This window comes from Parasteatoda tepidariorum, chromosome 11 (assembly GCF_982258835.1).
Source record: "Parasteatoda tepidariorum strain Cologne lab strain chromosome 11, Ptep-v5.0, whole genome shotgun sequence".
Taxonomy (NCBI): Eukaryota; Metazoa; Arthropoda; class Arachnida; order Araneae; family Theridiidae; genus Parasteatoda; species Parasteatoda tepidariorum.
The window spans coordinates 79,079,337-79,139,764 of NC_141765.1; the positions used below are offsets into that span (position 1 = coordinate 79,079,337).

At 28.5% G+C, this 60,428-nt stretch overlaps 2 protein-coding genes across 3 annotated transcripts in view; one reads left to right on the forward strand and one right to left on the reverse strand.

Moving 5' to 3' along the window:
- Nucleotides 1–659: 659 nt before the first annotated feature.
- On the reverse strand, nucleotides 660–41,657 carry LOC107436185 (uncharacterized). Its single transcript, XM_016047790.3, has 7 exons — nucleotides 41,517–41,657; nucleotides 22,451–22,882; nucleotides 20,783–20,888; nucleotides 15,332–15,451; nucleotides 11,196–11,382; nucleotides 3,713–3,884; nucleotides 660–829 (listed from the first exon to the last, which is right to left on the reverse strand). Exons 2-7 carry the CDS (start codon nucleotides 22,872–22,874, stop codon nucleotides 714–716), a joined length of 1,125 nt encoding a protein of 374 aa, XP_015903276.1. The 5' UTR covers nucleotides 22,875–22,882; nucleotides 41,517–41,657; the 3' UTR covers nucleotides 660–713.
- A 16,185-nt stretch (nucleotides 41,658–57,842) lies between these two features.
- LOC107436184 (UPAR/Ly6 domain-containing protein qvr) overlaps nucleotides 57,843–60,428 on the forward strand; it is a 77,767-nt gene continuing 75,181 nt past the window's right edge. Inside the window, exon 1 of one of the 2 annotated variants that reach the window (XM_087154776.1) lies at nucleotides 57,843–58,031. In XM_087154776.1, coding sequence (XP_087010902.1) covers nucleotides 57,887–58,031 — 145 coding nt within the window. In that variant the 5' untranslated portion in view covers nucleotides 57,843–57,886. The remainder of the gene's footprint in view (nucleotides 58,032–60,428) is intronic. The other variant, XM_016047788.4, reaches the window with a different exon arrangement.

A 60,428-nucleotide genomic window follows, 5' to 3' on the forward strand; every position in this document is an offset into this window, starting at 1 on the left:
GTGCTATATAAGCTCTGTGTATTATAAAAACTTCATAGTGTTTCCTGACATATATGGTTATATTCAGAAAATATGAGACTCATATATAATCAGTTTCAAATAAAATCTGTGATGCAAAAAATTTTAATAAATTCACAAATCATCCAACCCTGTTTAAATTCTACATTTACTCTATATTTCATTTAACTAAATTTTTTTAATAAAATTTCCATAAATATTTTTGACACATATGTATATTTTAGAAAATATTACCTTCATATTATAACAAATTACCTAATAATATTTGCAAAGCTCTCACTCTCATATCGGCACTGCAAATATTTGGAATTTGCGTATTTTAGACTTAATAAATTCTTTTTTAAAAATTTCAATAAATGTTTCTAAACATTAATGTTTATTTTAAAAAGGGTGGCACCCACATTTTAATAATTATTTTTGAATGAATCAAGCTCTACAGGAAATTAGTTAATTGTACAACCCAATATTAATGCTCCGGATTTTGAGTCTTTTTTTCTTTCTCCTCTAATAAGAATTTTTTCTCAAGCTGTACATGTCTGAATTATGAATTTTCTCCAAAATTTTAAGATAATACTGGTTTTAAAGGTTTCAGCTAGTTCAAAAAGCGTACCTTGATAAAAAAAAAATAATTTTTGTGTAGATAAGAGATTATAAAACTTTTTATTTACATAATACGATACAATGGTTGCACAATTTTACACACTTTTTAACAATTCAATAACTTCTTTATTGCATACTTCAGAATGCTTTCTGAAAACGTAATGAGATCCTTCTTTAAATGACAAAAGTTTTAACCAAGAGAAGTCTTCTCCTAAAACAAAAGAAAATCCATAATTCATTTATGATATGATTCATTGAAAAACTATTATTTTAAAAAAAATTAAATGAAATACAATTTTTTATATGTATGCTTAAAGTGTACATATTAAAGAGAAATATGTTTATTAAGACCAATTATTACAAAACTCGCAGCTAATCTTTGCTTTTTTTGTAGTATGAAAATTTCTAAATATTTTCTAATGTTGGAGATGTTTCTAACAATCACTGTTCAACTTTTCTCCATTTCCTCCAGCAATTAAACAAGTTTCGATACTTGAAACCCTGTTTTCATTATAAGAGATTTAGCAGATTTCAGCAGCATTTTGGTGTTGTTGTTTTTTTAACATAAATATTATTTTGTGACGTCTTTTTAAAAGATTTCTCCTCTAGATTATGGTGAGAGAAAAGCATTTCAGTCACACTCCTTAAAAATAAATTTATGTCCGTAAAGATATCATGAACCTAAACATATTGGTCTGCCTGTAATTTTCATCAATTGAACTATAGAGCCATTGACCTTAAATTAATGTCATACTCGTAAAATTATCTTGAGTTATTGTCTTGACATTGTTTAACACTCAGTTTCACTTGTTGAATCCCGGAAGGTGGAACAAGATTAGGTTGTGTAATGCTGCCATCTGTTGAGGAGTAAGAGAGTAACGTATTCAGGGTCTGGGGTGATAATTATTAAAGAAGTACGAAAGAAATGTTTTTTTTTTCTTTTTTTTTTTTGGTATTAGTAGCTGGTATCCAACTCAAAATCGCTGAGCGTTGCAAAAATTGGCCACCATAATGTTAACAGTACAGAGATTTAACCCAAATATATCAGTATGTCAATATAGCATACAGACTGTGTTGCCAGTATGACATCAAGACTGCATGCTGCTAGCAACACTAGTATTGATATACGTGAGCTAAATCTCTGAACTATTGACATCATGATATTCATACTAATGACATCAGGATTGTATGGTATTAACATAAGTATAATGATATACATGACCCAAATCTTTGTATTATTTACTATTTTGGCATATAATTTACAAAAACAGAAATATTTAAGACTAATAAAAAATGATATATAAATTAATCTTGAGAAATAAATTTTTAAATATATTTTTGCATAAGTCATGAAATTTACTTTTCATTCATAAAAATATACAAAAATTTTGCTTGATAACAAAAACTTATTACAATATCAAAACTTTAAAACATAAGTCACAATCTGCTTTAGTGAAACAAAATAATAAAAAGACTACAACTATGATTTAGTCTATTGTATCTCATATCAAGAAGAATTAATTATACTGTTAAGAGTCATTACTTAAATAATTATTTACTTGGCTTCTCTTAATTTATATTATATGTACTCGTATTAATAAACTCATAAATTATAGTGCTAAGAGTTCCCCTAGCAAACAATACTATGTTCAAATAGTTATAATTTACTATTTATACTGTGTTCCATAGCTTTATGATGCAACCACCATGGGAAAGAGCTTTTTAAAAATCTATGCAGTTCTGCCGCAATATGAGCTTGTTCGAGGAAAAATTAATAATAAAAGTAATTTCAATTATAATAATTATATTCGGTGTTATGTCCAGCTCTGGTTAAGATATAGTTTCAGTTTAGTATGGATTTTTAGCATCCTGTTAAAGATGACGCTAAAAGCACATTAAAAAATGCAAATTGTTCATTTTGCAAAATTCTTAGAATATTCATGAAATATTTTATCCATCAGTTTCCCAGCTCTCTTTGGAATGTGTTTTATAACTAAAGTGGTTAGATCATCCTATTATGGACCCAGAGGTCCTTGGTTCAAATCCTGACAGCAGCCAACAAATGTCTTTCTTGCACATTTCTTCCTCCACATCACCTTTAAAACTATGCATTTTGCTCAGAAATGAGTATATGCTGTTTTAATTTTGAATTCATGCAGTTTTGAAATTCAACTATTATTTGTTTTGGGACTATTTTGACACATTTTTGCTCAATTTCGGAAAACTCTTTTTTTTATAGTGCATATTCATTCTGGCTTTTTAATGGCATTAAATTAAATGTGTTGGACAGTACTCGTTTGAAAATTGGGCAAAATTTGGAAGCATGTTATACCATGTTTCCTACAGAACATATGAACACAGAGTTCCTTTTTTAGATGCCTAATTGAAATAGAATCCCTATTTCCAGTTTAATTTTCTTTAAAATTTTTAACGATTGCAATATAATAATTATTAGGTTAAATAAAGCATTATTTTATTTCAAAAGAAATGTTTACAATATAGAACATATTTTTCACAATTAAGCATTATTTCTAAGTGGACGTTAAAGCTAACGTTTCCTACAGCAATATGTAAACTGTGCAAAATTTGAAAGCCTATTTTTCTATATTTCATTCAGAGCATATGAATACAGAGTTTCTAATTTGTGCAATCAATGCCTTAAGAAAATTAATTTATATTTTTTGAGTGAATAGAAAATTATCAATAATGTACTAATTTCTTTAATAAAAAAACAGTGTGTGAAGGCGTTTTATTTAGAAAACTGAGTAATAACATACATTTTTAAAAAAATAAAAAAAACAAAGAAAAATATATCTAATTTATTAAATTGACATAAAATTAATTTCATAGAGTTGAAACATATTCAAATTATGATTAAATTTCATAGAGTTAATACTTCTCCAAATTATGATCGAATTTCATGGATTTAATATTTCAAATTATAATTAAAATTCATAGAGTAAATATATTATTAAAATTGTGACTAAATTTCATGGAGTTAATATATGGAGGCTTTTTAAATTATAATTAATAATTGTTAAGACAAAACCAAAACATATTTATTAAGCATACCTGAAAAAAATTAAATGCTCACCTTTTGTAATTAAATTGGCATTTTCATCATAATAGTTTATATTATCTTTAAAAGCTCCAAAAATACCGACTACTTCATATGATAGATTTCTTTCAACTACTTTATCATCTTCACTAAAACAAAATAGAGTAGGAATTTCCTTTTCAGCAATCTCTGCCATCAAAGTTCTTGCCTAAATTTAATAACAAATAAAACATCAGAATATGATTTACTGTTAAAAAGAAAAATGTTTAACTGTGTGCTTGCTAAATACAGTAAAGGCATTAAATAATGAGGAATTAATAAAAAATTTCTCATTATAAACTTTTTATTTTGGACGCAACTCAAAATGCATGTTTAAGAAAATGGGTTTAAAAAGTGCATTTAAGAAAATAGATCGAAATGCTTGTTTAAAAAAACAATAATCAAAAAAGAATTTTGATAATTTAGAATCTCTGTCTTTTTCTTTGAAAAATAAATAAATTGAGGTACTACTCAAAATGCTTATTTAAAGAAATAGACAGAGATTCAAAATTATCAAACTTCTTTTTTGAGTATTGTTTTTTTAAAGAATAAATAAATTGAGATACTACTTGAAATGCTTGCTCAAAAAAAAAAACAAAAAAAAAACAGAGATTCTAAATTATCAAACTTATTTTTTTAGTGTATTATTTTTTTAAAGAATGAAATTCGTTAGAGGGTTTGCATAAATCACATTTGATTAGATTAAGCTCTTTTTGAAAGTCAACAGTTATATTCACAAGGTCGTCTGAAAATTAATGTTGCAAAAATGCAGATTTTTAAAACTCAATTTATCATTATGAATATGAATTGAATGTAATGTAACCAATCACTCCGACCTAAATATCTGATAGTTAAGGACTAGGTTTAATGTTTAAATAATTAAGGAAAATTAAGCACGTATAGTTTTTAAATGTGGATTGATCATTAAAAAGGTGCAATCGTTGTTGTATCCATTTACTTAAATACACATTCTGAGGTGTTTCTACTTTCTTACAACGCATTTCAAGCTAAGTTCATTTTCTTAAACACACACATCGAGCTGTGTGCATTTTCTTCCACATGCATTTCAAGCAAGGTCTATTTTCTTGAATACACATTCAGAGTTGTATTCATTTTCTTAAATACAAATTTTCATTGATTACACAATGTTAACTTAATATTACAATAGAATTTTGTTGATTTATGGTTAGCGATTATAAAAAACTGACATAATGGGGTCTTTTAAAGTATAAAATTTCCTTTATCTGTAAGTATTATTTCTATAGAATGGAACCAAGTTTTAAGTTTTACAACTTACATTATCTCTAGCGTTAAAACTATGACTTGAAGCAATTAAAACATTTAACTTGGTACATAAATTTCAAATTCAGTTACTTAATATTAGGTCATATAATTGATAATCAACTATAACAATAAGAAATATAATTAACATAATTGCCATTTAATAACCACTGTTTTATCTTGTAAAGAATCTTAATATCAGGCAAAAATGTTTAAAGGTGCTAAAATTATTTTATTTATTTCTTTGTTTATTTGTAATAACAAAGTCTTATACTGATTCGTTTTTTAAAAGAAAACTATTAGTCACAACCGAAAACAAGTCACTGTTTTGAGCATATTAAGAACTTTGTTATAGCGCCAACTAATTTTCTGCAGTATGAAGTTTTACAAGTTATCTTAATAATAGTTAAAATAAATAACTTCCGGAAACAAGTTTCCAGATCAAAATTCTTTTTTAAAAAAGTGCAAAAAGAAATGCACTGGCACTTAACAAAATAAAATGCATTCAAAATGAAAAAAAAAATCAGATTTTATCGATTATTCTCTGTCGATTATTGGAAAAAAAACATTCCACATTTATAATACAGATATGTATTAATGTGTAACACTCATCCAAATTGGAAGGCGTTAAACAATAGTTATAGACTCAAATAAAAAATGGATTGATAATAAAAATATGATGAGTCCCTTTTACAGATATGCATCAAATAATTTGACTTTGAAAATAAAGCAGTTTAAGTAAAAAAATTCTGGATCAAATTACAGTAAAAAGTGCAGGCACCTTGGGTGCATCATTCTTAAAACAATTCTACAATTAAATCCATTTTCATCGTAAAGTTTTATACCAAATATTTTATAACAATAATTATTTAATTACTGAGATTCAGTGATTTTATAACAAATATTGCTGTAAAAATAACAGTATAAGAGATTTTTTGTTCCATAAAATGTTACAGTAAAAATGGAATTTACAGTAAAAATGACCAGGGTGCTGGTGCATTTTACCGTAATTTAATCCAGAATTTTTTATAGTGCAATTGATCCCTTTGAATTAACAAGGTTCTTTGGAGGAACGATACAAAGTGTATAGAATCACAGTAATAAAAATTTCTGAAGAAAGAAAAAAGCATTTCATAAACTGTTTAACAAATGTAACGTCTGATTTGATCATGACCATTAAATTCCAATATACTGTAATTGGATAATTTAATATTTTATTAAGAAAATAATTAATACAATACACTAATGCTAATTTGAAGTTGACAGAAAGGGACTTCTATTACTATATAAATTTTTAATTGTAAATGCAATTATAACAAATGAGACATTGTTTTTGAGAGTGGAATAATTTCATTTGGCCTCAAATATTGTACATTTCTTTTCACGATTTAAATAATTATTATAACATTTTAACGATCTATCAAATTATAGTGTTAAAAACAAGCACCCGAATTGTTTAACATTTGTCAATAAATTCATTCAAATGCTAACCCTTAAGTGTCTTGATATATACAAAAAATTGACTTATTTCACTTACAAAAATAATGGCACATATAATAGTAATAGTGTAAAAAAATTATGGATTAAGAATAATTGGTCAGGGAGTGAATCTTTTAACTAATTTAAAAAAAAAACTAATGAAATTGCATTTAATACTTAAGGAAATGGACTAGTTGAAAAAGTGTAATTATAGGTAGTGTATCACACACTACAATAAGTGGAATGATTGAAATTTTAGACAATTTTAAAACTCTCTTCAACTTTTGGTTAAATAGAATGAAAGTTCTAAAGTTGCAAAAAATTTAAATTTGGCCTTTTACATTAATAGTTTTTTTTAAATATATATCTAATTTTATTCGAATAATTATTTAATTTGATAATTCTAACTGAAAGTCAAAAATTGATTCATATGTTTAATTCATAACTGCTTTTACTCAGTGTTTTCTTTCGGTCATTTCTTTCCAGTAATCTTTATTCCGTTTTTATACTTCCCTTAGAACATCCCTTTAAATCAACTTCAAAAACGTAAAATAAGAAAGAATTGATGATGAATTTTTTTTTAATGGCTTAAATAAAAAATTTTCATCCATTTTCCAACTCATTCCAACAAAATCTCGAAAATTATTTCATGGGTTTTATTTTTATTTAATTTAAAATAAGTACAAAATACTGACGATAATTTTTTAATGATATCTCTCAGGATGGTTTAAATTTCATGTTTTATCACGCAAAGTTCAGCAATTTAACGCAACGTAAATTTTTTTTCATATCTTAAAACACAATATCTTATCAAATTATACGATCTATAACGTTGATGTTACATGCTAAGACTATTCAACATTCTTAATTTTAATATGATGCAAAAATATATATAACTCAAAAACTTTATTTGATCATAAGTAATTATTAAATCACTTTTTCTGAAATGATATTTCGACAAACTATTGTAATGGGTAAAATGTTTCGGATCCACGAATTTACCTATATTATTATATCCAAAAATACAGAAATTAACATTAATAAACTTTTAACAAAATCTCTAAATAAACTGTTAGAAATTCTCCACGATATAGTTGTTTCAAGAGTTTATATTCAAATCAGTTTTATAAATTATACTCATTAGTTCATTAACAGAGTAATTCTAAAATCAGAATCTTTTCAATGCATTCTAACACAAACATATGTTTATTGTATTGCATATCTTATAGCCATCATTATACAGCCGACCCAAATTTTTGGGTTTATGACTACTAATGTTCAACTCCGTAGTCTTGTAATTTTGAGCCCAATCCAGAAAACAAGGGAACTTCTGGATTAAGTAATGGGAGAAATTTGCCCTCATGGAGAATTTTTTCAGGGTACAAACCCGCATTTGCATTACATACAGAGGAAGACCACGAGAACCTCTGACGGTTAGCCTGACGGCAAGGGGACACTGTTCCATGATCCATCTAACACTGAGGATATTTCACGTCAGCACATTTGTCGGTGCAGGCCTGATGCGAAATTGTTATCGCTGAGATTCAAACCCGGTTCATCTCATTGGAAGGCGAACGCTCCCCTGAGTCATCGCGGTTCAAGTATATGTTTCAGAGCCGTTTTTATGTTTATAGGGGCCTGTCATTATCTGGGGAGCAAAATGAACAGGGAGCTGAGCCTTCTAGTTTTTTAAATAATTGTTAAATTATTAGTTTTTAACATGCATACTTAAAAATAATATGAAAAACATTTTCCAGTATTAAGAAGTATTAATTAAAAACTGTCATCAGAATAGAATCCACGACCTCGCAGTTTTGTGTTAGATTTCATAATCTTCAGCCCCAAATATATACACCCATATTGCGGATATTTTTTAAATTTTTTTTAAAAATTTAATAAATTAAGTCATTTGAATACTTGACATTCTTGAAAAAGGCTTTCCAAATTATCATTTTTAACATTTATAACAAGTATATTCAGTTTATTTAGAAGTAAGCCATAATTCGGCTTAATCTTATTCATTTTCAGCTTATGTATATGCACCAAAAATAAATTAAAAACTAGACTAGATATAACACAAGGACTGCAAATTTAACTGTCGGATATAAAACCTTATTTAAGATTGATAATGATAAAATGATGAAAAATCTACATTCCTCTAATTAAATATTTTAAAATAGTCTGTTTTTAGGTTATAATGTTCGTAAATACCTTAATAAACTTTAATCAAAGAAAAAACATATCCAATATTGAAATCTAATGAATAGCCCTGATAAATTTTGTGACAAAAAAATTGAATCCTGATTGATTTCTGGATTTTAGAAACACCTTCTACTTTTACTATTCAATCAAATTGGTTTCGATGTCTTTCATCCCACCTGTCTCACTGGTGATTCAGCATATTTTGATATCATTTTCATTTCGTTCTTACTTAATTTGTTTGCGACAATTATTTTTTTACTACATTTTTGCGAGAAGTTTAAAAATATAATATTGAGGGCATCAATTGATTTTTTTTTACTTATATCATCCACACCCACAAGCAACTGTCTGCTCTAAATACTGCAATAATATAAAATGAGATAGTCAAACAAAACGTATGGAGTTATTTAAATTCATGTTCAAAAGTATTAATTGTTTTTTTGATTGACAATTTTGGTCATCTTTTAGGTATTTTAAACTGCAGCATATCACATGAAAGTATTAAATATATCATTTTTACAATAAAGTAAAATAAAAAAGAATTCTGATCCTTAGGAACAGATATTAAATAGTCTCATGATCGAATGATGGCGCATAACAACCGTTTAAACAAATCAAAAACTCTTTTACCTTTTAAACTAAAAATTTGCTTATTTCTAAATAATTTATTAATACTCGAATTGTTTAAAAGATATGACAACGAAGTTGTTTATTTCATTCAGTCATTTATTTGTATTCTTTTTTTCATTTTTTTACTTATTTTTATTTTATTAAATTAAATGTATACGTTTAAAATTAAAACAAAGCTGCCAAAATTTCACATATAGTTTCGATTTACAATTTTAAGAAATTGTTTCGACTTTAATTTGAAAATTGAGAAGCCTTATTAACCACATAATAACAACAGAAATCAAGGAGTTAAAAATAGAAACAAGTGTGATCAATAAACAATAAAATGCCAAGCTAACTAAATTAATTTTCTGCACGAAATATAATGTTGCAAATTAAACATAGTTCATATTTAGGGGAAACATGGAAAATTTGGTCATACAGGAGTTGTAAACAATTTTCTTCTCATGTTTAAATATTTGTTTAGCTGATGATCATTTGATTTCAATGCTCTATTAAACAAAATCACATGTTGTTTCTGACAATTAGCAGTAAGTAAAATTAAAATAAAATTACATTTGTTATCTCAATTTCATCCAGAACAGACCAAATCAAGAGTTTTGGCAGACAGGACAGTCAAAGAGGGAATTGAATAGCGGCCGGCCATTTAAATAAATAAACGAAAAAATCATAACGTATATATAAAAAACTGCGCAAACCTTTCACGGTTTCCCTAACCACAACCAAAATTGATTTAATAAAAACATTTGCTTACCTCCAACGTGAAAGATTTATTTCTTCTTAATATCCTATGAAAATTTGGTATATAAATTCCTAGTTCACGGATTCTCTTACGATTAATTTGAAAAATAACAAAATAAAATTAACTACAATAATTAAGTAAATTAAGCAATTAGGCTAGTTGAAACATTTAGGAAGAGTAAAGGGGAGAAAAAAGCTTTTCTAGTAAATTAGAAAAAAATGTCTAAATTTTGTAAGAACGAGAATTTAGAATTGAACGAGGCCCAATTTAAAGCCACTATGGAAATCTCAAGACAGAGTAATGCAAAGAAATTCTAGCAAGACCCTCCCCCTATTTACAGCTGTAGAAATGCTTTCTTCCCAGAAATTTATGATCAGAAATCAGACATAAGGGTGTTTCTGTAGATATCTGATATTTCCGAAGTTAGAAAAAAAGAGCCCCAAGGCAATATAAAGAAGATAAAAACATTTTCTCACAGTGTAAAGTGAGGAGGCTATTTGACAACTCTGTGGGTGGTAACTACGAAAGTGGGGATATTTTCATCAGTTTAAAGAGCGTTTTATTGCTCTTTTGGTTGGAAAAGTGAAGAGTAACAATTATTTTATGTTTGTAAACACTTCGATTAGATTTTGAAAATCATCCGATAATGTAAGAAAGAAAAATATATATTATAGACTTCAGAGGGCCCCAGCTCTGAATAAAATTTTAAAAAAAGAAGAAAAAAGTGGGATCAGAGGGCCCTCTTTAGTTATAAATAATAAATGAGCTAGAATTTAAAAAAAAAAATTAATGCAATGAGATTTGAGACTTTTCGGGGGCCACATCTGAACTCGGGGCCCTGGGCCAAGGTCCACTGCTCCCATCCTTAAAATCGGCTCTGATGTGTTTATATTATTATTCAATATTCCAGTTAATTCTTAATATAATATGTCTTTGGATAATCATTCAAGATGAGCCGCAGACAGTCGCCAAGAGCTTATTAATATTAGTTACCCCTTGAGCGATGTTGTTAAAAAAAACAGTATGATTAAAAAGTTCAATGGATTCAACTATTTATGTTATATATAGCATGATACTTTGCCATGGATATGAAAAATTATTATATAAAATTAATTATTTGTATGTACAAAACATTTTGTTCTTTACCTTTTTATATTTTGAAAATACCATAGTTATAGCCAAAAGCATTACTCCATCCAGATTGTCATCTTTTATAGGTGTTTTCAATATCCATTTCATAATGAATTTTCCAGTCAATTGAACTATCTTTCGTCCCAAATTCGTCAAATACAAGTAAGAACAACTGTAGACAATCCAATAAGGCCGCATTGCACTGAAAGAATAGTTTTTTTTTATCATGTGTTAACGGAAAAATGATTGTGTAATTTATTATCTCATAAGTGACAAAACTACAAAAACTAATTTTATAAAACATGTATGCCACGTAAAGAAGGACTCACTTATGCCAATATTTTTTAAAGAGAAATGAAAAATGATGGTTAAGACACCAAACTGTTAATGTTGTGAAATCTGTCCAGCTTTAGATGAATGGGTACCAGCTTGTCTGGTAAGTAAAAGTGGTCTGTGCGTGACCACATTGCCGCATCATACCATTATGCATGAAATCAGGAACTTCTATGATGCACGAAGAATTGTTATAGAAATGCTTGTTTCAGAGCTTCGATGACAACTCTGACCCACAACGAGCCATTAGGGTTTTAAATACTACGTAAATACTTTTAAACATCTAGCATAGCAATGGATCCAAAAATAAATCAGGACAATTTTTATTGTATTTATCTGTATAATCTTAAAAAATAACTACAGGTAGTCAGATTTTTCAGCAAAAAATATGCACTTTTTAAGCACTCAAAAAATATTTTTATCACTTTCCAAAAAAAAAAATATATATATCATAACTAGGATCTGTGCAGCAATAAAAATTATTTCTATCTATCATTTGAAGTTCTTAATTTTTAAACATAAGATCAATAAAATTCAAAAACTTTACATAATCAATAAAATAACTAATTTCTGATAAATATTGCAGAGAAAACTATGAAAATCATGAATTTTTTGTAATTCAGAACGACAATCAACACGGCAAAGAAAAAAATCTCTTTTTTAACAGGGTGCGTAGCGTTTTTAAAACGTGCTTAAAGGTGCTTATTTTTTATTTCCGTTTTTTTAAACCCTTGAAGGTGCTTTTTTCATTGGGTGTTTTTAAAAAGTGCTTAATTTTCCCTTTTCCAAATTGAGATTTTTCCTTTACCATGTTGATTTTTGCTACAAATTATGCGGAAAGACACTGTTCGTATTGTTCTATTCAACGTTTTCACAATTAATTCAACCCCAATCTATTTCGGCGCATCATCAGTCCATTGCATACGAAAACGCCATTCTATTTACATGATTCAAACATTTTGCCAAAAACAATGCCAAAAAGGTTTTTTTTTACATGACGGTCAAAACCAGATAAAACCGTCAATTGTCAAATTTTTTCCCACCCTGCCTAATTAGGATATTTTTTTTAAAAGTATTTAAAAATATTATTTGAGGGCTTGAAAAGTGCTTAAAAGGTGCTTATTTTTTGTTGAATAATTTGGCTACGCACCCTGTTCAAAATATAAAAAATTAAGCATTTTTTACAAACCCAAATAAAAAAAAGCATCGTTAAGGGCTTTTAAAAAACGTAAATCAAAAATAAGCACCTTTAAGCACTTTTTTAAAATGATGCGCACTCTGAATAAGTATAAAAATTAATATTAAGGACATAAACTGCTTATCTAGAAATAACAAACTAAAAAGTTAAAATCTGTTCTATTTCTGTAAATTTTTTGTCATAATTCACTGAACTCATACGCTAAAAATGTTAATGAACTATTATGTTTTTATAAAGTAAGTTTTATTGTTTCCTAGATGTATTTATAATTGGTGAATTATACAATTATTTTGTGATCCACACACAAAAAATAATTTTACATACTAAAGAATAATTTTAAAGGAGAAATGTTGACAAATAATGAAAAAAGCAACATATTTAACTATAAATTATTTTATATCTTTCATAAATAAGAAATTGCAAGAGAGCAAATGCTATTTAATCAATTATATATTTTTTTAAAAAATTACTACCAGTAAATAATACAAAATTGAAAGGATGTTAAGCACACATCTGACAGTAAATACCTTAATTTTTTTCAACAAAAATGGCCAATTTAGGACATTTATCATGTTAACTGAGCCAAGATAACACTGGGAAAAAGTATTTTTTCTAACAGTGTATAGATGTTTGAAAATAAAAAAAATTAGACTGTTACTTAATTATAGTCTTAACAAATGGGATCAATAGATAAGACTGTGAAAGAGTTTATAAAAAGAAATTTAGTGTTCTAACCAAAAGTAGTGTTAGTTGTGTTTTAGTGTTATTAAAAAAGCAACGCAAGAAAATAAGCTATTATTTCAGCAAAAAAATAAATGCTTTAAATATATTTATTCATTCTTAAAATAATTGTTCAATTATTTAAGTATTGTATTAATGAAATATTTTTGTAAAAAGTTGCCAATTTCTTACATGTGAAATATGCCCAGAAAATTTAATGTACTGAAATCCAATATTTTTCCTCATAACTTAATTGCTTAAGATAATCTTATGAAAAAAATTTAGTCTAATATTAATTTTATTCAAATAGAAAAGTATATTTCTTAAGTAGAGAGTCCATCGAACATATATATCTATAGAATTAGTTATTTTTCTTAAAATAGTAAACTTTTTTGAATGAAATTTCATTTTCTGCTTGTAATTTATTGTTGGTCCCTCAAAAGCGTTAAACTTCATTTACATGTTTGAGAAATTGAATGATCTAAACACATTCTAAAGTAAAACATTGCGTATTTCTGGAGAAATATGAAAAAAGGTATTAGCATGCATGCATACATACATGCATACGTACGTGCGTACAAACGTACATACAAACATAAGTACAAATATAAATACAAAAATACATACATACGTACAAACATACATACATGCAAACATGGCAAAATGCCTTAAACTGTTCTTGATTTATTTGTAAAAAAAACAAGTTAAAGCTCCTCCGAAATTTAAGGACGTTTTAATTATAAAAAATTTACCAAAATTTAAAGTTATGTGAAATTCTAAAAAAAATAAATAAATTAAGTATAAATTCTTGCAATTATATGTACTGAAATATTTGTTGGTTGAAAGTAAATAAGTTAATATTTTTTATTTAGAAAAAAAGAAGAAAAAAAAAAGTTTTTTTTCCTTCTTTAAAAAACACAAGAAAATTTTTAAATACGTGAGTTGAAAATAAAAAGAGATCACTTGTAAAATTTACTACGAATAAATTCTTAAAAATAGTTTATGAGTTTCTTCGAGTTGATCGTTTCTAAGAAGAGATATATACCATTAAAAAGCGAAACGATGTCATTTATTTCAAAACACACCAAGATGGTAATAAAAAGCCGTTTCAAGCCCTCAATAATAGGCGTTCATTCATTAAATTTATCAGACGTGAATAAGGAAAACAAAAGTGATTTGAAACTGAAAATGATAAATTGCTAACGATTAAAGTAAAAAAAAACTAAACTAGAAAACATCTTATAACATCCTTATACAATACCATAACAAAAACCATATTAAAAACTTCCTAAGTTTGAAACATTTAAACTCGTCCCTGGCCAAATTATTAGACGCACTATAAAATTCAATGTAAAATCTTAATTATCAAGTGATGCTTACAGCTTTATTGTTTTTACGCGACTGAAACCGGTTTCCACTAGTTTACATTGGTGTATCAATTGGAGAAATTAGACGATATATTATATAAATATAGAATATTTATTAGTATATTATAATAATTGAACCAAATTATTAGACGCACTCTAGTGTTTTAATAATTGCATGTTTTGCCCTAGTTTATATGCAATACTTTTATATTTAAACAAACATGTAATGGGTTTTAATTCGAGAGACTTTTTATATATATTTCCTTTTTTAATTTATTTTTAACGTATTGCATTACAATGTTAACATATTGATACACGAACATAAACAAATGTAAATCGATTTCAGCAGCGTAAAAACAATAAACATTAAACAATAAGGCCTGATAATTAAGATTTTACATGAAATTTTATAGTATGCTTAATAATTTGGCCAAGGACGGTATTTTAGCAAGAAATAGTATGTTCGATTAGTATAAGCAAAACTATGATTTGAAGAATGTTAAAGAAGATGCAAAGTAAATAAAAAATGTTACACTGTTTTCTTGTGTCCACCCGTATTAAAAAGAACTTGACACTTGACCTTCAAATCAGGATCTAAAACAAGGTGTAGAGCGGGATAGACTGCACTACTATGAGAAATTATAGCGTCTAAACTGAAAATAAAAATGGAATTTGTATGTTATTTTCCTATAAATCAATTTTTGTTTCATTTTTAAATACTAGACACATAACTCAAAATGCAAATTTAAGTTCAAATTGCGTGTTTAAGAAAAAGATACAGCTCAAAATACGCGCTTAATAAATTAGATATAGCTCAAAATGCTTGTTTCGGAAAATGAAGACAGCTCAAAATGCGTGTTTAAGAAAATAGACCTAATCGTGCATAGTTGGAAGATATGAAATAGCCGTTGCAGAATAAACAAACAAGAAATGGTCCCCTCTTACAAATATACAGTAGCGTGATTTGAAATAAGCCAGTTTATTACTTCCTGTGGCAATTTCATACCTTCCAACGAGTATTACCCATGATCATGCATAAGTTATTTATTTGTTTTTATTGTATGCATATTAAATTTCATTAAAATCGGTCTGCAAATTAACGTTTCGCGAATTTACTTCTTTTTAAAAAAACATTTTATGGTGTTCGAAGAGATGTGTACGCGTGACCTGACCTGATCCTGAGCTTCACCCCCTAATAATTGTGTTTAAGAAAACAATGAAAAGTAAGTTCGAAATTTAGATTTGGTGTCTCAGTTTTTCTCTTCTTCTTTAGTAATTGCTTAATTATTCATATTTTACCTTTATTTAATGTTCCTTCTTTCATACTAGGAATAACAGTTTTTTGTGATAATTTTCCATCAGTTTTCAAGATATTCTTTTATGCTTCTTTAGAGCACTGATTTCTTTTTAGTTTCTTCAAGAATAAAATCTTTTTTTTCCCCTTCTTTTTCCTCTCCACGTTCAATTTTTGTATTTTTGCTCCTTCCCTACTTTTTTTCCCTTCTGTTGCGGTCAGGGCTCTGTTTGGTCAAGTCACCCCTCGCCTACCTTTGAAGAGTCCCAGAGTATGTGTCCATCTCACCTCTATTTTTGAAAGCTACGAATCGCTGCTATGTTTTCGCATTTCTACATATTTTACCTTCATAAATCAAAACTCTTCCTTTCGAAAATATATCAGACATGATTTATTGAGCTGTGGTGGCACAGAGGATAGACCGGGTTCGAATCCCGGCGATGGCTGGCTGATTCGAGTTCCGCACCCGGCTCGCACCGACCACAGTGGTAGACGGATCATGGGTTAGAGTCCTCTTGCCATCAGGCTAACCGTGAGAGGTTTTCGTGGTTTTCTTCTCTATGTAACGCAAATGCGGGTTAGTTCCATTAAAAACTCCTCCAGGAAGGCAAATTTCTCCCGATACTTGATCCAGAAGTTTCCTTGTCTTCTGGATTGGGTTCAAAATTACAAGGCTACGGAGTTGAACATTGGTAGCCGTAAACCCAAAACTGGGTCGGTTGTTCAACGACAGTTATAAAAAAAATAAAAAGATATGATATGATGAAAATATAAAATAAAAAGTTATTAATATGTGAAAGCTGTTCCTGTCGTGGATATAAATAATTTTTCCTGTAACAAATCGATGAACTGCCAGTTAAATAAACCTGTTCAACTCACTAAATCTACCATTTGTCGTCCATTTCATTTGATAGAATATTTTCTAGCAGTGGCTCACCCAGAAAAATCAATCTAGAGGGGGTAATCCTTCCAGAAAGAGGATCATTCTAGGAGGGGGGGAGGAATCATTCCAGAAAATCATTCTAATCTATAGGTTTAAAATTGATAATCTTAGTTTTCAGGAATGTTGAACACTGAATTATTTTAAATAATATAGTATTAAATAAAAAAAAGAACACAATTAAGAAATTGATTATTATTTTACATTGTTAAAGCACAAAAAATAAAAAAGAAGAAAAAATTTCATCCTTTTATCTTTCAGTCTTATGTTCATTTATCTAGGTCTTTATACCAGGTGATTCAGATCATCCTCTTCAAAAAATGTTCTTTTAATGAATGAAGAGTGTGCAGAAAAAAACTCTGAGCAACTTTTGATCTTAATGATCGGATTATCAAGTACTAGGACTCAAAGGAGTAACTTCAAATACGCAAATTAATCTGTACTCACGATATTTTAAGTTACCAAATCAGGTACAAAAACTTTCTTTCTACCTCGTGACAGAATCGCATTGTCGCACAACGTTACAGAGAGATTTTCTTTTGAAAAGTAAAAAATTTTACTTTTCTCCAAATGTTATACGTAATATTTGAATCACACATTTAAATAATCACTTTTTGACGCCCTCAATTTACGCCCATAGTATCGTAAATCGATGTAATGTTTCGATTGTATTTTCGGCAGTTATTGATATTGATTTTCGCGTGTTTTTTTCTTCTTCTTTTTTTTTTTTTAAATATCCCGATATATTTCAAAGAGTATGGAAAATTGGGATCGTGCATTTGAGTATTTACTTTTTAAGACAACAATTCCTTCGAATTTTCGGCAGTTAATGCTTTTGATTTCTCTAAACTTTTTAAATCCGATATTATTTATTACAACAACCTATTCTCGAAACGAAACACGCATTTTTTTATTGTGATGATTATTTACAAAATGGGGAATAATTTCTGTGCCTCCCCCCCCAATAAAATGCAAGAATACCACCCATAATATTAGAATCAAAAATTATTACACGTTCAACTAGAAAAAATTATATATAGTTTTTTTTTGTAAACATACCACTTTTGCTATTTTAAAAGAGTAACATATATGATTGTTAAAAGTATTTTGCAGAAAGATATTGGTGCTAGAGAGTTTTGTCGCAGATAGCTCGAAAACAGGGTAATAACTTTTTCTTTGCACAGCTCCGGATTGCTCAAAATATATGGGAAATATAGTACTGATAATTTGATTAGGAAATTGGATCCCTTAAGGGCAATTTTACTTTATGCGTAATTCGCTATATTTCGAGATAAGCAAATTGACAAATGTTTGCACATAAAACTCACTTATCCAAAGATAATTCCTATCAGAAAATAATTCTTAATAATATTTTATTTAATAATAGTCGAAAATTTTTTGAATATTAGGGTATGCAATTTTTTAAAAGAATGCAATTTAAAATGGCAAATTGCAAAATTTGAGCGAAATCGGTCGAATAATTCCAGAGAAATTGAATTTTAAGAAGTTCAATATTTAAAAATAATTAGCATATTTACTCCTTAAACCTTCACGATTTACCTTCACCTCTTAAACGATCACCTTGTATAGTCCTAGAACGTAAAAATCCGATCATTAAATCGAACCGGTTTTTTTTTTAAAAATTTTTAATGTTTATTTTTATTTATTTATTTAGCTTTATTTTGCGCCAATCCTGTGCCTGTTCAATTACACCAAAGAAGTCATATCCTCTTCTCTACAATGGTATTTTCAAAATAAGAGGAGAAATAAAAGGGTTTCAAAGAAAAGAAGCTGTTTTGATAATATGCACTGTTTGAAGATTAATTACTCAATAAGAAATAATACTTTACTTTTGTTCTCGAATTAGTTTAAAGGTCATGATTTTTTTTTGTATCGATAAATTTCAGATAATCGAATTAATAATAAAGAAAAATACCTTGCTTGTGGGAGAGGGAGGTTAACCCTATCCTGGGTGATCAACTGTTTTTCAGCTTCCAAGGGAGGTGCCAACACGACGAGGTGAGTATAGTTTGTCTACGGTAAGAACTCCCCCCGCCAAAAAATCTGCTATGGAAACATTACTAGTGGGAGGATAGCTTCTCTTGGTGAAAAGGATTTCCTTTCTCTCGCCGATCCGAGCCTGTCCTAAACAAGTAAACTCAGTCACCAAACGAATGGCTTCGAACTTTCCCATACTCTTCACCTTGGGCTCTGTTGTGCACACTTTAGACAAACTATAATCATCAATTTTCTTCCTAAAATACCTTGTCCTTATTTTGCTATCCGTATTCTTTCACATGATTTCTTTTTTGTTGCTTTTATTACAATATATTGAGCGGTGAGTTATTTACAGGTATAATATTAAAAAAAATGGTTACTGATTAAAATTAACTCGCCTTTTTTGCTTTAGCTTCAGATATTAATCGATAATCAGTGGTCGGAAAAACTATATTGTTACCAAATGTCGTTCACTACAACTACTTTTTTTTAAATGTAGTGACTACAAACTACTTTGGAATTGTAGTAACTACTTTAAGGAGACAAACTTATATAAAATGTAAGGGAATAATTAAGACATATTTATTCATGTTTACATGAGCCAGTTTGTTATTGCAGAAATTTTTATTTCCCCTGAAAAATGTCGAAAATACGTTCCCTTCTTTTTAAATAACATCAATGTGTATGTGAAAAAGTGTTTAAATTAAATGTCTATTTTTCGTAATGTCTAGTTTAAATATTAGTTATAGATGATTCTAAATAGGGGAGAGTCGGGTAGCCCCGCCCACTTAAGGAGTATTGCTTATATTTTTGTATAATATTGAGTAATAATCAATATTTTTGTATGTTCCCATTGTTTTATCATCTAATTAAATAATGCAAAAAGAATAAACCAAAAAAAGAATAGTTTAACTTAAAAAAATAGATCATCATAGATAATAAATACATAAAAAATAATCAACATAGATAATAAATCAACATATTTTCAAAACTATTGTTTACCATGTTACCAGCTGCATAAATACTTTGAAAAGAATCTTTTTTTAATATAACAATTAATGTCCGATGGACTTGAAAAAATATTCTATACATATGAAATTGACAGTGGACGGGGGTACCCGACACTCCCCTATGTAATTCCTGTTAATGCTCAGCTACAGCCATCCATTGACGGACCCTCGAAGATTTGTGTCCATCAAATTCGAATAATTAGTTGCATTAGAGCCGTGTTTCTTTGCTACAAACTACTGTTTTTTTGTATAGCACTACACGACTTTTTTTAGAAAGTAGATCACTACACTATAAAGAATACTATAAAGTTAGAACAGAAAAAGATATCGTCTCCCTACTCTATGTCTTTGAAGTTGAAATTTTCCTTTTTAAACTTGGCGTATCAATGACGAGCAGTTCTTTTAGCTATAGCACCCCGTCCATACATAGCACAAATGTCAGGAGCAGCTACTTTTGCGGTTATAGACCCTTGATTAAAAATAAAAAGAAAAGTGTCAAAAATGATTTCTTTTTCTCCTTTTGACATTCTATTTTAATGCACTGAAAATTTAAATAAATTAACTGAAAAATAACAACAAGAAAAAATAAAATTAAGAAAGACGTAGATTCCGGTAGTACTCTTTCGAATGATCTAACTCATTATGCCAAAAACATATATTAACGTTGTTAAAATATAAGAAAACGGCGGGAATTAATTTCCAAACCATCACATATTATTATAAAACAAAAATAAACACATACTTTTTTACATCTATGGCTTTTAGGAAATCTTTAAATACTTGAGTTTTTTCTTCAACGGTATGACGAAAAAGTTCTTTTTTATGTTTTCCGGGTAAATAAAGAGAAGCTGTAAAAATAACAATAATAAAAAAATTCACAATCCAAATATTTTTATTTATAGATAGCAACTAATAGATACACGTTTAAGTGATGACAAAATGTTAATTATATTTAATATATTTGGTTATTTAAATATCACTAAGAATTTAATTATTGTGTAGAACATTGTGCAATTAGCACAACTCTTACAGTGTCAACTTTTAGGCATAATTTGTGATGATATAATTCATTGTTTTGTAGAAATTACTCCGCAAGAACCTCGTTTCAGGTCTCGGAATTGTTGGGAGGATGGTTGGAAATTGTGGCAGTATTATTAAAAATATAGGGTCATCAAAACATTAAGAAAGTTATTCAAATAATAGTATTACCAAAATGTTTTTACTTCATTTCAGCATTAATTCTGGCAAAAAACGAAATTTGTTTTTGACAATTTAGGTCAACTTTCACAATAGATCAAGTAAGCAATTTTGAAACAATGTATACTCATTTTATTTGAAATTTACTGATTTTCAACTTCTGTAAGCTTTGTTTTAGCTTCTTTCTGTAGCTAAAACAAAGAAACATTTGCCGGCAGTCCGAATTGAAACCCCTGACCTATAAGTAAAATACAAATTTTTTTTTAAACCTATCAATCTGAGTAATGTCTTAAATTAATAACTGAAATGTTATCTAAAAAACATTTTAATAACGCGACTCTTATATTTATTATGCAATCAATTTTCTATTACTGATTTATAAAATAAACAGAAGCTAATATATAAAATTGAAGAATTTTAATCAAGGTATCTGAAATATTTATTATTTTGCTATGTCAAAAATAATACTTAATGCATTGAATAAAAATTTTCATAAAGCTATTATTATATGTACAGTGCACAAAAAATCAGAAGAAGAAGAAATCAATTTTTAAATATGGGACTTTTTTTGAAAATTTTAAAACTCAGAAACTATTCGCTCAATTTTGAAATTTGCCATAGAAAATTACATTCATAGAATTGATGCAAATTTTTTTAAAACTTTTTTGAAATCTTAATATAACTCAGAAACCATTTGCTAAATTTTCAATTTTGCTATAGAAAATTACATTCATAGAATGGATGTAAAATTTTTTATACTTTTTTGAAAATTTAATAACTTAGAAACTATTTGCAAAATTTTGAATTTTGCCATGGAAAATTAGAGTCATGAAATTGATGTAAAAATTGTTGTACTTCCCAATTAAAATTTTTTTAATATTTTTAAAATGAACAATAAGGAATAATCCAAATGATTTTTTGCAAGGATTGATCTTTGGATAAATGAATTTTATAATTGTGTGCAACAATTTCGTTTACATAGCGTATGATTCGCGATATATGGCGAAATACGCAAAAACTAACATTAAATTTATAACTCTCTCAACTGACCAAATTATTGGGAACATATTTATTTTGAGAACTCAAATCGGTCGGAAAAAATTATGTTTATTGAGAGCGATTTTGTGTCGTAACTTAAAATATCATCTGTACTAATTATGATGTCATTAAGATTGAGATAATCTGGTCATTAGTTATTGAAAATAGGATATACCTGGAAATGATGGTACGATAACTCTCACACCTTCATTACTAAGATCATTAATAAGATGATTGAAGACACTATAATTGCCTGGAATTCCATGGATACATAATACAGTTTTAGGTGGTTTTTCAAAAGCAGTCTTATTTACTCCTGTGTCAATGTAATCTATTTTAGCAAAAACTCCACTTTCAGGAATTTTATAAAACGTCCCATCTTTTTTCCATTCATTGTAGATATTTTCACACGTATAAATAGTGACTGTTTTTTCAGGAAAATTCACTTCAACTTTTCGTTTGGAGAGATCTTTTTCTGAAGATCCATTGTTTGAACCAACATATCTTAATACTGAACTTCTCAACAATGATTGTTGTTGTTGACCAATAATACTTTTTAATGATTTTGTAAGTACATGGCAGAATGGTTTTTCCAACATTTTCGAACCTGAAAAAGAAGTATCATTAGATAAGGCAAAACACATTATATGAAAACAGTTTAAAACAAAGTGTTTAGAATTAATAAATAAATAAGATACTTGTGATATACTTTATAACTTATATAGATACTAGTGATATACTATATATAGTAAAGAGCTAATTTTGAATTAGATTTATATTATGCATTCACTGCTTATGCAATATACATTTTTGTTAAAATAGTGATATACTTTAATAGAAAAAATAGTGATAAACAGTGATATACTCTTAAAAAATAGCGATAGACTTTATAACTTCTCAGTAAAATATACTAGTAAATAAAGTACATCTCAAAAGTGGGAGCGTTAAAAACAGCTAATTCTGAATTCGATTTATATTTATGCATTCACTGCTTATGCAATATACATTTTTATTAAAATAAAACTAAGCCATTCATTATTAAATTATTATTAAATTTAAGGACATCAGATTATCTTAAAAAACAAATTTATACGAGTACGTTACATTCATTGGTCAATGAAAATTTCATGTGGAAGAAAATTGCACTGTGTAACGTAAATATGTCATAAAAATATAAAAAAATACTTAAATATTTGAAAAGTTATTTTAAAGACGGTTAAATAAGTTTAAAGCAAAATAACAGCACGGTTTCGTACGTTATATTTTCTGATATGCATCAAAACACTAAACTGTTTCTTCTAAAAGTCATTTACACAGGAATATATAAATTGCAAGGAGTAACCAAGTAACCGTCCTATTTTAACTTTATGCTCTTATTTTTATTTGTAAACATCTGTAAAAAATTTTTATTTCTTGCTGTTTCACAGGCTCAGTTAACATCATGACGGTTAAAGAAAAACCTTATTGCATTTTAAAAATTAATCATATTAAAAACACCACCCATGTTGACAGTATTCATTCAAGCTCTTAAATATCTCGATATATATTCCACTTCTAAAAATAATGGTTCAGTTAATCTTTTAATAACCGTATGAAATGTTTTCCATTGTGAGGCTGTTTTTTGAGGTCACCAGGAAATAAAAACTGGCCTACTTTCTAGAACTATGAGAAACGCAAACAATTTTATTAAAGTTTTGTTATATTATTTTAATATAATATAAACTTGATATTTTATAATTTTCTCTGGGGACAAATATTGAAGTGGTTTGCACTTATGCTGGTTTGAAGTTGAATAAGTGTTTTAAAACTCTAAAAAGTACAAGAAAACTAGCATAAACTGACTTTTCTATTATTAATATTCTCTCATCTCGTTCATATTATTAATAATCTCTCTCTCAGACATATTAAACGAATTCTATATTGAATCTATTGAATATAATCCACAATCAATTAAAACCTTTCCTCGAAAGACAGTGATAATATTGATTTAATTAACGAAGAAAATGTATGGATGTGTTTTTAGTAGAAATTGAGTAGTCACATTATCTATAAATATTTTTAGAAACATATTAAAATACAAAGTGAAATAAGTATTTTTTCTCCGGCCGGTACTTAAATAAATCTATTCATACATATCACAAATAATGGGGGAGGGGGGAATCACTTTTCACAAAAAAGAGAATTATTTTAGAGCTTTCTTATACGTGTCAATAAAGCTTTCCAGGGACCAGCAATAAATGACGAACGAAAAGACCTGTTTTTAAACATCCAAAAAATATAGAAATAAGCTTTGTATCAATTACTTTTGTTATCATATGTAATAAAATAGTAATGTTATTAAATAGTAATGTAATAAATAAAGTAATCTTTTCATACTGCAACAAATTCGAAAATTATTTAAGGATTTTTTATCATAATTTCGTTCTTAGTCGTAATTTGTAACTTATGAAAAAAGTTTGATTTGACCATCATGAAAATGCAAAAAGTTTTTTACCAATTTTCCAAGTAGCTTTTGCACTTTTTAAAAGAACGTTCCGAATTATAAGGAGTTTTCCACAATATTAATTTTGTGTCATAAAACAAACTTTAACAACGAATGATAATCTTCACAGATTACGTGAAAAACAAATTGCGATGTTATAAAAAAAAAATGCAAAATAAAACAAACTTTTGTAAAGTATGATCCTTTATAATGCCTGTAAAAGTTTTAATATACCTTGTTAAATAGTAGAGAATTAAATTTGTGGAAAATCCCTTACCATTCAGAGAATTCTTTTAACATTTACAAGAACATTTACATTTTCAAGATTGGACTTCTTTCGAACTTATATATACAAGATACGCAGTATACAAGAGCTAATTTAAATGCTCATAATTTTTAACGAATTTCTTTTAAATTTTAAAATAATATTCTTGTTAGTAATTAAAAATTGTTCCAAAACTTTTGTTTCATTTTATTAAATATTTTTAAAATTATAAAAAGAAAACGTAAGGTAAAAAAATTAGCTTTTATATTAATATTCAAGCTAGGTTTACAAAAATTTATGCCGCTGATGCATATAATACGTATATGAAGATATCAATACAAGTTACAAATTTATTTTCAAACATAAGGTGTTTTTTTAAACACCCCTTTTCGTCCTTAATTTATTCTCTCACATTTTCGAAAGCTTTAAATTTCATTAACACGTATTACAAATTCCATGACATAAACAGCTCTATAGTTGTAAAATAATTATGTTAGTATTTGTTGAGAAATTTGAAAAAGTGCTAAAAATTCTGAGGGTCTCTTTCAGTGTTGTACAATGTGCAAAAAAAAAAAAAAAAAAAAAAAAAAAAAAAAATAGTGCGTGGAGTCCCTCCGCGCGGGAGAAGGGAAACTTCGTAAAGTGGAAATGAAAATAGGATGGGGTAGAAATTGATTTTTAGTGAAATCATATTGTTTCTTTAAGACAAACTTTATTAACATTGCTTACAATTCACAATTGATCGCATCTTTTAATTATCATTTTCGAGTGGAGAAATATCCAAATCTATAACATTTACAATAGGATTATGATAACTAAAGTAAGATACGAAATGTTTGAGTTCCATTTTTTCAATATTTCTTGCAAAAACTGCATCAATGGTAGTTCTCCCTGTTGGATCATTCCTACCATTTATCATTTACAATCCAAATTCGTCTTTAAGGAAGATAAATAATGTTTCACCTTCAGGTAACGAGAAATTCACATTAAAATCTCCTACAAGGATCACAGGCCGCTCACAATAATCAATTTTTTAACCAGTAACGTCTGCCAGAGCTAGGGAACCTGCAGTGGATAGTCGTGGCAATAAAGATTTTGCAATAAATAATTTAATATCCCTCATGGCTGCATTTGGTGAAATATAAATGGCAATTAGAAAAGAGAGAACCTAACAATCAATTGATATTCACAGGAGACGTACCTTAACATAACCTTAAATCCGTCGCATTGTCCGTTGGATTGTTTTCACTCATTTTTAACAATTGTTATCTACTAAATTTGAAAATAAAAAATACTACCCTATTAAATTATGTGTGTATCAAATCAAACTAAAATATTTATAGAAAAACAATACTTTTATGACTTTTATTATTTTTATTCTAGTGAGAACCAAAACAATATGGAAATGAATGAGGGAAAACTGGATCCTACCACACGATTTCCCGGCCAATAAAAATGCAGCGTTAAACGTTTAACGCAACCTTGTTGGAAGTCGCATAAGAAGCGTCACTTCAATAAAGGTTCATTGTATGTCTTGCCAAAACTTCAGCTGTCAAGATAAGGGTAATTACTTTCTGGTGTGTTAGTGGGTATCCCATTGCCCCCCCTCCCCCTAGAATGAGCTTGGCTTAATATTCTCTTGTCCTGATATAGCTATTTTCTCTTGGTTCTTACTTGAGAAAGAGGTTGCTATATAGCCTGGTATGAAGAAAGATTTTTCTCTCAGCAAGAGTGAGATCGAAGTCTTAGCTATCAGAGGGAAAATTTTCTAAGAATAAGAGAAGCGAAAGGGATTTACCTTGACTAACCACCATTTCATGAATAGCTTGTCTAACTAATTGAGACGGATTTATGTAGTGTTTCTGCAATTTTAAATAAACTATAGAGTTAAATAAAATGTCAATTATCTGAACATTTTTCTAAACATTGGAAATATTTAACAATCATATGAAAGAAAGTCTTTGAAATTTTTGAGAATTTTTTTAATTGTAGCTCAACTTTAATTTTTCATTGAGTACAATTATTACATCAATTAAATTTAACGAAATTGATCAATATGTTATTATTATGATTAATAATTTTAAACTATATAGTTTATCATCTGTATCAATGAGGTTTGAAAATGAAACAGGTATAAGAATATAACATAATATGGTAATTGCACCGTAAAAACATAAATTGAAATTATAATTTTTTTCTTCAGGATTTTATGTGATTGAAACTATTTCTATGTACTGATCTTTAAGCCGTGATACAGACTTAACTGAGAAATCATTCAATAGTATTAACAAAATATTTTCACTGCAATTTTATTTTTTATTAAGCACGAAATTGTTAAATGCGGTTTTATAATTAACTCACTTTTTTTTAAAACTTTTTCCTAAATCTTGATCCTGAAGCTTTCCTTTTTAAAAATTTATTTTTCACTAATAAATTTTTCGAAAATTTATTAGCTTCCAGAAAAATGCACTTAAAGCATAAAATAAGTTAAATATAGTTGTTTGTCATACGAAATGATGGAATGTAAATGAATTTGCTCAAAAAATTTTTAAATTTTTATAAATTTATATTATATACAAAAAAAAAATATCCTTATTTCACACATAGAGTATTCCATAAACAACGCCGTACACATTTTTTCAATTCTTTAAAAGTAAAGTTGAACTATTAGTCATATTAGATGTCACAAAATAGCATTAAAGCGAGGAAAAATATTTTAAAAACTGGACCAATAATTGATGAGGAAGGATACATTGAAAAAAGTTTGAATAGCAGAATTAAGAAAAAGTAGTTTAAAGCCAACTAAAATTATTTCTCAAGAAATACTTTTTTGGTGTTTAGGTCATGGAATTTCTCATACTTATAAAAAGTTTTAAAGCTTTCAAAGATTTAAGAGACCGGCAATGAATTACGAACGAAAACTAGTATTTTTGAACACCCAATGCCAGAAAATAAAGCAATCAACTTGAATGATAGATTTAAAAAATATATTGATGGATTGATAGATGAAATAAAAGGCTGATTACTTTGGCTGTTATTTGTAAACTCTTACATGCTTATGGAACATTTTTACAAAATACAAATTTTTTTTGTCTTGCATCTTTTTGGCTATAACTTTGCAAATAATCAACAAAATTTTCAAATATTTAGTGAAACAATTAAACCAACTTAGTGAAAAGTAGTTATACTGTAACACTAAAATATATGATTACAGAAAGGACGCATAAGAATCAATAAATTTATAATAATGATACAACAAGAATCATAAATGTACAATATTTCTTCAATCATTAGTTTGTTAATCAAGCATATACACATGGCACAGGCAGAGCGTTAATATGAATTCGAACAAAGTGAATAGAAGTTAATTATAAGATTATTTTATATAAATGTAAACTTTATCAGAATATGAATAAATTTATTATACAGCTAAAATATGTAAGAATTTTAGAACACTTTTATATGAGTAGCATGTTAAAGCAATCCGATATGAAGATAGAAATTATTCTCGAAAAAGTCAAATGTTTTACTTTGCAAACTATTGTGTTCTTATTTTCCAGATTGGGCATTATTTCCAAATTTATTTTGAGGAGTAGATATCCAAAACCCGTCAAAAAAAGGTATGTTTATTCAGAGAAAGTACATTTTAAATATTTGATTTCGTAACTTATTAACTCATCTTTAATCAGCATATTTATGATGATTTAGTTTTTGTATGTGAAAATCCGATCATCAGATCGAAAGTAATTCAGAGTGTTCCTTTTCTTGCGCACAGTAGTTCGTCTCTGAATTTTCTCTATAAGTTTATTCATTGAGCTAAAAACATGATAAGAAATTCTAATTTTACGTAGTGATAATTTATTTGTAGCAAAAATGGAAATCTCTGGCTAGTTATTTGACACATACATTAAGATTTTTAATTTTTATCATTTAAAATATAAAGTTAGCAAAAAATTCTTTTTATTACTCATTCCCAAATAAAATATGATGAACCGTGGTGACTCAGGGGATAGAGCGTTCGCCTTACAATGAAGTTAACCGGGTTCGAATCCCAGTGATGGCTGGTCGATAAGAATTCTGCATCCGGCTCTCACCGATCACCGTGCTGACGTAAAATAGCCTCAGTGGTAGACGGATCATGGGCTAGAGTTCCCTTTCCGTTGGGATGACCATGGGAGGTTTCCGTGGTTTCCCTCCCCATGTAACGCAAAAGCTGGCTAGTTCATTCAAAAAGTCCTCCATGAAAGCGAAATTTCTCCCAACCCATGATCCAGGAGTTTTCTTGTCTTCTGGATTGGGTTCAAAATTACAAAGCCACGGAGTTGAACATTGGCAGTAGTAAACCCAAAATTGGGTCGGCTGTTTAATAACGGCTATAAAATAAAATATTATGTGACTATTAACAAATATTGAAAGATTCCAAAAGAGTGCTGAAAAATTTTACTGGCAATCTGTAATACAATAAATCAGTTCAAATCATTCTACCGAATAGTCATCTACTTTTTTTTTCTTCATGAAATCTATTTATCTATGAACTTAAACGAAATATGCCAAATACCGATATCTCAAATATATATTACCCAAAACTTCAGTTACTAAATTCTTCAATATTATACAAGCCGATTTGCTGAACGCCGCTCCGGTTCATTCAAACGGAATTCTTTTTTTTACTAATATTAAACAATATACAGTCAAAGCCCGGGTTAACGAACCCCTATTAACAACGATTTAATGAATTTTATGAAGTAAACAATGAATAGCGACGTCTATGATCTCCAGTGTTACTTTTTCTGATGCTTTGGAAAGGAGTATTTTCATCTCTACGTCACCTTCAGAAAGATAAGTAAGAATCCTGAATAAGAAGATTTATTTTGTGTATTTGCTTATTACAGATATTCCATAAAATTAGGCAATTTATATTTTACCCTCCATTTAGCGAATAATATTTTTGGTCCCTTTCATTTCGTTAAATCGGGCTCCAATTGTGTTAGACACTAGTATGTTTTATATTTCTTTGTGGGAATTTATTATGTGCTTACCATTACGTGATCTTTGTTAATTTTCTTGTAAATAGCAATAATGATTAGGAAAAATTACAGCTCCCTTAGTGACTTGCCCAGGCTGAGCTTGAAAGTCAATTATTAGTGTGGATCTATCCACCCTTCAAACAGGCCTCGTTCAAAATAATTTTTCGTAAATTTTACTTCATTTATTATTTGCGGAAATCACAAAACAAATACATTTCATATAATCCTAAATTATTTGATAAATTTGCTCACATAAATAAATATAATATGATAAATGTAACTGTAGTTATAATAACAGAACCTCAAAAATTACTTTTTGTTATCTAGTGTGTTACTTAATAATATTTAATATGCCTATTGAGTTGATATGTAACATAAAATTCTAGTAAATCTCTAATTCCATTGGAAACAAATCTAATATTTAAAATTTATTTCATTTATATATATATATATATATAGCACAATAAAGACAAAAAGGATAAAAAAAAGAGAGAAAAACAAAGAAAATCAATAAGTTTTATTAACTGCGCATAAGCTGTATATAGAACTCATAAAATAAGTTAAAATGCTGAAAAAGTATGAAAAATAATTAAGAGTAATAACAGGAGAGGAAGAAAAATTATTAAAATAAAATTATTTTTAAAAATATTTAAATAATAAATAAATAAATTTTTTTAAAAATAATTTTATTTTAATAATTTATATATATATATAGCCATGAAATTGCAGTATAATATGCAAGTAATTTAGTAGAAAGATTATTTGTATGCAAATTTTAGAAATAAAACGTCGTAGGTGATGTAAGTGTACGTAAACCTTGTGGATCGGCGCGCGCAGGTCAAAGCTGTGATAAAAGGAAGAAGACCACCGTAGTTAAAGACATTCGCTGCAAGTGCAAGTGATTTGTTTTGTGAAACATGTCTTCAAGAAATCATTTAGACGACTTTACTCGAGGAAGAATGATTGGGAAGCTTGAGGAGAGGCGTAGTGTGACCAGTGTCGCCGAAGAGTTCGGGATCAACAAAAGTGTTGTTTCTCGTGCTTGGAATGCCTTTAAAACTACTGGTACAGCTGTTCGGAAGGTTGGTAGTGGCCGTCCAAGGAAAACAACACCAAGAGATGACCGTTACATTGTCCTCCAGGCGAAAAGAAACCGTTTTCATTCAGCGAGAGCCATATCTCAGCAACTGTGCACAGCCACAGGACGACAAGTATCAAGATTTACAGTGGCCTCCACAAAGGTGGCTTATTTGCTAGACGTCCTGAATGCTGTATACCTTTAAAAGTTAGCCATCGGCAGCACCGTTTCACCTCTCATCTGTGAAGAGGACGCGACCATCAATGGAGTCGCGTCCTCTTCACAAATGAGAGTCGTTTTAGTGCTACAAGCGATTCTCAACGTCAGTTGATCTGGAGAGAGGTTGGAGCTCGATTGGACCAGACTTCATTTTTATGGATGGCAATGCCCGGCCACACCGTACTGCTAATGTTCAAGAGCTACTGGAAAGTGAAGATATCACACGAATGGATTGGCCAGCTTACTCTCCAGATCTAAATCCCATAGAGCATGCGTGGGATGCATTAGGGAGACGTCTTGCGACACGACAGTATCCTCCTGGTAGCACCCATCAGCTGAAAGATGCGTTAAAGGAGGAATGGAGACGTTTACCCCAAGAACTCCTGGATAATCTGGTGCTTAGCATGGAGAGACGATGCCAAGCAACAATTGCAGTAAGGGGAGGGCATATCCCATACTAGGGAACATCTGCCAGTTGTACTTACGCTTCTTCAAGCAATCATATGTAACGCCACTATATGTCAAATAAAGCCTTTTTTTTTGTTCCATACCCTACTTAAAGCTTTATATTCATTTCTGCGGCATTATTCTTTTACCATCGTTTAAGTACAAAATAATGTACATCATATTCAAATTTATGTCAATCGGATGATTTCTTGTAGAGTTATGACAAAAAACGCACTTGTTGCTTAAGTTTTGCACACCAGTGTGTGTGTATATATATATATATTCCGTATTTCTTTTATTAGCTACACAATGACTTGTATCAAAAATTAAGTAGCTGAATAGAGTTAAGAAAAAAGAGGAAAACCTTTTAGTCCAATATGTCCCCTCCTCACTGCCATCTTGAATGACTGAAAGGTGACAACATCAAAGACATTCTTTTTTAGAGAAATGAGGTATTATTTTCATTACTTTTTTGGAGTTATATTCTCTGGAAAAATCAAAAATCTCGGAGGAGTGGAAAACACTCCCAACCCATGATTGTACCAATACAAGGGATCAAAACCTGGTTTGCCCCTTGGCCTCCCGTGTGACAGACGTACCCGGACTGTTCTATCAAGGCTTGCTAGCGGTCACATCAAGTGCCTTACTTTCAACGAGGGCAGGAAAATCTTCGTCACCTGCACCAAGAGCCAAATTCATCAGGCTTCTCCTGAGCACCTCTTGGGTTGCATGGGACTCTCTAAGGATGATCTCTATGGCAATCCTCTCCTAGTCTTCGACTTCCTTTCAGTCAGCGAACTCGTGGATCTTGTCTGACTCCGTCAGACAGAGAGGATAAGCAACAACAACATTATTTTCATCTTTTTTTTCGATGAATAAAATCAAACTCAATTTATAGAACTGATAGCTTCAATGTGCCGTTCTTTTTATAAGTGAAATAAGTCCACTTTTGGAAGAAAAAAAAGTGGTTAATAATAATTTTAGTCGCGATATCCTCTTAGTAGCTTTTTATATTAACAATCATGCATTCGGGGAACACGGTTTGTGGTTTAAGTAATCAAAAGAATTTTAGCTAAAAATGTTATCACAAAAACACTTTTTTTGAAAGTTGAATCAGTTCATTTCCAACTAAAGTTAAAACAACTTTCTGTTTACTTCCTCCAATACTTAGGCAACACTGTTTGAGAAAATACATTTACAAGGAAAGGACGGGAAATTTAATTTGCGATGAAATATGGGGAGTTCACTCTTTCAAATAATACAGCACACTCACCGGATAATTTGCTAAGTAAGAAAAATAAAATATCCCCTCTACTGTGAAGTGATAAGATACAACAGCTTTGATAACGTATTTTATTTACGTCGCACTAGAGCTGCACAATGGGCTACTAGCAAAGCCTCCTAGATAGGGCCTATCTAGGAGGCTTTGTTACTGGCGACGATCTGGGAAACATCTCTGATGATGATCCGAATACATGCCATCACAATTTTGATCCTCTGCTGAGGGGATGGCACATTCGCTTCGGTAGTCCGACGATCTATGCGCGAAGTCGAGCACTTTACGGTAGAACAGTTTAACGCGGACCAATACCGCACACCCTTGGTCCCTTCGTAGAGTGATCCAAGTGGTCCCCCATCCCAGTGATGCTTGACTTCGGTATTCTACTTAACGATCAGACCACTGCGAGACCTGTGACCGATATAGATTTAACTCTCGATATCTCGTACTTCTCAAAATCGTGTTATGTCAAATATTTTTCGAAATATAAAATTAATTTTTTCTGAAAAATCGCAAGGTAAGTAAACCAATTATTTTCTATTTAATGCATAATTAGTTTTGTCTAAAAAATAAAATTTTTATTATTGTATTTAGACTTACAGTCAACTATCATTACATACATATTTATTAGTAGTTATTTTTTTGTTTTATAACTCTACCTTTTAGAGTACTATCTTAGAATATATTTTTTTACTTTATCCAACATATTTAGTTCGGAACATGTTATCTCGAAATTTTTTTATCGTCCCTTCAACTTTGAGATACCGAGAGCCCTGATATACTGTAGTATACAAATTATGCTAAAAATTTTTCAATGAGTTTTTCTCGGAATCGACTGCGCTTTATTAGTGTGGTTGAATACCTTTACTGTTTACTACTAATATACAAAGTTTCATGCCAAAGTGAATTTCCGAACTTCACCTTGTTTGTGAATTTGCGACTTTGTATTTTGAACTAATTTTGTTTAGATTTAATTCGCATGTCTTACTGTTTGCTTTTTGTTTCCGTTCAATTGCAGAGTGCTTGTTATTCAAATAATATAATTGTTATCAAAGCAAATAACCAAAAATATTCAGCAAGATTACTATGTTTCTACAGTATAAAACAAACGAAAAGTACAGTAATATGATTAGTTTACTGCTTAACATAGCATTTACTTATCAAGAATATTTAATTGTTAACATTACTTAAACTAATTATTCGTGCTGTTACATGTCTAAATTTAATTAAAGTCGGACTTCTATTTAACGAACTTCCATTTTGCGATTTTTTTTCGAGGAACGAAGAGCATTGTGGAAATTTTTTCGTAAAATAACTTCCAAATAGCGATGTGAATTTTCTATTTAACGAACTTTTCTTTGAGATCCACTTTCCCTATTTCCCAAAATATTTCAGGACATTTGAAACTTGTTAACGTATTTTATGGGTGAAATGACCTTGAACTGACTTTCGAAGCCACTTGACTTTTAGAGTAAGCAGTAAAATCCCTTTCCCTTTTTTTTTTTTTTTTTTTCCATTTCAAACAGAAAATTCAATCATTAACGGATTTTATCAGTAGTAATTAAACTTAAGAATGCATGTGGTAATGTATGCTTAAAATTATTTTTATAATAAATGCAATGCAGCTATAATTTTATACATAAATTTAGCTTTTTTTAGTTAAATATGTATGTAGCGTGAGTGTAACACTGGATAATGTTTTTCTCTATTCTTGCTTTCCATGTAGTTCTTTTTTATTTTTATGGTTAAGATTTATAAAATAAATAGTCGATATTAATTTACAAGATAAAGGTGTATCAATTGCTATTTTAATTATGTCTAGTGTTTATGAATTTAAAACCTGTTGTGTTATTTAAGTATTTCAAAAGGTGATTTTCTATTTAACGAATTTTCCATAAAAGGAACTTATTATCGAGATTTAACAACTTCGTTAAATAGAAGTCAGACTGCATTATTTTTTACATTGAAAAATAGTTGGAAAAATAATTCAGTAAAGCCAATGTGTATACTTTTTGATGTTATTACTGAAAGTGATCATTTGGAGCAATCATTATAATTAATACTTTAATCATATTATAGTGTTCATAATATCACCAAAATTGATTCACCTTTGCCAATATTTTTAAATTCATTTAAACTCTAATCCTTAAAGATCTTGATACATGAAAAAGTAAACTTAAAGAATGACGGCTCATATAAAAATGTGTAAAGTATTAAATGTAGTATATAATTGTGCGTGAAGTGTATTTCAAAGAACAAACTTTTTAGTTATAAAACTCTTATTTCTTTATCGACTTCATTTTAAGCCATTTGATCAACTTAAAAACCATATCTTACAAAAGATAACAATCAGAAGATTGATCCAGTTATTGATATTCAGTACTAAAGCACAAATTTTAAACAGTTTCGACTTGCATACTACTTAGGAACTGGTCTAATAATTCAGTCTCGCTCGACCACCTTTCACAAATACTGTTACACGTTTATTAAGTGTGAAATGAATTTTGAAACTTCAATTCAAATGACCTAAAAAGTCTACTTCATACATGATTAATCATAAAAAAAAAATCAACACAAATTATTGGAAATCGAAATTAAAACGTAACTAATGGCGAGAAGAAAAATTGTCTTAAATGCGTACCTCTGCTTTATTTTAATCCAAAAAGGAAATTTGCTTCATTTTTTTAAGGATGATAATAGAATGAAATGAATCATTTTAAAACAAATGCCCAAAGAATGTTTTAAATTAACCATTCCTATTTTGAAACTACTATTAATTTATCATTTGCACCTAGCCTGCCATCTAAGTAAAATGGAGTTGAAAATGCGCTTCAACGATAGGAAAAGTAGAATAATGGCTTATTTTAAAACTATTATTACTTTGTCATTTGCACTCAATCTGCCATCTAAAAGTATCATGGAGTTGAAAATGTGCTTCAACGATGGGAAAAGTAGAATATAAGGCCTTCAATTGCAGGAACTTCATCGATATGATTAGATTAGGTTATTGTCGTTTTCATTCAAATATTAAAAATTTAGAAATTAGCATTAAAATTTCATGCATATGCAAATCTAAATGCATTTTAATAGCATTTAAATGGATTAAACTACAAAAGTGTTAACATTTTTTATAATTAATTATTAAATATATATTTAGACATAAAATCAGCATATTTTTATTTTAAAAATTAAGTTGTAGAAAAAATTTGATCGAGATAAATGGAACACTTTAAGTAGATATTCGCGTGTGATTTTTGAATAATTAAGATAATTCCTATATTTGAATCAGAGCAGTCAAGTCGAACACTCCGGACATTTTAACAGCTCGATTCCAACTTATACTAGATTTCCGCATCATCTTCAGAAAGTATTATTATTATAAGTTTATATATGCGCAATTAGAACTTTAAAAATGTTACCTACATTGCTTTTCATAAACGTTGAAGAAATAAAAATATTGAAATTATGCAAAGCTATTATGAGAAAAGACACATTAATAAACATCTCATTACAAAAATATTCTTTCGGGAATATTATGAAACAACTAATGCATAGAATTCATTTGCATATCCTTTTCTTTTCAACTGAGTTGCTGCTTTTGGAATTTATGTACTTTTACAATAGTTGAATTTAACATAGACTTCTCAAATGTGATACATTGAATGTGTGATAATCATTCTCATACTATCCATTTGAGTTATCACAAAGAAATATTTGTCCAACAAGAACTTCTTCTTTTAATATACAGGACAGAGCAACTTTTTTGACTTGTGTAAAATTTTCTTCGACTCCTGATTTGAATAAAATAGGGGGGCAATTTTTTGGTTGCCTTTATAAAAGTCATACCTAATTCAGGTGTGCGGATTTCAAATCTGATCGGAAAGATACAATTTTTGTTTTCAAATGATTTTTTTAATTTATTTTTTGTCTGAAAGTTTATAAAGAACGGTATATATATATATATCAATATGCAATTGACTGCTCCTTTGAAAATAACACTTAAGACAAAAAACATAATATATTTTTTGTGACCTTAGTTTATCACATCTTTAACTGAAGTATATTATCGCTTTCTTCCTCCCTACGTAGCAGAGAAGTGGGGAGATAATTTTAAAAAATCCTGGTTAGGAATATGACGTATTAAATTGCATAAAAACTGTAGAGTGAAACCGATTGCAGATCAGCGATATCCATTCAAAATTCTTATGCAACAGAAAGAAAAAAATATTTCTTAATTAATTTAAAAGTTTTATTTTCTTCTTCTTTAAAATTTTTGTTCATTTAGTTTATGATGCTCAACATACGTTTTTTTTTTTTAATCAGTCATTTGTTTAGATATTTTAATTGTCTGTCATTTTATTAATTGCTTTTTTTATGTTACTTTCCATTCATTTAATTGTGAGTCTCTTGTGTCCTGTTTCTCCTTTTTACTTTTAATAAATTTACCAAAATTTCATCATTTCAAAAAAAAAGAAATTTAAATATAAAAGAAAGGTAAAAAAAAAAAAATATTATGGCTACTTCTTATTAAATTTCATTTTGATGTTTGGTGAATTGTCGTTCTAAATATTTTATATTCTAAAATTTTTTATGAATCAAGTAAATGCGTACCATATTCTCTGCAGGAAGCGTCAGGTAGTCGAAAATGTCATTTTCTCATGTTGTTTATTTAATGCAACGAGCAATGAAATAATATTAATAATTTTTTCTAGTGAAATATTGCTGCTTACACTCTATTAGCTATTGTAATTATTTATGTATTTCTTTGAAAAAAATATACATTTTAAAAAAATAATTTAAATTTCATGTAAAATAGAATTTACTTTAATGTAAATTTAAATATTTTTTAATCGATAAATTGAAAAAAAATGACACATAATGCGAATTTAAATATTCTTTAATCGATAAATCAAAAAAAATGACACATAATAAATTTTTTGAATAAAGAATTAAAAATAATGAGTTACTTATTATTTTCTCATGTTGTTTATTTAATGTAACGAGCAATGAAATAATATTAATAATCTTTTCTATGAAGATATTGCTGCTTACACTCTATGAGCCATTTATATATTTTTTTTTGATAAAAAATATAAAGTTTAAAAAATAATTAAAATTTTATGTAAAATAGAATTTACTTTAATGCAAATTTAAATATTTTTTAACCGATAAATTGAAAAAAAAATGACACATAATCATATATGGTAACGTTACTTTTAAAAAGTAACGAGTAAAAGTACAAGTATTTTTAAAAAAAGTAACGAGTAAAAAGTTCTTATTTTAAAAAGTAACGAGTAAAAAGTACAAGTAAAAGTACAAGTACTAAACAAAAAAAGTAACGATTTAAAAGTACATTTCTAGGAAATCGAAAATTCAAAGTAACCTAAAATTTAATTGAATAATATTCTTATGTTCTTTAACGTTTTTGCAAAATTGTTGTTATTTATTTAATTATTTTTAATTTTGAAAGTTTTGGACATTAATTTATTTTTAATTCGGAAGAATATTACAATATAATTTTATAATATAATCGTATAATATAATTTTAAAAGCAAATGTAATTTTAATATCAAACTTTTTATGGATTTGCTCGAAAAAGAAATTTTTTCTACTGATTTTAATTTTTAGTTTATTATTTTTATTTATTCAAATTTTTACCATTGATTTAAAATTGTTTTACTCTATAGAAACGCGCTTTAAAAGCACAAACATTAACAAAGCAAACACGGGATTTCAGATAGCTTTGTGATCTTTGAGCTAGTAAAAAATAATTGAATGTGCACTATAAGTTGAAAAAGAACAGTCTACAGTTTTATTTGTAACAATGGCTAATGCTAAAGTCATGCGAGAAAATCATTTTCCGAACATTTCTGCCTAACGGAATAATTAAAATTTGTAAACGAATTTTAGTATCAGCGGTTAAATTAATACCTTCGAGTTTTCAAGAGTTAAAATAGTAATTATAATAGTTTTCAATAGCACACATAGTTCTGAAGTTCTTAGAGATTTGACTGGGCGTTGTTTGACAAGGTCGGGCATAAACATAATTTTAGTAAAAAATTTACTAGGTAAAAATGTATTTAGTAAAAAATGTATTAAGACAAAAATGTATTACTAGTGAGTTCAAAAAGAAAACTGAAAAACGTAATAACAAAATCCAACATTTTTTATTTAAAATATATTAAATAAATGCATAAAACTCGAAAATGAATTAAAATAACTTGCTAATTAATATTTTTAATCATTTTGCAAAATAATTGCATTTCGAAAGTGGTTTCACTGAGAATTTCTCAGAACGTGCTTAGCCACGCTGAATAAGAGCTCCACGGGAGCACTAGAAGGTACTGCAGTATTATATTTCCCATATAATTTTTTACGATTGGATATCGATTCAAAATTGATATGCTTTCGGTTTCGACATTTGAGCTCATGTATGCCAGAAATTCTTCTGTCGCTGGTGATTGGCATGATGTTTTCAACTTTAGAAAATTTAAAATCCCTGGGGTTTTTTTCTGTTACGTTATTACTTATAGCAGGGTAGCGTTATTATTACTTATAGCATTACGTTATTACTTATAGCAGCGAGGACAATTCTTTCCAATTTTTTTGTAGCCTCCTCCCTAGCTTTTTCTTCCAACCAATTAAATTTGATTCAAGGTACCGAACCTGCAGCAAACAATAAACCGTCCTGCGATTTCACATCGCGAAACCTTTCCCGCGCGCAATCTAAAAGAGCTTTGTTTAAAGGTTTACAAACTGTTGTTTTAATAATGTTACTATGAAGCTCTTCTTCAAAAGAGCCGTTTTTTCCCTTTCAGGAATGACAATTTTAAAAGGTCAAGGTATTTAAACATGAAGTTAGCTGTGAATGCATATATATTGCACATTAATTTTATAAATTAAAAAAACGTAAGCATTTTCTTAATTTTTTTTTTTTTTTTTTTTTTAGAAAGCTTGCCGAGTTTTAGAAAAAAGTAACGATTTCATTCGACATTTCAGTTACAAATACTTGTACTTTTTCCCTAAAAGAGTAACGAAAGTACAAGTAAAAGTACTAAATTTAAAAAGTAACGAAGTACAAGTAAAAGTACGTACTTTTTAATTGTACCGGCGGTACAAGTAACGAAAGTAAAAGTACTGCCATATATGTACCTAATGCAAATTTAAATATTTTTTAATCGATAAATCAAAAAAAAATTACACATAATAAATTTTTTGAATAAGGAATTAAAAATAATGAGTAACTTATTATTTTCTCATGTTGTTTATTTAATGTAACGAGCAATGAAATAATATTAATAATCTTTTCTATTAAGATATTGCTGCTTACACTCTATGAGCTATAGTAACTATTTATATATTTTTTTTGATAAAAAATATAAAGTTTAAAAAATAATTAAAATTTTATGTAAAAGAGAATTTACTTTAATGAAAATTTAAATATTTTTTAATCGATAAATTAAAAAAATGACACATAATAAATTTTTAGAATAAAAAATTAAAAATAAGGAGTAATTCATTATCAAAAATAATGCTGTTAACGTTTTTATAAACACATCAATTTTAATTTCTTAATCAGAAAAAAAAATAATAAAGTCACTTGAGGCAAAATATTTTTAAAGTGATAGCGAATGATAACTGAAACAAAAAAGCATTTTAAGTGAGTTATTCGTGGAATTTAATTTCACGTGAAATCAAATTAATTAAATCAATAATTAAAAATTTAAACTTAACTTTTTCTACCACTAAAAACCATTTGCCCACAAAACAGAGAAAGTTGGCACCCCTTTTATTACACTTCTATGAAACAGAAAATGGTTGCAAACAAATAAAAAATGACATAAGTAAATAAATTTTTAGAATGAAAAATGAAATAATATTAATAAGTTGATAATGATTTCTAGAAAAATTCAAGAAAATACTGTTTTCACTTTATTAGGTATTAATTTAATCTTTTCAATTAAAAAAGTTTTTTTTTAAAAATATAAATTATTTTATTTCTATAAAATAGAGTGTACTTAAGTATAGTTTTAAATATTTGTGAACAAATTAAATAAATAACATGTAAATAAACTTTAAAAAAAAAAAGAAAAAAAGACCAGTGTAGAATATCCTAAGTGATTTTGTTATAAAACGCAATAAATAAATTTAAGCAACTCACATAATGTAATGCAATATACAAATCTATATAGTAAAAATATTATTTTGGAAAATTCTTTATTTTGCAATTAATTGACTGGCAATGTTAAATAGGTAGTTTCATAATATTTAGAAAAGTTTTTATATCATTATTTATTTATTTTTTTAGTTGAGATAAGGGAAATGAAAGCCTAAATAAAGCATTAATTTTCCTTGTCTCAACAAAAATAAATAGAAAATTTTCAAAATATTATTAAACTGCCTATAAAAATGCAACAAAAATAAATAACATAAAAATGTCTTACTTGTACAAATTCTATTCAATGTATAGCGTTATCTTGACTCCGAAACTCGTGTTATCAATAACATACTTGACTGACTGACTGAGGGAAACTTTGAGGTCGATAACTTTTAGCTTAGGGTTGCCTTTATCGCCAAGGGGAAACTATAAATGGCGCAATTTTGCTATTTCTTGATATCCAAACGGCCAAAAATATTTTCTTTGGAGTTCCGCTACTGGAGATGTTTTTCTAATGGAATAAAATATCACCTCGAGGTTATTATATTAAATAAACCATTTTTCTATCAGCATTTGCATGTTAAAAAGTACTATTATGCTGAATTTTGAAATGGTTTGAAAAAGATCAACAAAATTATTTCAAGCCGAACTTTAGAGCCTTGTTCTAATTTTTTTAGAGCAACCTAACCGATTATTTTTTGTTCTTTATTAAATTGTTTACATTCGTATTTTATTTCATATAACGTAAATGAGTATCGATATTCCTATGTTTAGGACGAATGGAGTATTTTAGACATTATAAAGGTATGACTTAAAAGTTGATAATTTGTGTTTGTTTTTTTGAGATTCAGAAACTGTTTTCGCTCCTAAAAGTTTTTCTTTTTATTCACTCAATATTTTTTCTTTGCGAAGAACGTAATAGTTCAGTGCCGACCATTCGTAAAAAAAGAGTCACTAAATATGCTTAACTTTTGAAATGTGAAATGTTTATTTAAAGCTTTGCAATCAATTAAAAGTCTCAGAATTATTTTAAGTTATGAAGAACCTAGAATCATATAAATGTTACAAAGTTAAAATAAATTCTTTAAATGTATATTTTTAAAGAAACAACTATGTATTTCATGTTTATATGAATCCCCGCTCTGAGGAAAATAATGAGAGTGATGAAACGTCAATCAGCTGAGCAAATATCAACTAGAAGTAGAGTAATTTATTTCCTTTTTGAAAGGAACACTTTTATTTTCAAGTTATCAGGACTGTTTACTACATTTAGAAATCCAATTCTAGTTAAATTTTTCAAATTGACTTTTGGCTGCTCTCTAACTACCCTACTATGGCGTGCAAGAAATTTTCACCTATATGTAGTTTTTGATATTTCATCAGAAATGAATCAAATTTACCCTTTGCTTACGGTGTTCCATGTTGTACCATCACATGCGGTCCACATGTATAAGCAGAAGGTTAAAGAACCTTCTCATATCAAATTGTAAAAGATGCGATCGTTTGTTTTTCAGTTATCCAAGTTTCCTTTTCTGCGTATAAATATTAGCAGTTTAACGAAAACTATTATTAGGGGAATTATAATTTTTTTTACAGCTATGTACATATATCTTTAAAAATGTGTAATACATCCCACTATTTTAAAATTTCGAATTGGAGTATTGTTTATATTTACAGTTTTTCGAAATAAAGGGAATCACAGAGAAATTAGAATTTTTTTTGTGGCAGCGTACTAAAACTAAGGATATAAATTTTTTTTACTTTTTTGAATTCTTAAATTTTATCTTATAACCGTCTTTGAAAAGTCGACCCAATTTTCGGGTTTACGACTACTTATGTTCAACTCCGTAGCTTTGTAATTTTGAACCCAATCCAGAAGACAAGGAATCTCCTGGATCAAGTATTGGGAGAAATTTGCCTTCGTAGAGGAATTTTTAATGGAACTATCATGCATTTGTGTAATACGGAGAGGAAAACCACGAAAACCTCCCACTGTTAGCCTGACGGCAAGGGGACTCTAACCCATGACCCGTCTACCACTGAGGATATTATGAATCAGCACTGTGGTCTGTGCGAGCCGGGTGGGGAATTCGAATCGAACTGCCATCAGTGGTATTCGAACCCGGTTCACCTCATTGGAAGGCGAATGCTGTATCGCCTGAGCCACCAGGGCTCCGGAGTTATTAAATTAAAAAAATTTGGATTTTTTTTCACATAACCCCGAAAGCTTAGCAAAAAATAAGTATTTCTTCCCATTTTTTTAATCAGAACACAAGCTAAACATTCTCCTTTCATTAAGAAAAAAGATAACAAATCTATTTTAGTATTATTTTAATTAGGGTGCCAATCTTTAAACTCTAATTTTTGCACTAAATTTTTCCTTCTTGATCATATAAGGTGTCTTATTTTTTCTCTCTTTCTTTCGATGATGTTATTCATTTATAAAGTATTACTTGATGTAAGGTGTTATTCAAAATTCCATCACATTAAATTTAAATGTATGGCGAAAAAAAAAATTCCATTACGGTTTTTCGGCTTGAAATTTTATTTTTTATTCTGAGCCTATGCATTTTATAATTTTCTTTTCTTTAATATTGCATTCAATAATTAAAACTTTGTTAATGCGCAAGAAAAATTAAAAGAATAAATAAATAACGTTTTCTTGGTGTGAATTTCCAGCGCTTGTTTCTACACATATGTATGTAATTATATTTTTATTTTAAATTTTTTAACATTGGTATGTGATTTAAATTTTAGAACGGATGAGCGGCCTTTCATGTATATCATTTTTATAGTAAGAAAAACTAATTCTTTTAATCATTTTATGTCTGAATTGAAGATATTTTTCGCTCTTTGTAGTTTTGTTTAGGAAAAAATATTAGCAATGCACAATTAATTTTGGAGTAAATAAATTATTTTTTTCAAACTTCTCCAATATATTGATTTTAAGGACGGTATAGCCTGGTTGGTAGGGCACTGGCCCATATCCAAGAGGTCGGGGATTCACCGGCCGTAGAGTCCCCTTATAGTAAACAGTGACTCATGTGTCGAGTCACAAAGTCCTCCCATAACAAATCATACCTCTATGGGTACTGATCCAGGAGTTTCCGTGTCTTTTGGATTGGCTTAAAATTACGGAGTTGAATATTAGTAGTAGTAAACGCAAAATCGGGTCGCCTGTTCAACGACTCTTATAAAATAAAATTTCTTCATTTTATTGCTTCATAGAGTGCGAATTCATCTAAAAAGAAGTTTCGAGGGTAGATGCGCTAAAGATACCAAGGGGAGTAGTCTATTATATAAAAGTTTGAAAGATATTAAAGTAAAAAATTTATATTATAGACAAGGTGCTAAAAATTATATACAGACAAGACGCTCCTGTGTTTCTTAAAAAGATAAATCCATATTTTAAAATAATGTTTTTAAAGTTTATTTCAAATCATAATTTTTGTTATTACATAACCGTTAAAAATGTGTATTGTTAACGATATTTTTATTAATTATTTAATTCTATTTTCATTTGTTTCTAAAAACTGTAAAATCAATTGATGTGATTTTAAATAAAATAAAAATATTCTTTCGAAAGTAGGGAGTATTTCAAATTATGTTTTATCTAACTTAATAATCTTTAAAAAAAGATATTTGTACAAAGCCATTATAAGAAATATCTGACTCGTAAATTTATAAGGATATTATTTAGGAATATTCCATATATTAGAGCAAATCCTTTCAATTAGCTTTTCAAAGGTAGGTAAACAAATTGTATTTTTTTAATTCTTCAATCAAACATAGGTTCAAAAACGTTCAAATGAGATTGCAGAAGCCATGATGGCTCAGGGGATAGAGTGTTCGTCTTCCAATGAGGTGAACCGGGTTCGAATACCAGCGATGACAGATCGAGATGAATTTCGCATCCGGCTTGCACCGACCATGTAAAATATCCTCACATCCATGTAATATGCTGATGTAAAATATCCTCAGTGGTAGACGAATCATCATGGGTTAGAGTCCCTTTGCCGTGAGGCTAACCGTGGTAGGTTTTCATGGTTTTCCTCTCCATTTAACGCAAACGAGGGTTAGTTCCATCAAAAAAATCCTCCACGAAGGCAAATATCTACCAATACTTGTTCCAGGAGTTCCCTTGTCTTTTGGATTGGGTCGATTGTTCAACGACGGTCATGTGATTACAGTAAAATGGTCCTTGATGGAGGTTGTTAATTCTTCCATTCATTTCAAAATTGAGTCACATGACTCAATTTTAGTCAGTGTATTTTCCTGAATACCATTTTGGAGTCATGAAAAGACGAATCAATGAATGAAATTTAGCCTCTATAAAAAGGATCCCAACTGATATAATTATGTGCAAAAACAAATTCACCAATTATCAATAATCGAGCCATTTTAAATAAATAAACAGTTAGTTTTTTTTTTATTTAAGTTTGCATTCAATTTTATAACATAAAAATTAATTATATTTGAAATATGAGGTTTGCTTTTTTAAGATGCTTAGTTTTTTCTAAAATAACTTTTGTTTTTGTAACTTAACTTCCAACTGTAAATCATTAATAGTATCGTCTTTACTGCACTGTGGCTGCAACATGAGGTTGCATCTTTAAAAAGAGTTCTTTAAATAAGTGTCTTACACAAATCATAAATAGTATCGTCTTTAGTGCACTGTGGCTGCAACATGAGGTTGCATCCTCAAAAAGAGTTCTTTAAATAAGTGTCTTACACAAATCATAAATAGTATCGTCTTTACTGCACTGTGGCTGCAACATGAGGTTGTATCCTCAAAAAGAGTTCTTTAAATAAGTGTCTTACACAAATCATAAATAGTATCGTCTTTAGTGCACTCTGGCTGCAACATGAGGTTGTATCCTCAAAAAGAGTTCTTTAAATAAGTGTCTTACACAAATCATAAATAGTATCGTCTTTAGTGCACTGTGGCTGCAGCATGAGGTTGTATCCTCAAAAAGAGTTCTTTAAATAAGTGTCTTACACAAATCATAAATAGTATCGTCTTTAGTGCACTCTGGCAGCAACATGAGGTTGTATCCTCAAAAAGATTTCTTTAAATAAGTGTCTTACACAAATATTTCGTGTTTCCTTGTTCGACCTTTTCCGCATTTTTTTCAGATGTTTGCCCGGTCGCTGGAAGAGGTTTTAATTAACTCTCCTAAAGGTTTTCTTCAGCACAAAGTCTATGGAAGAAAATCAAAAGTGGTCGTAAATAGAGGTGGTCGCAACATAGAGGTGGTCTTTAGAGAGTGTTCCACCGTAATTAAGTTTTTGAGAAGTTCTAGTTAAAATAATTATCACAATTTGCATTTTGGGTAACATTTTTGTTCGCAAACTAATTATAAATATTTGTTCAAATAATTTTCGTCAGATAAAAAACTTAGATTTTTCTTTACCAATAATAACTTAAATTTTAGCAAATTGGAGTCGACTCCAATTTCGAAATCTATAAAATTTTCTTCTACTCCATCAACTCCGACTCCACAGCCCTGAATCTTTCTGACGTTTTCAGATTGTTTTTGTAAAATTAGAAAAAAGGAAAACATGAAAGAAATTTTTCTTTCAATTAAAAAGTCTATTTTAAATGTGATGATGTTACCGTGCATGACATTCACACGCATGACAGAAATCAAGAGAATGTCTGTGATTGTCAACAATCACATAGTCGCTTTGGTGAATGTTCGAATTATTATTTTTATACATTCATTTATTCGTTGATATAATTATGTTTATTCAATATTTTAATATATGCTGAGGATAGATTAGGATAGGATAGATTTGTGTATAATAAGCTACTTTTATTGCTGCAGTGAGTTAGCAATAGTTATTCATGACTATTAGGTAAATTTCATCTTATCTTTAGCCAGCGCCCTCTTTGCTAATGGCGCAAAACATCAATATAAAAAAAACCCCAAAGTTTCGAGAAAATGAAAAGCGTTCATTATTTAATTTTTTAACATTTAAATAGTTACTAAAACACTGCGTAATCTGAACACATAAAAATAGCAAAAATTAAAAATAATTTTATGATTTTGATAGTTTTTATTAAAGTGGGGAAATTTGAAATTTTTTAAAGAATTTTAATAGTTTTATAAAATTTAAGTTGGAAGTTTTAGTTATTTGTCCCTTCTAACTCCTAGATAATTCTTTACTGTAAGATAGTTTAAAATTATTGCTTTTCCTCCAGTGTAAGGTACGAAAATTGCTTTTTATTTTATTTTACTTGACGAAAGAATTTCGAAAAACACTTCTCAATATCTTTTATATTTTATTTCAATTTTATTAAGGATCTCTGTTTTATACAGATCACTAATACTTGCTTGTTCAATTATTTTCAGATTACTCTTTTTATCTTTCCATCTCATTATGGGAAAAATCACTGATCGAGGAGCTAACAAATCAAATATTGGAGTGAATTGAGATTACTTTTTCAGAAAACACAATTTTACAACCTTAAATAAATTACACAAAGTCATCATCAGAAATTGTAACTACAAAAAAAAATCCCGGCTAATATTTTTTTTGAATTGAGGTTGCGACCTTGAAGTAGCAAGTCTGAAGTAGCGAGCACTAGTGAAACTTCTTGTTTTCATAATTTGTAGGGTAGTGGGCTATGTTATTAAAAAATGTTATTATTATTGTTTTATACAGATCACTAATACTTGCTTGTTCAATTATTTTCAGATTACTCTTTTTATCTTTTCATCTCATTATGGGAAAAATCACTGATCGAGGGGCTAACAAATCAAATATTGGAGTGAATTGAGATTACTTTTTCAGAAATCCCAATCTTACAACTTTAAATAAATTACACAAAGACATCATCAGAAATTGTAACTACAAAAAAGAAAATCCCGGCTAATATTTTTTTTGAACTGAAGTTGCGACCATGAAGTAGCGACCACTAGTGAAACTACCTCTTTTCATAATTTGTAGGGTAGTGTGCTACGTTATTAAAAAACGTTGTTATTATTATTGTTTTATACAGATCACTAATACTTGCTTGTTCAATTATTTTCAGATTACTCTTTTTATCTTTTCATCTCATTACGGGAAAAATCACTGATCGAGGGGCTAACAAATCAAATATTGGAGTGTGTTTTGTGCTCGTTATGTATCGATCTATTAATCAATGGACTGTAACACATATGGTAATTTATTTACAAATTTAAATATATACAAATTGACATGATCATTGCTCCCTGCTCCAGAGTTGAATGGCAACTGAATAATATCGTGTTATATGATGTGAGCGCCGCGTCGTGGCATTATTTGGCAATTCTTAACACTCCCCGCCGATTGGATGTTTAAATCCAATCATTATTAATTACAATACTTTTACGACGTTTCCTACAAACAATTCATACTTTAGAACTGGATAATGAGTTAAAAATCTTTATAAGAAATAATATACCTGTAATGAAGATGAATAATAATTCTTCACAAAATATTTTTGAAAATTAGGGAATAAAAAGCAGACCACATTCAGAAGAAAAGCACGCATTTTGTGAACGCAGACGTTTTTAAAGAAGGGAAAAAAATTATGAATGCAGACGATTTCATTTATTCCACTGGCAGATGTTCTCGATTAAGTTTGAGTTTCATTTAAATTCTAATAATCGCAAATTGTGCAAAGAATTTCGAGTTGGGATAAAAATAACACGAGGGGAAATAAGTGCAACTGTAAGTGTAACCGCAACTGTAAGTGCAACTCTAAAGGCAATTTCTCCAAAAATTGCTCGAAAAATCCTCGTGTGCTATAGGAATCACGGTTGCACGAAATATCTGCAACTGTTCAGGCAATTTCTTACATGAACCAATCAGATCATTTGCTTTTTATGACGTTTCAATTTTATGTGATGACATATACAAATGTAAATAAAAATGGCGGTGATGCTGGTGAAGAGGATGCTCTATTATGTATCAACTTGCGATTTATTTTTATGTATGACTCAGACCTGATTTTATCAATTATTGTTCATTCTGAGATTTAACTTAATGTTAACGCAGCACCTCCCTTCCCTTCCACCACATATTATTCAACTTAGATGAAAGAGCAGATATCCATACATGGATAGGTACTCTGAAAAAAATTGATTAGTTAGTTAGTTAGTTAGTGAAGAGGATGATCGGATGAAATTTTTTTATAGATGAAACGGAACAGTTTTTTAGTTTAATAATAACATTTCTTTTAAAATTAAAGCATTAAAAATACTTTCACACGATGAGATGACCATCTCAATGCAGTTGATGTACTACCATAACAGGAACCTGCACACGATTTGAAGTCGGTGAGTATAGTACACTATTTTCTAGATAAATTTTTTTTAAAATATTTATTTATTTTAAACTAATGAAATTAAAACTTATTATAATTTGCTCCGATCAAAGTTTTAATAACTTTAAATAGAAATAACTTCTATTTTTATATATGTAAAGATTTATACAGGCGAAAAGCTTTACTTTGAAATATTCGCCAAGCAACTCGCCAAACTTTGTTGCATTATTATAACATAAAACATAATAATGATTATATTTCTTTTTTTTTAAAATTTTAATCTTTATTTCTGTTGATTGTAAAAGCATGTGTCCGATTACTTGATTTTTTATTATTATTATAATTATTTGTGAAATCATTATTTTATTCTTCTCTAAGAATTCTTTTAATTTTTCAAAATCTTATTTTAAATCAAGTTAGAAAATATGTGTGGTAAATATTTACCTTGTCTCTCACAAAATTATCCCATTTTTCAGTAATTATTGAAAAGTATTAAATAAAAAGGTAGTATATTATATATAAGAAGTAATTATTAAAAATGCAAATTTCCAATCTCCTTGTCTGCTTCTACATTCATCCCCTCTATTTTTTTTTTTTTTTGGTGTACGATGACTTGCATAATACTTCGTTTATAATTATTCAAAGTTAACTAATGATACTTTACTTTTTATTTATACTTCACATTTATCTTTTGATACTTAACTTTTCTACAATGATAGTACCTTACTAATTTTTCAATATACTTACATTTTTAATAGTCTTCCTTTACAAATACAATTTATTTTTCTTAAAAAAAATTTCAATCCAAACATAAGGACTACAAAACCAAATATACCTGCCATCTTTCATTAGTGTATAGAATAATCTTAGAACTATAATCAGAATAACTGTCAAGCTTAAAATAAATTTAAAAGGGATACCTAAGGACTTAAATGATTTCAAATTAATGGTATTTAATCTCCCTTATTCTAATAATGTGTTGGTAAAATTTTACCATGAAAGTGATTTCTTTCTTTTATTTCAGATATTTCGTATAATCGCGTAAGGTTTGTCTGGTAAAGAAGGAAAGAGATGTAATACTGTTTTTATGAAAGAAATTAAAAAATAAGAAATGAAAATGAATAATGTTCTAAATGTTTCACATGATATTAAATGTTTTATTTTTTAAATTGATTCTTGTATTATTTAAAATGCAAAACAAGACACGTAAAAGGCTATAACAAAATAATATGATACATAAAAAGTATGTTCTTAATAAAATATTGTTTTTTTCTTAGTTATTACTAAATTTTAATTTATATATTGTATATTACAATAAATTTGTCCTAAAATAAATCCTATAATTTTTAATTAAATTATCTTATACCAGTAATGAATGTTTTAAATTTTAAAATAATAAGTTGTAAATATGACATTGAAAATCCTGTTATATTTAAAAAACAATTTTTCTAAGAAATTGGAAAAAATAATTTTCATAAAAGTGATATTTCTCATATGCAATGTGTAAATTAATAAAACTGATGATCCCTTAATGCAATGTAAATTAATTTGATGACAATAAAATTCTGAGACATTGTAGTATAGACAAGTCTGACATTATTTATTATGTATTTTTTAGACTAAATTAAAAAAATAGAATTGATTTGATAGATCTAATAGTTTTGATGTTATAAATATTTTATGAGTAAAAAGTACGTCAAAAATTGTATATTTCATACATTAAACCCCCATTTCTTTTAAAGAATTATTTCAAAGGACTTTTTTTTTTTAATTAAGATTAAAAAATTAAATTTGAAGAAATGCCTTACTTGTTTAGATACCAATGTCGGTTGCATAAAGTGGTATAAGTCACAAAATTGCCTTTTCAAAATTTGAAACTTTTATAAATTTTCGAATTGCTAAACTATTAAATCAGACAGCTTGGTTTTATACTCATTCGATTTAGTGTTTACATAGATAATGATACCGCACTTGCCTAGCTAGCATGTTAGATAGTAAATATATATAAATAAACTATGCTTTTACAGGGTGCGGAGCCAAATCTTTCAACAAAAAATAAGCAACTTTTAAGAACATTTTAGGCACTCAAAAAATATTTTAAAGCACTAGGTAAATTGACAAGATGCAAAATAATTCTCAGACTTTACATGATCATGATAAAATAACTAGAATTTGACAAAGAACTGTTTTCTTGATTATATTAGCCATTAAAAAAATGATCAAGAGATTTTTCGGTTTGATTTCAGAGGGTGGAAAATAAAGCCTGAAATTGAGAATATCTTGCAAAATGCAGCATGAGAGAGCAAGAATCTCACCGAACCCAGCTCACTAGACGCACATGCGGACTCGCAAGTATTTCACTAAACCTGTAAAATGATTGGCGCTTTCATACGCTATGGACTGACGGTACGCTGAAATTGATCATGGTTGAATGAATTCTGTTGTTGTTGTTGTTAATTTACGTCGCGCTAGAGCTGCACAATGGGCTATTGGCGACGGTCTGGGAAACATCCCGGAGGATGATCCGAAGACATGCCATCACAATTTTGATCCTCTGTGGAGGGAATGGTACCCCCGCTTCGGTAGCCCGACGACCTGCGCGCGAAGTCGAGCACTTTACGGTAGCACAGTTTAACGAGGACCAATACCGCACACCCTCGGTCCCTACGCAGACTGATCCAAGTGGTCACCCATCCGCACACTGACCGTAGCCAGTGATGCTTGACTTCGGTAATCTGCTGGGAACCGTGTCTTGACGATCAGTTCACTGCGGGACACTGCTTTTTAAGAAATGAATTTAAAAACAGTGTTTTTTCCAATAATAATAAGCGAATGATGAAATGGATATGCATTAATTAAAAAATTGAATTTCTATTTCGCGTCGAATAAAAATAACGAAATTCTTCTATTGAAAACAGTTAAGAAAGCATGTTCCTCTGATAATCTTTCTCAAAAGATTCAGTTTCCTCATTAGCGGTTTTTATTTTAATGGAAACAATATTTCAGCTCAATCTTTTTCAGTTAATGCATGCATTAAAATCAGATTAAGTGCTAGACTTGACACTGCTCTAGACCTGGGAATTCAACTGTCTGACATAAAACCCAATTTTAAGACTAATATTTATAAAACGGTATGATGAAACGGTATCATTTAAGCATTGAACAATGATGACAAGCAGCTACTTAAAAAAAAAAGTAAGGCTTCTGCGTGAATGAATTAGGGTACACATTTTTATTTTAATCATAAATAATTATGAACAACAATAGTTATTTGAACTATTCTGTAGTTAAACATAATAAATGAAATGTGAAGGAGAAAAACATTGTGTGTCGTCGAAAAGACTTCAAATATGGTAATTAATAGGTGCAAATTGAATAAAGATATCTTTTTTCGGAGAGATTTATGGGAAATATGATAGTTTGGTTAGGAGTGAACTCCAAAGTTTGGATGTTAATTTTATTTTTTGCGTATTTCGCTATATATCTCAAAAATTTTTTAATTGAATTAAAGCATTTTTACACTCAATTATAAAATTCATTTATCCAAAGATAATTACGTGCAAAAAATAACTATTAATAAATATTTATTACTTTTTATTATTTTATTTAAGATTGATCGAAAAATCTTTGAATTGTAAAGCATAAAATCTTTTACATCATTTTAAATTAGTGTATTTTTGCGTAGCAAAATACAAAATTTGAGCGAAATCGGTCGAATAGTTCATGAGAAATTGAATTTCACAAAAGTCAGATGCTTAAAATTCGATTTCTCAGGAGCTATTCGACAGATTTAAGAGTCAAATCTAGAAATTTTGCTGCAAGATTTTAAATATTAGTTTTGTTAAGAATTAATTCACTTGTCTAAATTTGCTTTGCTAAGATTTCAAAATTAATAACCAAAAAATCATTATTAAATCTAAGAAAGGAGGAATTTGTAGGAAGATTACCAAATGGCTAACAAATTCTTGAAGAAAAATATTGCAAGTATTAGTGCTAAAATTATTGCCCATTAATTTGTTGAAAAACAGAGTTTAGAATATGATAGTTATAGAATAGAATAGATAGAATATGATTGTTAACACGCAGAGATAGGTTAATATGAAGAAGAAAGCTTTCCTCACATTAAATAGGCTATGAATTGTGTGTAAGAAGGTGAATTTTATTAGTTGGAAGGGAAGTTTTCAAAACAGTTTCGAAAATCAATTTTATTTAAGGAGACTTGTGTAACATTATTTTGGTATTTCAATTTAGGTAATTACTATTTTTAGTATGTTTGCTAATTTGATTGTATACACTTTTAAGAATATTTTCAAAGTAAATCCCAATTTGTTACAGTACTAATAAATATCACTAGTACTTCATAGATACCACAAGTAACCAGTACTAGTTACTAATAGATCTCAATTTTGTCCGAGTTTTATACAATTTTGGATAATTTCAAGTCTTTTATAGTAATTTTATTAATAATACTATCACTGCTAGTGTTAAGTTTTTTCTATTTTATACTCTTCATCAGAAAGAAGTTGTTTGTAAAAAATTTTCAAATAGTAAAATTATTACTAGTTTTATCTAGTGGTACTAAAATTGCTTTGAATTTTTTTTTTCTTATTTCAGTTCAAATCTTTATAAAAAATAATTTTATTTCTTTTCATATTAATTTTAAAATCATTAATGATTTTTTCTCTCCATTCATAAAAATCTTCAATCGGAAAAATATGTTTGTGTGATAATTTTAATTAAAATACAAATAACCTTATTTTTGGAAGTAGGAAATGATGGTCGAAACCTGAAGACATAAATTTTTTAATTATTTATGAAATATCCGGTAACAGCATGATTATGGAAGGTATAAAGTAGTGCTCTTATATCCATGTCATTTACAAAGATAGTTCAAATTATGTGGAGCTAAACACCGAAGTTCTAAAAATTTTGTTATATCTAAAAGCAGGTTGGCAGGTTAGCTGAATAGGTAAAGTGATTTTATTTTTATTAAGAATAATTCTGGAATCAAGTTTATTAAAAATTTTATTTGTAAAATCTAAAACTAAAAAATATGGTATAGGTAAATCCTTGCATTTATAATTATTTCTATGCAAATATTTCTATAGATTTAAAAGTTGGAACTATCCTTTGAATTAAGTTTTATTTGACCTAATTTCGAAAAAAAAAATTTAAAAGTTTTTTTTGAATTAAAGTTTAATCTCTAGAATCTTAGTTTCGATAGATTTAATTACATTAGAATGATCATTGATTAGGATGATCTATTGATACATTTATTTATAAAATCTTTTAAGTCATGTTTAATTTTATTTTTGGTTTTTCTCCTGTCCGCCCCTATTATTATTGTTATTTTTAAAAAGTTTGAAAACATTATAGATATATCCTTTATTATTAAAAGATCTAAAATTGATGTTTAGACCTTATAGAAAAATAGATTTATCAATAAACATGTGTTTTTTTTAGGGTCAGGGTGTTTTAGACGTTATATATATATATATATATATATATATATATATATATATATATATATATATATATATATATATATATATATATATATATATATATATATATATATATATATATATATATATACAAGGAGCCAGTCAATAAGAATTTTCTTTAGTAAATAATTTTGTAATTATATTTCATTCAAGAGTATAATAAATTTTTGTAAGTTAGCTTGATTGTTTTAAAGAGAAATTTGACAGTTGTCCAAATGCAAAAGATAATATGTGCGTGATGATTAAGTGAACATGTATGATAAAGTGAACGCTCAGTTGATTATTAATATATTTGAACATTTTAGTAAAATACTGTTTCATTTAAATAATATTTTTAAATTACTGGTATTTTGAATATAAATAGTTGAAATTTATTTAACTTTTAATGAAGACGACAAAGAGTTATTTTATTTTATAACTGTCATTGAGCAGCTGACCCAATTTTGGGTTTACGACTACTAATGTTTCGTAGCCTTGTCATTTTAAACCAATCCAGAAAATAAGGAAACTCATGGATCCCCCTGAGGTATAATTTGTTATGGGAACATGGAGGAAATTCGTATTCGGCCAGCGAGGATCAAACCCTCTTGTACATGGGCCCTTACCCAGACAAAGGGTTATTGAAAATTAAGGAACAAATGTATGGCCAGTAGCCAAATGCTCAAAAGGAGTATGCTCAAAAGGATCGTAATTGCTACTTTAAAAACGTATGAGACATCAGATGAAGGTAGATCGACAAAGCGTCATCTAATAGTGAAAAAGAATCATGTAATGGACCTGTATTTGATACATTATAGATAGTTGCAAAATTATGTGCATTAATATGGATCACAAAACTTTGAACGCAATTTACTCGAAATTATGCTTCTCTTACTTGCCCTAACTGGAGCAATTTTCAAGTGATTTACTTTAAATTTTGACGTTCATAATAAATATAGTTTTCGTTGCATTTTGTAATTAAGTTAACTGGTTTTGAGTATTCACAAGAATGTAACTAATTTTATTTCTTTTTTAAAGGTTTCTACTGTTTTTGCTCTTTAAAATGGTATCAAACATTGTGCTTTTAAAATTGACTTTTGTTTTGGTCAACTTGATTTAGAACTAGCTTTACTATCGAGATTTATAATTAATTTAAATAAATATAAATTACCGGATAATCGTTCTGTTAAGTGTGAGATTACTCATTATTAAATACTATATATAATTAAATACTCATTTCTTATCTTAATTGTTAATATACTACCATTTATAATACGGAAGAAATCTGAAACTTGGTTTTTTGCTATGTAAGCATTAATAAGCCAACAATATTCCAATTGTTTAAAAAAAAACTATTTCAAAGACAAGCGATGTACTACTTATATTTGTGTAGCAGAAAAATTATTTATTTATTAAATCAAATTTGGTTTTAATTTTATAAAAAGTAATTTGACAAATCAATATTAAACGTCAGTTGAAAGGCGTTTGATAGCTGTGAAGCATTTTAATGCATCTATTTTAGAAAAAATGAATAAAACTCCATTCATAATCAATATTTTAATTAAAAACGAAATAAGTCAAATCATTGGATTGCCACAGTACAAAAATATATCGAATTTAATAAATAAAGTGTAGAAAATTTCAAAAAAAATGAAACGTTGATGTATCTAATTTTGTAAATGAATGCTCAAATAAGAGATGTTATAATCCAAGTTATTCAATCTTAAAAATCTCATAGTGGTAAAAAAGAAAATTCCTACTAAAATTAACAATAAGCATTAAATTTGTTTTGGAAACGTTCTGAATGTTCACACTAACCCCGTGTTTTCATTTGTTCTTATAAACCCATTATTCGTTTATGAAAGACTATTAAAATATATAATTACGATATTTATTAATAATATTATATCTCCTATTGTTATAAAAGCTCAATAGAAAAAGTTTGCATTAAATCAAGAAATTACTTTTCAATCCCATAAGCCATGTTTTTTTTTTCCTTTTTTTTTTAAATTTGACACTTAACTGTTTCTGGTGTCTTGTAATTCTTTATGAAACTGTAACACATTTCTGACAATCTGCCAAAATTCGCAGAGAATTTTTGAGTAATAAATAACAGAAATATTCGATTTGTCTCTCCTAGTCCCATGTCCTTGTCTCCTTCCGCTAAATAATTATTATTAGTGTTATTTATTTTTTATTTTTGCTTCGCATGTTATACAATTATTGTTATTTAAAAATACAGAAAATAGTATAGGTCTTATACTATTTATTTATTGCGTGACATTTCAATGAATGATTAAATATTAATATCAATTAAATTCGTTAATTTTGTGTTATTTTTATTTCATTATAAAATATATTCCTCAATCTTGAATCATCTTAAAGGCCATTCATTTTATCAAAAAAATTAAAAATTAATTTATGAGAAAAATACTGCTTGCTATTTAAATTGTATAAGTTACGATTTATTTAACTTTATTGTACTGGTAAGGCACATGTTTCCATAAAACAACCACTAAAATACTAGAAAACCTTTTAAAAAATGCAAATAAATAAATAAAATTGAAAAAAAAAATTAAATCTACACAAAGAGAATTAAAGAGTCCATAGAAGGTGGGAGCCCTGGGCAAGAGCCCCTTTTGCCCATACCGTAATCAGGCCCTGTTTTTAACATCTTATAGAAGTTTCAATTCGTATTTAAAAATTTCCCAACTTGAAATTGAGTATATTTCAATAGCTTTAAGGGATTACGCATCGTTTCAATAAAATTTGCAAAATTCAAATAGTTTTCCTTAAATTGAACTTGTTTGATTGGTAAATATCCCCAGCGAAAATTTCGATTTATTCGAGCCGCGCGCTTGCGCATATCTCACCGACATGTGCGTCACCTTCCTTAGAGCAGCATTCGACACAGAAAGGATAATAACAAAGTCTATACGGATGATAACCACTCTTAAGAAATTATTTCCAAGTCAGGCTATTCAAGCCTTTTTTAAAGCTTCTACATGGATCTTTTTATCAGGTAAGGGTTATATTCATTTTAGTCAACAAAAATCATTTTTAAGTTGAAAGTCACATGTTAAAATAATGATTATAAACTACCGGTTATAAAGTACATTTTATTAGAAAACAAATATTTGCATTTGATTTTGAAAGACTTAATAAAAGCTTTAAGTAAAATGAAGCATTTTTGTCATTCATTCCACAATTTGAGAGTTGTCTATAATTTAAAAACGATTTCAAATGTTGTAATTTTATCTACTCAGTTACAACATGAAAAATTACGTATGAAAAATTACGAATGCAATTGCGAGTACTTTTCGGGGGGAAATTATATTTTTGATTTTTAAATTCAGAAAATGATTTTTAAAAATTTTCCTTAAAATTTATTAAAGTATTAGATAATACAAATCATTATGTTGAAGCCATTTTGTCTGAACACCTATATATGTATATACTCTTTTGAATGTTTGTGAACAAATCTCCAATAACGTTTCCTAAACACTGTTCTTTTTCTTGTCAAAAATTTTACACATTATAGGTGCCATAAATTAATATTTAATGTTAGAAGAGACAAACATGCCGAATAACTACTGAAGAAGAAGGAATGAGAAACATCAAAACCAGTTTTGAGATGTTAGCCGTTTAGTCTGGCAAGTTTTGATTTCAGTCTCGCGTTCTTCCGTAGTGATTCATTAAGATGTTAGCCGTTTAGTCTGGCAAGTTTTGATTTCAGTCTCGCGTTCTTCCGTAGTGATTCATTAAGTTTTAATAGAGATTTTGCTTTGTTCCTCGCTTATATACTTTCGACGACTCATGCGTTAATTGTTTTGGAGCCATTTCGACATGAATTCTAGCATTATATGATAAAGTACGCTCATACCTTCGGAGGCCAAATTTTTGATATTTTTTGTTTTCATTTATACTGCTGTGCAATTAAAAAAAAAAAATAAAACGTAAGTGCTTCAAGATTGATTCAAAGAAAACTTTTCTTCTATTGCTAATGCTATGGAAGCTAAAACAGAATTTCAAAAATATGATAAAACAAAAATATACTTACCATATAAAGATGCTAAATATATAAAAATATTAATTGTGAATTTTTTTGTCTTTTTCAATTGCATAGCAGTATTATGTACTGAAACATTATATTCATGCATTGAAACTTTTATTTATGATAGGAGTGTTTGAAATTCGTTAATTAAAAAACTTTTTTTTTGAAAGTACAAATCACTATTTTTTAATTTTGTTAGTTTCGTAGTGTTCGTAGATAAAGAACTTACTGGACAGACTATGCATTAGACATAATAATTTTCAGATAATTTATAGCTTTCTCTTAATGCATTCGTCAAAAAAGGTCAAAAATACAATTGTGCATCTTTTTTTAAAATTTGACTGTACTATATAAGACAATAATTGGATCAGTTAGGGTGTCTGCTGTTCCCTATACTTATATGTAGAGAAAGTTTGTTCAGAATTAGAAGTAAAATCTTCCTGGGCCTTGGTGGTTTCGGGGTATAAAGTGCTCGCCTGACAATGACTAGACCCAAGTTCGAATCCCAGTCATGGTTCATCGACTCGAATTCGCACTGATTACACGGGTGATGAAAAACATCAGTGTCAGACGGATAATCTTCTAGCTGTCGAGCTAACCACGAGTGATTTTCGTGGTTTTTATTTCCACTTTCCGCAAATGAGGGGGAGGGTTATTGAAAAAATCCCGTACGCAGTCTAGTTTGTTCTAATGCCTAATCCAGGATTATCTTCTGAATTAGATTCAAATTTTTAAGACTACGGAGTAAAAGCACGAATAGTTGAGCTGTTTAACGCCGGTTCTAAAATAAAAGAGACAAAGAGGGTTTAAGAATTTAAAATTCGAATCTAAAGCTAACAGAATGGTATGGATGGGTAAAGACACATATCATAGCTTGCTTCAGATAGGGGCCGAGCAGGGGATTCCAATGAGATCCCCGACAATGATACGAAGCACAGTCCTCACCTGAAGTATCCTCAGTGGTTGAGTCCCTTTGGCTAACCTTGGGAGGTTCTCTTCCTCTCCATGGAACGCAAATGTTGCTTAGTTCCATCAAAAAGTGAAGGCAAATTTCTCCCAATACAAGAGTTCCCTTGTCTTCTGGATTGGTTTAAAAATTAAAAGGCTACGGAGTTGAACATTAGTAGTCGCAAACCCAAAAATTGGGTATGCTGTTCAACGACGGTTATAAAAGATTAAAAAAAATAGTGATATGATTCAAATGATTTTGGAGAGACAAAAATAATTCTTTTTATTTGATTTAAAAATAGGAAATTTTGTCAAAAATTGGATTATGAAAGGTAAATGCATAAAACATGTTCATAAACCCTAATAAGAAAAAGTTATTTATGTATACATCTCGAAGAGACTTAACAAAATGCATTA

Bases quoted from the DNA above. Each gene is read 5' to 3' on its own strand.
- LOC107436185 (XM_016047790.3), bottom strand. From the start codon at position 22,874: ATGTTGGAAAAACCATTCTGCCATGTACTTACAAAATCATTAAAAAGT. The intron at 11,383-15,331 runs GTAACATTTTTT...CTATTCTTTCAG, and splicing joins GGTGGACACAAGAAAACAGT to TGCAATGCGGCCTTATTGGA. The intron at 830-3,712 runs GTGAGCATTTAA...CTTTTGTTTTAG, and splicing joins TGCCAATTTAATTACAAAAG to GAGAAGACTTCTCTTGGTTA.